The sequence below is a fragment of the Eublepharis macularius genome, chromosome 4 (assembly GCF_028583425.1).
Source record: "Eublepharis macularius isolate TG4126 chromosome 4, MPM_Emac_v1.0, whole genome shotgun sequence".
Lineage (NCBI taxonomy): Eukaryota > Metazoa > Chordata > Lepidosauria > Squamata > Eublepharidae > Eublepharis > Eublepharis macularius.
This window is the reverse complement of record NC_072793.1, coordinates 9,860,289-9,932,377: the sequence shown is the minus strand read 5'-3', so window position 1 is coordinate 9,932,377 and position 72,089 is coordinate 9,860,289.

Here is a 72,089-nt window from a genome sequence, read left to right as displayed (position 1 = left end):
TTGCCCCCCCCCCCTTAATGTATGAAACGCCTAGTCATCAGATCAAGAAGAGATATTACCAGCTGTGATGGCTGGAGATGATTTCCTTTTTCTGGCCAATGCAACTGCCTGCTGCATTGATTTTGGTGGGTGTTTCTTTATCTATGTCTTTCTGCCTTCATAGACAAGATAGTAAACAGCATGCCTGCAGCATCAAAATCTGGGTAATGTTGCTGGTCTGATTCCCCAGTAGTTCCTTAAATCGGAAGCCCACAGACTTGTGGAGCCTGCAGATTCTTTTGAGGTTCTGTGTGATTTCTCCCCCAGCTGAATGTAGCCAACCTGTCATGTATGGTGGCTCAGTAGGGGCTTGAAACTTCCTGCTTGGAACTGCAAAAATCAGGGAAGGGGGAGTTCAAATGTGGCTGGTTGGGAGAATTCCTGGAGTGGCATGGAGGATGAGATGTCACTTCTAGGTGGAAGGTTGATGGATATGACATCACTTTTGGGAGACACTCTAGGAATCCTCCCACTCTCTACAGTCTTTACCATAGGGATTGAGGGAAATCCTAGAGTGTCATAATCAAGATCAGTTCCCATGGAGGAAATAGCAGTTTTGGAGTGTGAACTCTGTGACATCATATCTACAGTGAGCTTCCTTCCCAACTCTGCCTTCTTCAAGCATCACCCCAAAACCTCCTGGAATTTGCCAATCCAGAGCTGGAAACACTATAAGAATATGTGGCATATGTGGCATATGTGGCATGGTCCACATCTGGAACAACAGTATGAGGTGACAAAATGCTGATGGAGTAGAATGGACTGTATCACTTCAGGCAGTATGTGGGAGAATTACATTTTTAATCCCCTATATTTAAAAAAGAGCCCCGTGGCTCAGAATGGTAAGCTGCTGTACTGCAGCCCAAGCTCTGCTCATGACCTGAGTTTGATCCGGGCGGAAGTCGGGTTCAGGTAGCCAGCTCAAGGTTGACTCAGCCTTCCATCCTTCCGAGGTCAGTAAAATGAGCACCCAGTTTCCTGGGGGTAAAGGGTAGATGACTAGGGAAGGCAATGGCAAACCACCCCATAACAAAAAGTCTGCCAAGAAAACGTCATGATGCGACGTCTCCCCATGAGTCAGTAATGACTCGGTGCTTGCACGGGGGACTACCTTTACCTTTTTATATTTAAAAAACCTGCAAATAGGAAGTTAGCATATTAAGGAATGGGCTGTGCTAGGCCTGTTGTTTTATTTTACTCACTTCACCAGAAATATGGGGGTTTGCTGCACATGTAGACTAGGCTCATGGAATGATTGGGAGGGGCTGGTGCCCAAGATTTTCCAGGCTTCTGCATCTACAAGCATCTGCTGTAGTGCCAAGAAACACCACTACTCCTTGTCTCAGACTGAACTTCCAGAGATCTGGGGGAAGGAGCTAAGATCTGGAATAGACTAGGGCTGGGGTTGCTAGTCTCCCACTGGGGGCGGGGAATCTCTCGCTCTTACGCTCCTCCCCCCCCCCCGCTTACCTGGCAGGTGGGAGAAAGGAGGGGGAACACGCCACCCGGGGTGCGCTCCTGGGCAGTGTAGCATGCTCCCATGTGCCACAGTAGGCCAGTTTCAGCCTGAATCGGGTCACTGCAGAGTGCAGGAGCACTCCAGGGCCCGTCACGATGCCCTGGCAATGCTCTCACTCTCTACAGTGGCCCAATTCCAGCCAAATCTGGCCTGATTTGGCCCACTGCAGAGGGTGGCCTGTGGCCTGCATGATGATATCATTTCCAGGAAGTGATGTCATCATGCAGGCCAGGAGCACATGCATGCAGCACTCAGGTAAGTGCCAGGTCTCCAACCTCCTGCCCAGAGAGTAAGGGGACCTGGCAACCCTAACTAAGGCACATGTGCACATAAGAGCCAGCATGGTGTAGTGTCTAGAGTGCCAGACAAGGGCCGTTTCCACACACTGGTCATTCCCACCCTTTTCCTGCTTATTGTGTGTGTTTTGCTGAGTCACTCAAAAAACTCAGCCTCCGTTAGGGTAGCGAACCCTTTACCCTCCCAGTGTGTGTGTTGTATGTGTGTATGAGAGAGAGAGAGAGAGAAACCTGGCAGCGTGTTGCATGTGTGATAATGTCCTTTGTGGGGGTGACATCTTCATGCTAGATGTATGAGTGCTCCCATGTTCTGCATGGGGCTGATTCGGCCCATTTGGAGCCAAAGTCAGCTCCAAATAAAGGGTGAGAGCATTCTTGTGGCTGGCACAATGATGTCACTTCCGGAAATGGCATCATGCCCCCCCCCCCCCAGGAATGTGTGCACCATGATGTGGTTGCCATGTTTTCAGGAGAGCATCACCAAATAAAAAGGTAAAGGTAAGGGTAGTCCCCTGTGCAAGCACCGAGTCATTACTGTCCCATGGGGGGATGTCGCATCACGACGTTTTCTTGGCAAACTTTTTACAGGTTGGTTTTGCAATTGCCTTCCCCAGTCATCTACAAATATTCATCTGCAAATGTACTTCCAAAGGGCCCTTCGTATACTACAAAATGTTGTTGTTTGAAGCTACTCAGAACTGTGCCCAGCCATTGTTTCCAAGGTTGTTGCCAAGTCAGGACTGCCACCCATTACTCTTCCTGAGGGCAAAACTAGCTGGCAGATCTGTGGGCAAGGAATCAAACCCCTGGGAGTTTGCCCTCCAGTGGCAGTCACCTGGGAACCCTAGCCTCCACTCACACTCCCCCAAAGCACTTATTAGCACTTTGAGGTTGCAGGACGGCCTCCAGAGTTTGTAGAAAAAGCAATTTGGGAGGGGGGGGGGTTGGGCACTTTTGTTATTGTCGCTCACCTCCCTCTCTAATGCTTTTTTTACTCTGCACATGTGCAATCGCATGCTGACAGCTTCAGGGGAGGAGCTGGGTAGTGAGTGACCTGGAGGATTCCTCAGAGCCCTTTAACCATTCACGTGCCAAAGAATGCAGAAGAAAGCACACCGTGAACCCACAGCAAAAGAAAATACCAGGGAAAGTGCAGTCCCAGAAAAAATGGGACTTAAAAATGGTAGGAAAACAGCCTGCAAACATTTTGCAAACTGAGACATGTGGAACCCTGAGGAAAAGCCGCCAGAGTTCCATGAGTGGGCTGTGCCTATAAGGAGCCAGTTTGGTGAAGTGGTTAAGAGCAGCAGGACTCTAATTTGGAGAGCCAGGTTCGGTTCCCCACTCCTCCACTTGAAGCCAGCTGGGTGACCTTGGGGCAGTCACAGCTTCTAGGAGCTCTCTCAGCCCCACCTACTTCACAGGGTGTTTTGTTGTGGGGATAATAATGACATACTTTGTAAACCGCTCTGAGTGAGTGTTAAGTTGTCCTGAAGGGTGGTATATAAATCAAATGTCATTGTTATTGTTATTGTTATTGTTATTGTTATTGTTATTGTTATTGTTATTGTTATTGTTATTGTTATTGTTATTGTTATTGTTATTGTTATTGTTATTGTTATTGTTATTGTTATTGTTATTGTTATTGTTATTGTTATTAAGGACTTGTGGAAATGGCCAAGAATCTGAGAGACTCAGACTTGAATCCCCACTCTGCCATGGAAGTTTGCTGGGTGACCTTGGGCCAGTCACAAATTCTCAGCCTAACCTACCTTGCAGGGTTATTGTGAGAATAAAATGGCGGACGGGAGAACATTGTAAGCTGCTTTGGGTCTTCATTAGGGAGCAAAGTGGAGTATAAATGAAGTAAACGAACACATTTTAACACAAAACTTTTCTGATAGATAAAAACTTGGTCAGGGACAGTTACCAAAAACAGTGACTGTGCAGCATTTTTAAAAAGACAGCTGCGGTGCATGCAGGTCTCTGTGCAAGCCTGGTTCAGGGCTTTCTCTCGCTTTCTTCAGAAAATTGTAATCGAAGCTGAGATCTATAAAGGTGCATTCTGATAAATATCTGGAACATTGCCACATTTCGATGTAGCAAACAGGCTATATGAATTTTTCTTCCAGCAGAGATCACACAGTTAGAAACATGGCATTTTGTGCTCTCTTTCCCCATCATCTTGGCATTCCCTTCCTCTCCCTTCTTTCTCTCTCTTTTTTAAAAAAAGCCAATGGAATTTCATATGTTTTTCTGATTAAATTCCAGCTGCCTAACCAACAAAGGCAAATGATCAATTTCAATTTCTCTTTATCTGGGGGTGGGCAAGAGGCTGCTGGTGCCGAATTACACTTGCTAATTCCAAAGCCGTGATTATACTACGAAAGGCTGGATGGCCCGTCAGGTCCCATGTGTGTGCATGTCGGTGGCGGTGGTGGTGTGTGTGGGGGGGAAGGGCGAGTAATTTAGCAGACGAATGTAAAAGCAGTGGTGAAATTTAGAAATGGAAGGAGGAACTCTGGCTACAATAATTGTATTTTTGATGTCACAGATGGGGCCAGCTGCAGATAGTCCCTATAAAGAAGATGGATCACCTTCCGCAGAGAGAGGCAATCACAGATCAGGGGCTCGGTAGCACTGGAGTGAGTGAGAGAGGCTTTGCTCCTTGGGTTTCATTATGTCCTGTGTGAACATCAAGATCCTAATAAGGTAGTCAGAGTTGGTGTGGATCAGAAATTGTCATGTGAAAACATGCAAAACTCATGTTCCTTCGGGAGGACGTTCCATGTTTTTTTTCATAGTCTTAACTTGCAGAGCCATATGTATATTTGTCCCTTCCGTCTTCCGTCTCTTTAGGATTTTGAACAAAGTAGTGAACCAGATGGCATAATTCCATTCCATTTAAACCATATTTTTTTCCTAAATGTTGTTATTGTCTGTTTCCTTGCCTTTTTGTGGAGGACAGAAACACCTGTTGGCAATATATTAGCAACGTCGCTCTCTTTTCTGTCTACTTTTGTTAGCCATTAAACAAGGAATCAGTTCTGGCACTCAAGAAATGTAACCTGGCTCCTCAGGTGCTTTCATCAGATTAGTTAAACTTTTGTGGGTTGGATATAAAGAGAAAAGGGGCATTATTTTATTTATTTATTATTTATTATATTAGATTTTTAGTCCGCTCTCCCCGCCAGGCGGGCTCAGGGCGGAGTACATTTCACTTTACATAAATACAGTTTAAAACAGATAAAACAGTATACAAATAACATTAAAACAGCTCTATACAATACAGCTCTTCAGATGGCAATTATCATTATTTTCAATATATCTAATTCTCAACGTATATTTAATTCTCAATCTAATATCTAATTCTCAACATATATCTAATTCTCAAATCTAGAGACTAGAGCCATGAATAGAGAAGGCAGATCTTTCTACAAACCTGAAAAAAGCCCCAGATTTGCAATAAAATCTGAAATTAATTTTAAAAAATTACTTTGGGTAATGTTAACACTTCACTAAATATTAGAACCAGCACCCGAAACTTTAACGTCTTTTCAGTGGCCATTGTGGGAATTGTTAGACAACCAGGGCTTTTTTTTCAGGGGGAACGCGGGGGAACGGAGTTCTAGAACATCTTGAAAATGGTAACATGGCTGGTGGCCCCGCCCCCTGATCTCCAGACAGAGGGGAGTTGAGATAGCCCTCCGTGCCACCAAGCTGCGAGTAGGGCAATCTCAACTCCCCTCTGTCTGGAGATCAGGGGGCGGGGCCACCATACATGTGACCATTTTCTCCAAGGGCAACCCACTGAGTTCCGCCACCTCTTTTCCCAGAAAAAAAAGCCCTGTAGACAACCACAACAGTATTGACAGGCTTCAAGCTTTGGCTTTTGTCAGTAGAAGTAGGGGGAAGGGCCATTTCTAGAGATGTTTTGGCCTTTAATGGAGGCCTTATTGGGTGCCAAGCATGGCAGCAACCACCAGGCGACTTGCTATCATGTGACTTGCATGACTCACCCAGGACTGGGTACTTGGTCCTGTTCAACAGCAGACAGCCCGTGAAAGCCAGTGTAGTGTAGTAGTTAGAGTTTCAGAGAGAGAAGTGTAGCAGTCCAGAGTTTCTGGGAGAGCCAGGTTCAAATATTGAGAGCCAGTGTAGTAGTTAGAGTGCTGGGCTAGGATCTGGGAGACCCAGTTTCCAATCCCCACTTTGCCATGGAAGCTCACTGGTTGACCTTGGGCCCGTCTCACACTCTCAGCCTAGCCTAACTCACAGTTGTTGTGAAGACAAAATGGAAGATGGGAGAATGATTCAAGCCACTTTGGGCCCTCATTGTGGGAAAAGGTATGGTATAAATGAAGTAAATAAATAATAAATATAGCTGAAAGTGGGGAGCAGATAAAAGGTAGGTTGCTTAATGGGTGGGAAGGAAAGAAGGAAGGAGGGACAAATGAAGACTGCGCTCTGTGGAACTCTGCAAGATAGTTTCCACACTGAAGATAGCTGTTCTCCCACAGCAACCATTTGAAACTGTTCCATGAGGAATTATTTAAACCAGTCCAGATACCTACATCTGCCTCCAGATGCCTTAATAGAAGGGTGCAGATAGATCCAGGAAGAGCAACAAAGAAGCAGGCCCTTTGTCTACTCTCTAATGCCAGCTCCAAAGAGGTTTTCATGAGTAAGTATCCTTAAAAGCCTAACTGAAGTGCAACTTCAGTTTGTTTGAAGAGTAGTTCAAAGGTGGAACCAGCTGCCTAGGGAGGTGGTGAGCTCCCCTTCACTGGCAGTTTTCAAGAAGAGGCTGGGTGAATATTTGTCAGAGATGCTTTAGGCTGATCCTGCACTGGGCAGGGGGTTGGACTAGATGGTCTGTATGGCGCCTTCCAACTCTATGATTCTATGATTCTGTTTTTCCAAATCTGTTTCTGCCTGATAGGCATGTGGTGGACTTTCCATGAATATAGTTATCAAGGTCATCCCATAACTTTGAGTATAATCGATATATCCCATCTCCCCCATTCCCTGCACTTGAAACAACTGTCCTGGCATTCCATCAAGCTGAACATAACAAATCTCATGCCTTCAATACTAAAGAACAAAAAGGAAATGATACACAAGCATGCCTACCCTCCAAATGAGCAGCAGTTTGAGATTGATTTGAATGTCATTGTAGCCGTACCTGCTGCATGCACACTTACAGGGAACTGTTGCAGTCTTGCAGTGAACTCTTAGCAATAAATTGAATTGAAATGGCAAAACATTCATAAGTATGAAAGGAAGGTGAGAAAGATATGCAGACTTGGTATTAAAAAGAAGACAGCTAAGAGAGATATGTTAGACCTTTAGAGCCACCTGCACCTATAGAGAGGGCGTTGTTGTTTGACACTTTTTGGAAGGATCTGCTGGCAGTGCCCATGTGTGCAGCAGAGTAAGGGCACAACATCTGCCTTTGCATGCACACTGACTAGAGAAGCGACAGGAAGAAGAGGTCTGACAACACTCAGCAACTGAAAGGATGTCTTAATGGCTCTGACCTTTGGTTTGTTCTCCACTATGACACACTATAACACTATAATACAACTCTACATGTGCTCATGTTCTGCATTTCCTTCTCTGCTGTAACAAAGCTGATTATACTTCACCTTGTACTTCTGCATCCTATCTTACTCCTTACTATCCTCCCACCTTCTAACTGGAACAAAAAGTCTAAGATCTCCATTCCTTCTTGTATCTGATGGAGGGAGCTTGACTTATAAAAGTCTATACCCTGGAAACTCTTTGTTGGTCTTTAAGTTGCTACTGGACTTGAACCTTACTCATATAATACAACCCTGTTGATGAAAGAACGAGTGACTGGCAATGAAATGAGTTTTAGGGTGGAGTGGAGATTAGAAGCCACATCTCCAAGATCTTAATCCAGCACTCTAACTACTGTACCACATTTGCGGGAGCAGCTCAAAGGCTGAGGGGGATTGGTCAGGCAACAAAACACGCATGAGACATTGCATGGACAAAAAAAGGCCACAACTTAATTCGTAACAGTGATAGGAGCGTTGGCACAGCGTATGGTGTGGATCCCAGCATCGGCTGACCCACCTGCCATCTGATGACCCCTCACCTCTTCAGCCTGCCTGTTGAAGGGGAAACTGCATGATGACAGTTAATGGGATCCACACTGGGTGGCAGCCTCTATATGGTTCCCCCGTCACCTGGAAGCAGGCATGCTCTGCCAGCCCCCGAGCTGGGCTTGCCAGTTCCCATGCCTGGTCCAAGATCCCTTATGGCAATCCCCATCTATGGGAAATCTGTGCATGCAGGCCCTGTTTCCACCCAAAGGGGATCCATGCCCAATGACCAAACTGCCACCAGAGTTCCCACCAAGCTCCTAAAGCTGTAACCAATCCAGTAATCTCTCCTGGATGTCCTGTAACCATATGACCTGTCCCCAGCTGGACAGGTGAACCCCAATTGGGTGGAACAATGCCTTTAACAGGAAATAAATAACAGAGTAGTGAATAACTAGCCCCTGGAAGCTTGCACAGTGCGCTCCACCCATTTAGACAGGCACCTATGGGCCAAATCAACCCTGTCTTCCGCCCATGCCCTGCATCATAAGCAACACTCCAGCACATCTGACCAGATGATCTACGTATTTCAAGCAAACTTTAAGTGTCTCCAGGTTCTTTAACATGGCTTGCAGTAGGTCCAGCCTGGTCCTCTTAGACAGATCATTTCCCCTGAGCTATAAAACCACCATATCAGGCATCCCGATCCTCTTGGTTAAATGAAGGAAGTGAGGAAGCAGGGAGTCCTACATCATCCCCCTCATGCCGATCCACTTGATAGAAATTGAGTCTGCTAGTCCAAGGTCCAAGCTCCAATCAGATCTTTGTGCATATTGGGCCACCCAGTGCACAATGCTGTTCCCTACAATCCAAACCAGCTTCCAACCATTAAAAAGAGTCTACAACAACTAAAAAGAGTAGGAATTAATCACCATTCAGGTTTAATGTAGGACCTGAATGCATTGGAATGCCAGCACCCAATAGCTTTCACACAAGAAGTGGGCAGGCCGATACCTGATGCCACAGTGGCCAACCCAATCCAGAATGAATGAGCCTCCAAATCCCTAGCTGGGAGCCCAGCCACTGACAGAGCCATGCACAATACTGGTGAACTGATAGCTTGTGAGGTGGGTGCCCTCCGTGTGGAGGAAAAGAAGGTCACATTCCTGTGGACGTACAACATGTAGGCAGTCAGTGTCCTCAAAGGGCATGGGCCAGATTTGGCATTGCCTAGGGAGACAAGTGTCCTCTGTCCTCGCTGCTCCATCTTAGACCGCCAGAGGGATATGCTCAACCTGGAGCCATGAAAGGATACATCCCCCCCAGCCAACAGATGGCTGGATGTGTCCCAGCTGGAACCAGCCACTAACTCCCCCACCCAGAAGGCCCCAAAGAATGCCAATGTAAATGTGGCTTCAAATAAGATACTTTCATAGCTGGACCAGCAGGCACAGGGAAGCTGCCCTAGGAGCTGGGATAAAATGGAAAGCGTAATGGGCCTGCGAGAGTCAGGAGGGGGTGGGGCAATCCTCCTCCAGCCCTCAATGATGTGCCTGGCTGCAAAAGACTTGCAGGGGTCAGGGAAGCCACACGCCTTGCTGAAGAATGAAATAGCAGCAAGGTAGCATTTCATAGTCCACAGAGTGAAACCCCAGTCCCATAAATGGGACAGGTAATGTAAGACCATGCTTCCAGAAGTGGGAAGAGCACCCAATCCTCCCCCCATCAGGCAGAAAAAGACAGGAAACTGGACAGGGCTTTACAGTAGGACTGAATGGTGGAAGGGGCCACAGACACCAATACTCCCTGGACTATAGAGAACTGTCAAGGCTCCAAAGTTCCTCCGGGAAGGGGCCTGGATCCGGACTTGCTTCTGATGCCATGGTGAAGAACCACGCCATCTAGAAGTGAGACATTGTGTCAGTGATATTGCTGTCTGGGCCTGCTACATGCTTTACAGAAAAAGAGATGTTAGCTTTCAGGCATGTCAGGACGAAACTTCGCACCAGATGCGTTACCTGCTGAGAGCGTGATGACTATCTGTTGAGAACTTTAACCACTGCCATGTTATCACACCAAAAGAAGACGCTTTTGTTCTTGAACTGCTCCCCCCAAATGGTGACTGCTACCAGGATAGGAAAGAGCTCCAGGAATGTAAGGTCCCTAAGCAAACCTGACCCCAGCCAATAGGAAGGCCAAGGCTGGGCACACCAGCAGCCCCTGAGATACAGACCGAAGCCCCGACTCCTGGCAGCATCAGAGAGAACTTGTAAGTTGGAGCTGTCAGCACATGTATTGAGCCAGAAGGATACACCATTGTACTTTGACAGGAACGCCAGCCGAACCCTCAAGTTCTCCTTCATACCTTTTGAAACTCGAATATGATGATGAGGGGGGAAAGCCCCAGCAGTGGCTCTGGCTAGGCAGGAACAAAAGAAGCGGCTTGGAGACACAACCCTGCAAGCGTAATTTAGATGGCCAAGTAGTGACTGCAGTCCTTTCAAAGTGCTGGGAAAGCACGGCGCTAATGAGGTTGCATAGGGATTGGAGTTTGCCCTGTGGAAGTTGGGAGCAACTGGCCACCGAGTCCAAACTCAATCCCCAAATAGGTGAGATGGGAAACAAGACCCTCAGTCTTTTCCTAGGTTAAAGGGGCTCTTTTGCAACGGCCTGAAACTCAACAAGCCTGTCATGGCAAGGGGAGTCACCAGCTGACCCAGCAATAAGACAATCGTCCAGATAGTGGGCGACCTGTGGGCACCCTAGGTGGCCTTTGGCAGCCCATTTGAGGAAGATGCTGAAAGCCTCGAAGGCTGCAAATGCCCATGGCCATGGCCTTGTCCACATACTAGGCCCCTTCAAATTTAAAACCTAACAGACAAAAGTCATCAGGGTGGACAGGCAGAAGCCAAAAGGCAGCCTGGATGTCACAGTTTACCATGAGGGCACCAGGGCCATAGGACTGCACTATAAGTGCACAGCGTGATCGAAAGATGCGTAGCGCACAGAGCAGAGCTCAGGGGGAATGGCATCATTGACAGATGAGCCTTGCGGGTACAAGAGATAGTGTATGAGTCGATACTCGCCCGGGGCCTTTTTGGGGACTACCCCTAATGGGCACACCCGTAGATTACAGAAAGGAGGGGAAGAGAATGGGCCGGCAACCCACCCTGCCTCAACCTCCTTGGACAGCTCGACACCCACATCCTCTGGCATTTCCCTTGCTGATTTTAAATTGCCAGAGGACGAGGAAACCCTGGAACCCATAAAGGGAATATGAAAGCCTGAAGAGAAGCCTGCCCACAAATAAGCCACCACTAAGTTTGCATGGGTTCTTATTTAGGTTCTGATGATCAGGGTTTGCTATCTACCTTTAAACTCAGCAATTCTTTTCTCTATGCACACCCTCCAACACCACCAAATTATTGGATTCTTGCAACTTTGATGTATTGCTTGAGAAGCTGTATACAGTCATCAGTCATGGAAATAAGAGCCATCATGTTTTCTCATAGCACCTGTAGTTTTCTCCTAATACAGGAGCCAAGAGACACCTGATGAAAGCAACAAAAATGAGCAAGGAAATGAATAATCTTATGAAGGTTTTTTTGGAAAAGAAAATAATGGTAATTTCTGACATCCTAGTATATAATTTTGCTCTTCATTTTTAGAAAAATCTTTGTAGAACTGCTTTTATTTAACCCTTTTTTGTCCTGCCAGATACTTTAGGGTGAGATAGAGTTCCCTTGGTTGAATGGTGGTATGATATAGTTTTCTTTGCCCATGATGTATATAAAAAAAACAGGGCTTACAGGTATTTGAAGTGCTTCAACAACCTGCAAAACTTGTTGAGCAGAAACAACAGTAAGAGAAAAGAAATAAGTGTATGCACGCCCTGCAGCAAAATTATAACATTATTTCAAATCTGCAGCCTTTCAGAAAGACAACTCTAATTTATGTGGACTGCTGATAGTCTGATCTGATTGTGCAGACTTTATGATCTTAAGATCTAGGTGTGTATCTGTATTATCATTTTAAGGCAAGGCACCTTGACATGTAGGTAAATGACAACTTATCTAACAGAGTATCTTACAAACAGACCATGTTGGAGGGCTTGGACAGGAATCATAAACTGTACTTTTCAGCATGAGATGGAGTGATAGGCCAGTAGTACAGTGAGGAAATCTGTTTAGAGCAGAGGTCCCATTGATTTATGATGCTACCCCTCCTCCCAACAAAAGAATGGATAGGAATTAACTAGCACTGCTTTCCAGCTGGGCTCAGTGAACATTAGCAAAAGGGTGGAAATGTCTTTGCCTATTTATCATCTTTGGCCGCGCTGTCTTGCAAATGCAAAGCACGCCCTTGTATTGTCTAACCTCTTTCTTGAATCCTTAAGCTACTTTGTTCTAGAGCAGGAGTATCAAACTCTAATAGGTCTGAGCTGAGGGTCCTATAGATACCCACAAGTTTTCACCAAAAATAGCAAATATATTTATATTTATATTTATATTTATATTTATATTTATATTTATATTTATATTTATATTTATATTTATATTTATATTTATATTTATATTTATATTTATATTTATATTTATATTTATATTTATATTTAAACATCACGCTTTAATGCCATCTCCATTATTGGCTAAAGTCTGAAAGATGTGATTTCTGTCCCCATGCAGTTCTGCTGTGTTATGTATTCTTGATCGTTTCTTGCACTCCAGTTGTATCTTCTCATTGCCTGACAATGACGCTGCTGCTTTAGAGACAATGGAGAGAAGAGACTGATGCTGTGGTATGCTGTAAGGAACAGTGGTGAGTTGGCCACTTGGTCCAAGAAGTGGCATCAGCTTCTAAGCTCTGAAGATGGTTCAGGCACACATGTGAAGTGTGCTGTGGTGCCATGAAACATTTTGGTGGCCTATAAAGGGCATGAAAAAGCCCTCACGCCTCATGCTTAACTCAGTTCTGTATCATTCTCCCTGTAAAATGAGGTGGTAGAATGGGTTCACCACTTCACTGCAGACAGGAGATTCCAGCTTTGAATTTCCTTTTGCCTAAGAACACCCCTCAATAAAAAAAACTAGCAGAATGAGGAGAAAGATCCTGCCCATCTATTTCGCTGACATATTTTCCCCTCCCCCCCAAGGAATGTTGAGACGGTTTGATCCTCCACCTACAGTCTGAAGCGTGGTGGAGTTCGTTCCACCCTTTCAGGGATCTGTCGCCTCAGTGCCCCCCCATTGCCCTGCATGAGTTTCCGATTCTGGCTTGGAAACTTCCTGGAGATTTGCGGGGGCGGGGGCGGGGGGGTGAGGCCTGCAGGGGGCGGGGTCTGGGGAGAGGAGGGAGCTCAGCGGGGATGCGATGCCGTAGAGTCCACCCTTCGAGGCTGCCATTCGCCTTTGTGGCCTGGACGGACACCACTACTAATTCTGGAAGATCTTCAGTCTTCAGGCTCCACCTTGAGGTTGGTGACCTTTGGTAGCATCTATCTCCCTGGTGTGTGGGTTTCCTATTTTGCATGGAGGGTTTTTTTTTAAGCAAAGGGACATTCCAGTCCAACACCTGCAGTCTGAAGTCGTGCGTCCATTGTACCACCTCATTCTCCTGCATGTGTGAAAGAGGCCTGAATTACTATTGAACTGTAGCCTGAATTCCAGCAGTAAGCTCTTTAGAGATATTTCAGCTACATACCTGAGACATTGCAAGCGATGGCCGTCGAGCCTAGCTTGCTCCCAGTCCGGCAGTTGTATAGTGTAGTTATGTGAAAATGTGTACTTCCTTTTGCTAATTTAAGGTTCAGGGTTGAATGTGGTCTTTTGTTATGTCCTGGAAGGGTAACCTGATGGTCTTTGTGAGCCCTTCCAGATCAAATGTGTTTTTTATATTAATACTTGAAATGTACTCCCTCCCTTCAGCTTCAACACCTAAAACAATAACGCACATTGTAGCCTTGGAATTTTCCAATTCTAGACCAGAGCTCATTGGGAGTCTAAAAATTAATTACTACTCACCCTTGAAGAGGGTGGCCTTTGTAGGTCAGAAGGTCACTAGTGTATCATGCTGCTGAAGATTTTATTTCAGATGGGCAAGGATGAACAGCGCCTGGTTCTTGGTTAATGAATTTGTGATGTCAGATTCCCAGGCTGTAATGCCTTGCATTAATTAACCTTCTAAACACAGGCATAATTTTTTGCCAGATCTAATAATAGGTTATTTATAGGGGAGATGGGCAAACATTTTACTCAAGTCCAGAACACTGGGCAGTTTTGCTCACAGTTTTGCTCACACATGGTAGAGAATTATACCATTTTATAACTGTTTATATCTTTAAGCCTGTTTTCTATTAATTTTCTCATAGAGGAGCATGTTTTATTTATATTTAAATATCTTACCTTTAGGAATCTCAGCATGACTCACAGGCAGCGCCACTTCGGAGAAGTTTTAAAACACTGAGATGGGATAACAGGATTACCCGTGCAGCCCGATGCAGAATGAGTCCAGTCTAAACCAAGTGAATAATCAGTAATACTATAAGAAGTATTAATTCTGGAACTTTATACATCTGAGTATACAGATGTTTTAAATAAATCGATAAACGTTATGCCAAAAGTCTGAAATTTGGTAAATGTTGAGAACACAAAATAATTCTTCCAAATGTCTCAACATTCAAAATGTTCAGCGCTGTGCCCGAGAGCGAAAGGATGCACTATTCGTGGCCACATCTCTTGATGTGTTTTGTAACTGGGCAGAGAAAATGGCAGGGGGAGGGGTTCAGACCAGGGCAGTTACCAGGGGTGGGCAGGCCCTTTAACCTGCCGCAGGAGTTTCTGGGCATGGTGGTGGCTGAGGGGGAGGTGCTGACGATGTTCAGAAGCAAAACGGAACAAGCGGTCCCTGCGGTGCTGGCTCAGGCCCGGGCTAGCTTGAGCTACTGCAGGGAGGCCCTGGCGGCACCGTGGGGGGGGACCTGGCTCGAATTGCTCACAAGACGTTTTACAACCTGCCTAGGGTTGCCATCCTCCTGGTGGGGCCTGGAGTTCTCCTGGTGAAGTTACTGATCTCCAGATTGCCGGTACCACTTCCCCTGGACAAATGGCAGCTTCGGAAGAGAGACTCTATGGAATCCCATGTTACATATCCATCCAGTTCCCTCCCCCCACCCCAAACTCCCCAGGCTCCTCCCTCAAATCACGGGAATTTCTGGAGCTGGAGTTGGTGACCACTCTGTCCCAGCAGCGACACTGCACTCTCCGCGGGCCCCCCCGCCCCCCGTGCTTCCCCCCCCCTCAAATTTGCCCACCACCTTCTTGCCAGAATTAACCCTGATTTGGGGGGGGGGGAGACAAGCAAAGGACCATGGCCCTACTTGCAGCTTTGGGGTGGGGGCAATTTCAGAAAGGGGCAATCCATGGAGGGAGGACTTAAGGCTCCCTTGCTTCCGTGGCCCCCGTCCCCCATGACGTCTTTTGCGGATCACCAGCAAAATGTGAAGTTAGGCTCTCAGGGACAGCAGCCCAGTTGCTCGTCCCCTCATTTCTTCGTTAAACAAATCTTCCTCCACCTTTTTGAGTTTTCAAGTAGTTTTGGCCTAGTGCTGCAGTGTCTTTTGAGCATTTGCTGGCCAACACCCCAGGCATTGGCTCCCAGTACTTGTTTTGTTCCCTCCTCCCACTTCTTCTTTTGTGCCTCCCTTTATGTTGCTCCTTTTGCCCAAACTGCCTCTCATTCTTTGTCCAGTGAGTTCCCTCCTGCTTCACATCCCTCCTCAAAACTCACTTCTGAGGTAATGTTTTCCTGGACTGTCGTTGCCTCATCCTTTCTGCATTGTGGGCTACCAATTAGTTTCTCCCACCCACCACCCACCTCCATTCCCTTTATCAAACCCAACATCCTGCACTCACCGTCTGTTTTACTGCACCGTAAGCCCTTTAGGCAGGGAACATGTCACATCTCTGTTCCCTACAGTTCTTACTACATTGTTGCTGCTTAATATTTTATAGGAACCAAAGCAGACATATTGAAGGTTGTCATTTGATTTTGTTGATCAGCTGCCCAGCATTTTTAAAAAATCTGTAGCATTTCTGTAATAATTTTTAGCATTTTCAAGATTTACTGTTCTTCTTCCCTAGCCTCAAAGTTCCTTTGAAAAGAAGATGTGTCTCATATCCTATCAGAAATCTATTAATATGTCCAAGTCTCAATTGTCTTAATCCTGGCTACTAAAAACTAGATTGAATTTAGAGATCATACAAATGTCTCCAAAAGATGCTCATGTGTGAACTTCAGCCAATTTCTAAAAGGAAGGCATTTAACAAATGTTGGGAAGCCGCAGACGATGCCTGCCTGCCTATTCTACCTTCCTGAGGCTATAACTAGCCATAATGTGTGATTGCCATTTAAAAGATGTTTTGGATGGAGTTCACCCTCTGCTGGTAATGTGTGTGTGTGTGTCTGTCTGTCTTGTCCACCTTTCTCTCTGGTATTCAAGGTGGAATACACAGAGTAAGTCAATACAATCAACAGGATGGAACATCCAATAAACAATGCAATGGGATTTGGACTGCAGAAATCTGGAACCAACAAGAAATCTGAATCACAGCTGAAACAAAGCATAAGTATCAGGGGAACTCTGTTGACGTGATTTATCTGGATTTCAGTAAAGTTTTTGATAAGATCCCCCATGATATTCTGATGGGCAAACTGGAAAACTGCAGACTAGACTATAGTGCAGTTCGGTGGACAGGGAACTGGTTAGAGGACCGCACTCAAAGAGTGGTGGTCAACAGCGTTTCATCAGATTGGAGGGAGATGTCCAGTGGGGTGCCGCAGGGTTCGGTTTTGGGCCCGGTACTTTTCAATATTTTTATCAATGATCTGGATGAAGGAGTGGAAGGGCTGCTCATTAAATTTGCTGATGATACCAAATTGGGAGGAGTAGCAAACACCCAAGAAGATAGAATTAAAATTCAACAAGACCTGAATACTCTGGAGAAGTGGGCAGCTGTGAATAGGATGCAATTCAACAAAGACAAGTGCAGAGTATTACATCTCGGCCACAAAAATGGGAAGCACAAATACTAGATGGGGGATTCACTTCTGTGCAAGTAGTATATGTGAAAGGGATCTTGGGGTAAGAGTGGACCAACAAGAAATATGAGCAGTCAGTGTGATGTGGTGGCAAAAAAGGCCAATTCAATCCTGGGTTGTATCAAAGGGGCCATAGCGTCGAAATCGCAGGAGGTCATAGCCGCTCTCTATACTGCCTTGGTCAGGCCACACCTGGAGTATTGTGTGCAGTTCTGGAGGCCTCACTTCAAAAAGGATGTGAACAAAATCGAGAGGGTGCAGAGGAGAGCGACGAGAATGATCAGGGGTCTGGAGACTGAGCCCTATGAGGTAAGGCTGAGGGCCTTGGGAATGTTTTGTTTGGAGAAGAGGAGGTTGAGGGGGGACATGATTGCTCTCTTTAAATATTTGAAAGGCTGTCATTTGGAGGAGGGCAAGGAACTGTTCCAGTTGGCAGCAGAGGGTAGGACCCGAAGCTGGATATTAGGAAAAACTTTTTCACGGTCAGAGTAGTTCAAAAGTGAAATCAGCTGCCTAGGGAGGTGGTGAGCTCCCCTTCACTGGCAGTTTTCAAGAAGAGGCTGGATGAATATTTGTCAGAGATGCTTTAGGCTGATCCTGCACTGGTCAGGGGGTTGGACTAGATGGTCTGTATGGCCCCTTCCAACTCTATGATTCTATTAACATGACATATTAAAATGATGCAAAATTGACATAGTAAGATCCTACTTAACAGCAACATCTAGTATGAACTATGCACAGTAGTATAGCCTACAGTCCCAAACCCCAAGAATCTTGCTGAGCCATTTCATTACAGCACCGCCCTACTACCTGTGTTAAAAAGCCCTCTTGAATAATTTAGTTTTGCCTGGTTTGTGGAATACCAGGAGAGTGGGGGCTTCCCTGACCCCTAAAAGGGAGGCCATTCCACCAGGTAGGGGCCACAACAGAGAATGCACATGAACAGGAAGTTGTTGATTTTGTTCATTTATTGGGCGGCACTTGCAGAACGCAGAGCATAGGGAGAGGGATGGTTCTGCAGATATGAGGGTCCAAGGCCCTGCAAGGAATACCTTGAACTGAGCATGGTAACTGATGGGCAACCAATGACATGACTGCATAATAGGAGCAATATGCGTGTTCCACCTAGCTCCAGATAATAACTGAGCTGTGGCATTCTGCACCAACTGGAGACTCTGAGTTGATTTTGTGGGGAGAGCTATGTAGAGTGTCTAGGGTTGCCAGGCCCCCTTAGCCTCCTGGCGGGTGGGGGAAACCTGGCTCATATCTCCTTCTTACCCTCTGTATGTTCTAGTCATGCACACTGTGCATGTGTGGTCCCACAGCTATGCAACAACGTCTCTTCCAATGATGATACCACACAGGTGCAGGAGTGCACATGCGCTTCACAGTGGGCTGGTTTGGGCCTCAGATTTGGGCCCAAATCAGCCTTCGGTGAAACACAGGAGGGGTGGCATGATGATGTTAGTAACATAGTTGCACTGCCCCAGGAGCACTCCCGGGAGGCCCGTTCCTGTGTCTTCCTCTCCCACTGGCCAGGGAAGTGGAGACAGAGGGTGAAAGCGGGGGATTCCCTGCCCCCACCAGGGGAATGGGATCCCTAAGAGCGTCTTACAGGAGTCTAGTCTCAATGTTACTGTAATATGGATTCAAGTGGCCAGAGCCAGTAGCGTAGCGTGCCTCTACAGGGCCTGGGATGAGGAAAGCCCTCATGCATGCACAAGGCACACATGCACTCCCGGGGCCACGTGATGACGTCACTTCCAATGACGTCATTGCACGGGACATGGCCGCCCCCATCCACCGCAGCCGCCCATGCCCTTTGGGAGGCTGCTTTCGCTGCTTGTGGCTGACGGGGCTGCTGGCTCGCTGAGCCGGCTGCCCCATCAGCCACAAGCAGCGAAAGCGGCTTCCCCAAGGGTGCAGTGCTGCAGGCAGCTGCAGTGAAGCGGAGACTGCATTGCACCCTTGGGGAGGCCACCCACACCACCCATGTGCTGATAGGGCAGCCAGTTCACTGGGTGCTGAGCCGGCTTTCCTGCAGCGGGCCGAGCTTGCTGTGGTGGTGTGGGCAACTGCTGCAGAGGTGGGGGGGGCGGCTGCGTCCTGCTGCAGGAAGGCCGGCGTGGCGCCCAGTGAGCCAGCCGCCCCATAAGCACACGGCTGATGTGGGCAGCCTCCCCAAGGGCGCAACACGGCCTCTTGTGCCCCCCATAAATTTTGTGCCTGGGGCAACTGCCTCTCTTGCCCCCGCCCCCCGCTATGCCACTAGCCAGAGCAGCTGTATCAAGGTATGGGGGCATTTTTGGGCTATACTGCCTTGAAGGTTTTTGCAGCCTCTCTGCTGGTAGCGTTGGATCCAGTCTAACACCAAGGCTCTTGACTGAGTCTTCAAGGGTCAGCTGAGCCCTATAGCAAAGCATGATGGATTAGAATAGTGTACATAAATGAGCAGGGAGGCACAGTTACTTTCCGTAGATTTCAGGAGGCACTGCTGATTCCAGTGAGATCGCTGTGTATGAGATGATAGCAGTGCACTACAATTATTCCCACTGTCAGGCTGGCTGATCAGTGGACTTGAAGGCAGACTGGAGCTGTGGAGCTGGAACAGACTGAGGCAAAACTAGCGCAACCTGTCGCTCTTCTTCCGTGAATACCTGTATTATCCCATAATCTTTTAGTTCTGCTTCTTCCGCTTTGTGACACTTATTTTGCGGTTTTTGTTGCGTTTGTGGGAACGCCTGGAAATGATTGGGAATGATTGGGAACGCTTCTCCAGGGACTCCCCTCATAGCCCATCCCCCCATTTCTTTTCCTGAACCATTGGAAGCAATTTTCCCACCCAAGACAGGAGTCCCACAAGCCTTTGCAGGCTCTGGGAGACGTCCCCTTTTTTTAAAAGAAAAGAAAAATTGATTGTGCTATTGCAGTATTTCTTTAAATGTCCTCCCTTTTATTTATATTTCTTTAAACATCCCCTTTTTTAAAAAAAAAAAAGGGGGGAAATTGATTGCGCGACGGCGATATTTCTTTAAATAGGAACCAACAGCTGAATACTTACAGCCATGGGCTAATGCTGCTGCTGCTGTTGATTACATTTAAGTTCTGCATGTTCAATGTCTGCTGCTAATCATGCACTAGAAAAACCACGGGCGGCCCTGGAACAATTGTTGCGAAGAAACCACACAATACCAGGACACCACTATAACGAATGTACATATATTCCTGTCCACATGTAAAAGTGCAAAGTGCAAAGTGCGATGTGTTCAAATATATACAATACAGAAATACACAGTATAATCATATACAGCACATATGTTGTTCAAACAAGTCTTTACAGTCCGTACAGTTCCTTGCTTTCATTTAAAGTGCAACATGCAAAAAAATTTTTAAAATGGAAGCCCATGGAGAGAATCGTGGAAGATGTAATCACATTCCCAGTCCCAAAATTCAAGATTTATCCAACAACGCCGACGGGGATGTGCAGGCAATTGTCATTAACCCGTTTCGTGAGAGAACTCACTTCATCTTGGGCATACAAAAATTCAGACTGGATACAAGAAAATTGCAAGAACCAAACTCATTCTCTGAGGGCTTGAGAAGAAGGTGGTGTTAACAAGATGAAGTGAGTTCTCTCACGAAACGGGTTAATGACAATTGCCTGCACATCCCCGTCGGCGTTGTTGGATAAATCTTGAATTTTGGGACTGGGAATGTGATTACATCTTCCACGATTCTCTCCATGGGCTTCCATTTTAAAATTTTTTTTGCATGTTGCACTTTAAATGAAAGCAAGGAACTGTACGGACTGTAAAGACTTGTTTGAACAACATATGTGCTGTATATGATTATACTGTGTATTTCTGTATTGTATATATTTGAACACATCGCACTTTGCACTTTGCACTTTTACATGTGGACAGGAATATATGTACATTCGTTATAGTGCTAATCATGCACTAAGCAAAAGAGAACCATCCCTTTCTCTGGGAGACCGCACAATAGCGCAAATCTGCTGCCTGGAAGGCAGACAGGCAAGCTGTATTGTCGCCTTTGCGCTTCTCCCATGCCCAGGCGCCCAGAGAAGCGGGGAGGAAGCAAGTCTGGAGGGATGTGAGGAAGGAAGATAATTATTAATTATAATTATTATTATTAATTATTATTATTATTAATTAATAATAATAATAACATTCCATTTATATACTGCCCTTCAGGACAACTTAATGCCCGCTCAAAGCGGCTTACAAAGTATGCCATTATTGATGGTTGTTGGGGGTTTTCCGGGCTGTATTGCCGTGGTCTTGGCATTGTAGTTCCTGACGTTTCGCCAGCAGCTGTGGCTGGCATCTTCAGAGGTGTAGCACCAAAAGACAGAGATCTCTCAGTGTCACAGTGTGGAAAAGATGTAGGTCATTTGTATCTACTCAGGAGGGGTGGGGTTGAGCTGAGTCATTCTGTAAGAGTTTCCCAGGGTGTGGAATGCTAATGGCGGGAGGCTTCACTGTAACCTGAGGAGGTTCTTTTGCATATGGATTGGTGCTTGATGTGCTAATCTTCTCTGCAGGGCTATTGTCGGGTGTGGAGTGTTTTGTTGGCCTGGTGTTTTTCAGAACTGGAGCCCATGCTCTGTTCATTCTTAAGGTTTCTTCTTTCCTGTTGAAGTTTTGCTTATGCTTGTGAATTTCAATGGCTTCCCTGTGCAGTCTGACAAAGTAGTTGGAAGTGTTGTCCAGTATTTTGGTGTCCTGGAATAAGATACTGTGCCCTGTTTGAGTTAGGCTATGTTCAGCCACTGCTGATTTTTCAGGCTGTCCAAGTCTGCAGTGTCTTTCATGTTCTTTTATTCTTGTCTGGATGCTACGCTTTGTGGTCCCGATGTAAACTTGTCCACAGCTGCAGGGTATACGGTATACTCCTGCAGAGGTGAGGGGGTCTCTGCTGTCTTTTGCTGATCGTAGCATCTGTTGTATTTTTCGGGTGGGTCTGAATACTGCTTGAAGGTTATGCTTTTCCATAAGCTTTCCCATCTGATCAGTAATTCCTTTGATATATGGCAAAAACACTTTTCCTGTAGGAGACTGTTTTTCCTTGGTTGTTTGATTCATCCTGGGTTTGATTGCTCTTCGGATTTCATTTCTGGAGTAGCCATTTGCCTGAAGTGCGTGGTTTAGATGATTAATTTCCTCATTGAGAAAGCGCGGCTCACATATCCGTCTTGCACGATCCACTAATGTTTTCATTATGCCTCTTTTCTGTCGGGGGTGGTGATTGGAGTTTTTGTGTAAGTACCGATCAGTGTGAGTTGGTTTCCTGTAGACCTTGTGACCTAACTGAAAGTTTGCTTTGCGGATGACCAAGGTATCCAGGAATGAGAGTTTTCCCTCACTTTCTTTCTCCATTGTGAATTGTATGTTCAGGTGGATGTTGTTGAGATGATTCAAAAACTCCCTCAATTCTTCCTCCCCATGGCTCCAAATGATGAATGTATCATCCACAAACCGGAACCATACACTGGGTTTGTGGGGTGCTGATTCTAGAGCTGTTTTTTCAAAATGTTCCATGTATTATTATTATCCCCACAACAAAACACCCTATGAGGTGGGTGGGGCTGAGAGAGCTCCAGTGAGCTGTCACTGACCCCAGGTCACCCAGCTGGCTTCAAGTGGAGGAGTGGGGAATCAAACCCAGCTCTCCAGATTAGAGTCCCACGCTCTTAACCACTACACCAAACTGGCTCTTGCCAATTCCTCCAGGTTCTCTTGAGCGAGCATGAGAAGGCAGAGGGGAGGGACGGAGGAGAGAGAGAGAGAGAGAAAAGAGCGTGACAAGCGTTTCACTCGGGGAGAGAAAGCTGGCGAGGGAGCAGCTAGAGAGAAGAGGTGAGACGCCAGCTTAGCATGAGGCTGGCAGCCCCTGCTGCTATTTAATGAAAGCCGTGAACCTCGGCACCAGCAGGCTCCATCCTGGTGGGTCACGGGGAGGCGGTAGGCAGGAGGCATCAGAGCACGCACCCCTCCCGCTTACCCCCCAATGAGGCATCAACATGAACTGAAAGCCTCAGAGAGAGAGAGAGAGAGAGAGAACCCCCCCCCCCCCAAAAAAACCTTGGTAGAAATTGCGATCGTTTGAAATAGCGATATTGTGCAAATCTTGGAGCCTTTTTTTAAAAAATGGTGAAAGTGGGTGGCAAGGTGCTGTCATCAACTGTGACGCGAACACATGTGACCACCCACTATTGCGAGATTTCTGCAGAATGTGAACTTCTGGTACTGCAAGGAAGCGCAAAAAGACAGAACAAGGCGAAACAATGTGGGATCATGGCGCAAAATTGACAGAATATCTGACCATGTGAAAACGGCCTGAGTCAGCAGCTGTTTAGTTATATGGGGCCTTTTTGGTTTCTAAGAGCCAAGCTACAAGTGATGAATGACACTTGCCTGGCAAGTGAACAGACTCACGTGTATTCCTCCCTGTTCACTTGCCATTCACTTGCGCTTCACTTGATCAAGTGGAGAGCAAGTGAATGGCAAGTGAACAGGGAGGAATACACGTGAGTCTGTTCACTTGCCAGGCACGTGTCATTCGTCACTTGTGGCTTGGCTCTCAGTTCACTTGATTTTCCACAGTTGAAAAATTGTACTTCCTGGCTGTCTGTAGGGTGGCACCAGGGCCGGATCAAGGGGGGGCAGGGGGTGTAGTCTGCCCCCAGCGCCGCCAGGGAGGGGGCACCGGGAGCAGCTGTCAGCTGCCGGAGCACGCGGGCAGCAGCGCGGGCAGCCTCACAGCCCCCTGCGCTGCCTTTCGCCTGTCCCGTGGGACAGGGGACAGCCAGCTTGCCGTGCACCCCCTGTCCTGCAGGGCAGGCAAAGGGCAGCGCAGCCGCCCACGCCATATGCCTGCCCCGCAGGAGAGGGGGCAGCCGGCTGCCCCCTGTCCTGCGGGGCAGGCACATGGCACGGGCGGTCTCGCAGCCCCCCACGCTGCCTTTTGCCTGTCCTGCAGGACAGGGGGTGCTCAGCAAGCCGACTGCCCCCTGTCCTGCAGGGCAAGCAAAAGGCAGCGCAGCGGGCTGCGAGGCTGCCTGCGCCATTCGCCTGTGGGGAGACAAATGGCGCGGGTGGCTTCCCAGCCCCGCACGCTGCTTCTGCCTCCCTACATGATGATGTCACCAAAATGACATCATCACGCCGCACCGGAAGCGCACGTGCTCTCAGCGCATGCGCGAGGTCGGACTACAGTTGCCCCGGGTACCGGCAACCGTAGATCCGGCCCTGGGTGGCACAGCAGAGCAGCAGGAATCAGGCCAACCCTTCTCTCTGCCTTTAAGCTGTTCTGGGAAAACAAGGGGGCAACTGCTCAGAGCCCACTCCCAGGGTCCCTGTTAAGAGACTTTCTGCAAATGACATCCAGTAAAGCAGAGAAAGGGCAACTTACACTTTGATGGCATCCTTGTATGTCTTGCTAGATATCAGTGAGTGGGGGTGAGGGGCGAAGAGACACAGAAATGCAATTTTGGGTGGCAGCCTCATGATCTTTATAACCACCAGTTCCAGCCTGAATGCAGAGGCTGTGTCCTTTAAAAAATAAAGTTCTCCATTGGACTTGGAGAGAGAGATTATGGTGGGATGTAGGAGAGGAGGCAGGTTTTGGTCTTCCTCGAGTTACATTTTAAATCTTGTAAGACACTCTGAGTGGTTTTAGTAAATATATGGGCTATAAATATAGTGAATAGAGAAACACACGACCTTGTAAGGTAAGTTAGGCTGAGAGAGAGAGAGAGAGAGAGAGAGAGAGAGAGTGAGTAATTGACCTAAGGTCAACCAGGTTCATAACTCGGTCTCATTGCTCCACTCTGACCACTACATCTTGCTGGATTTCTAGAATAAGGTGTGAGTATTGTGCTAGTCATGTAACTTGGATCTCATACATGCAAATCTCTGGCTTTTGTGGCTTTTGTGATATGAACCATGTAGAAAACATCCACACGTACCTGATAATACAAGGAAAGTGTTTTGGCCTATTAAATGCTGATAACCAATTTGTCATGCGTATGTTCATCTATGAATGATAAACAGCCTGCTTGTACTGAAAAAATACTGCTTTATGCTGTTTGTATGTCTCTAGCACGCCCTTTGCTTGTGTTGTGACTGGTTTTAATATTGATAATTTTTATGCTTGTTATTTTTATGATTTTATTGTTGTGTTCTTTTACCTTGTGAGTGACCTTGAGCTAATCTCAGGAGAGATAGCATATATATTTTCTAAATAAATAAATACAAGGGTGCACCCAGTGTTCTTGTAAATTGTGCCCCCCTTATCTTGTAGATGTGTTTAGCATATGTCATTCAGCAGTCCATGACATTTTAATTTAAAATCCGGTTGGCACCCATTTCTACTAATTAACAGGGGCATCTGCAGTCTACAAGGTTCTTGCACAGCTCCCATCCATTTCAGTGGGGTTGGCTCAGGAGAATTCCCAGAGCATCAGATTCATCTGTCTTGCACTCTGCTGATCTTAACACATTCTTACTTTCCCACCTTGAGGCAGCTATCATACTAGTACAGTTGCCTCTAAATGCAATAACATCTCAAAGGAGTCTGTAAACTTAAAATAACATACTAGGGGCATATGCTTGGAATATTCATTTGCTAATGCTTCTAGGCACCTGTTCATGTGCAAGTTTTTCAGGTGCTCATGTTTGTTTCAAATATTACAGAATTCACCCTGTAGGCATGTGAAGAATATGCCGCAAGCAAGCAAGCAAGCAAGCAAGCAAGCAAGCAAGCAAGCAAGCAAGCAAGCAAGCAAGCAAGCGAGCAAGCAAGAAAAGAAAGAAAGAAAGAAAGAAAGAAAGAAAGAAAGAAAGAAAGAAAGAAAGAAAGAAAGAAAGAAAGAAAGAAAGAAAGAAAGAAAGAAAGAAAGAAAGAAAGAAAGAAAGAAAGAAAGAAAGAAAGAAAGTTTGATGGTCCAAACTGCACATACAATACTTAGGTAGATGCCCTTGTTATTACAAACGGCTGAGCATCATGTGCAGTTGAGGCCTGCACAGAGGTCTGCCTGAATCCAAATCATGCCGAGAGATCATGCAGCCTGTAACCTGACTCTCTCATTCCTGCCATATTTTGCATGGCCCAGCCATGCGGTGATATTTTGTTTGCTCTCTCTTGAAAAGAGCCAATGGAAAGGGGGAGGGGAAGTGCGGTGTGACTGGAATCCTTTTTGCCTAATGAGGGAGAGACTGGCTCAACAAAACAGATGCCTTCCTCTTAATCTGGCCTGTTGCTCTGTAAACCTCCTCCACAGCTTTGATGTCACTTCGAAGCACTCCATGTGTTTCCAATAAAGTGGCTTGGTGTTTTTAAAATGTTTTTAGTTGCTGCTGCTGTTATAAGCACACGTGTGCTTTCTTCCACTGACTCAGCTGAGGTTTTTGTTTAATGATAACCCCAAGTTTCTCAGACTTCTTAAGCTTGCCCCCTTCCTTTAAAGTCATTCTGCATTCTGTCCCCACAAGCTCAGTACCAGCCACCTGTTCCAGAGATGAGCATGCAGATATCTTTACATGTCATTGCGTGCATGGAGCTTTGCTCAGGACTTAGCCTGACAAGTTGTGACTGGGCATGTTCTGGATGATGAAGATTGGGAACATCTGGGCCTACCCTAGAACACTTAAATTAAGCTTTTATTTTACCTTCCTGTTACAAATATAAAGCTTGGGAGTGGCCAGAGGTGCAAGCTGAAGAGCACTTTGCCCATGGCCTATAGCCTGTGGTCTCGGATGAGAAGGTCCACTAGATCCAGGATCAGCCCAAGATGTAGCTTGGTTCTGTTTGTTTGATAAAACTGTTGCAAGCTGCTTTGGGGCCCAAATCGGAGAAAATCAGGGTATAATAATAACAACAACAACAACAACAACAACAACAACAACAACATTCGATTTATATACTGCCCTTCAGGACAACTTAATGCCCACTCAGAGCGGTTTACAAAGTGTTATTATTACCCCACAACAATCACCCTGTGAGGTGGGTGGGGCTGAGAGAGCTCCAGAGAACTGTGACTTGCCCAAGGTCACCCAGCTGGCTTTGTGAAGGAGTGGGGAATCAAACCCGGCTCTCCAGATTAGAGTCCCGTGGTTTTAACCACTACACCAAACAAACAAACAAATAAATATTGGAAGTGAATGCTCAGGCAAGAATGGGCCGGATTCAAATTGACTGCAGCATGCAGATTCAAAATGTATCTCACTTTAAGTTCAGATGGGTGGATTGCTGACAGTTGTTCCGTATATTGAACAGCAGCAAGCCAGAGTTTGCTATGGAATATATACTCAGCCGAGAGCCTCACCAGCTGTTCCCGATATATTTGTTTTTGGATACTTTGCTTCATTTATTTCATTCGTTTGTTACATCAATATGCTGATGACACCCAGCTGTATCTGATGTTGGACGGCCAGCCAGATGCCGCCCCAGATGTATTAGCCAAGGGTTTGGATGCCGTGCCTGCTTGGTTAAAGCAGAATTGATTGAAACTAAATCCAATGAAGATGGAGGACCTGTGTCTGGGCATGTATTTTTGTACAAATAAGTAACTTACGAAATATTTTATAGTTTGTAACTGCCAGGAAGAAGGTTAACCGAAACAGGACGTGGGATGCTAGCACACCTGCAGCAGCTACGAGACAGGACGACTTGGATTAATATCTCCCTTGGACCTTTGGGGCTTTGATCTTTATGAATTGATTAAATGTTGATTTGTGTGACAATTATGACTTTGTAATTTGCTTTGCTGTGGTTTTCAATGAGGCACTGTCACTTTAATGAACAAGCACTGGTCACTTTCATTATTCCAATATTGCTTAATGTTAATATAATTTGATTCTGTATTTTGGCACTTAACACTTTACTGTAGCCATGTGGACTATCCTGAGTCCTTGAGTATGCTGTATAATTTGTGACCTACTTTTGCTGTTCTTTCTGGTTTGAATTTTTTGGTGACATGCCTCCATGGCATTATTGTATAATTACAGACTTTTGAGTTGATTTCAGTGAATACTCTATAAACGTTCACTTTCATTCATAGTTTATTGTGCAGTAGGGTTTCTCTTAGTCCGTCATGGCGCTTTTGCTTTGTTTTTCCTCCTGTGTTTATTTACTGTGACTTTCCCTTCCTATCACTATGGCTGAGGCAGGCGGCTCCTCATTTTTCTCCTCCCTGCTTTGCCACTGTTTTGTTGACTCTCTGGCAATTTTATTTACAGCGGCTGCATTAACTGATCTAATGTCATCTTTGGGATTTTTAATTGATTTGGTTTTTAGATTGGTTTTGTTCTGTTTTATATGATATTTATTATGTACTAAATGTTGCTGTTGTGTGACCCACCCTGAGCCTGCTAGCAGGGAGGATGGGATAAATACCTAATAAATGAATGAATGAATAATAAATAAATGAATAAATAATCTTCTAGTGTAATCCTGTGCAGTTATTCCACTCTAAGCTCAATGATTTCAGTAGACTTAGATTGGAGTAACGCATCTCTTGATTAAGATTTGGCTGAATTGTGGTGCAACAATTATACTCAGTGTGCATGTACCTGCATTTCTTGATATCCCTCTCTGGTGAATAAGATAACATTTTTGTCAAGTGAAGCAAAGTAGCCTGTGTGGGTTGACATGCATGGATGGCAGGATTGTAGCTCGACATTTTCCTTCCTTGTATTGCAGGATCTTGGGGTGAGTTGTCTCTCATGGTAGGTTTATGTTTGCAAAACTCCTTCTGAGTTCAGGATGTCCTTAATGTACCTGGGAGGATTGCTGAATTGTGACTCCTGTGAAAAGTTGTTTATTGTTTTTATTTTTCAAAACAATCCTTTTATATGACAAAAAAATCTTTAGAAGCATTGAAAATGATACTTTTGATTTTTTTAAAAACTAACTTTTAAATTTTCTTTGATAGCCCTGAAATCAAATCACTTTGTGGCGCTTAATGATTTTGACCATTTGTATGTATGTATGTATGTATGTATGTATGTATGTATGTATGTATGTATGTATGTATGTATGTATGTATGTGTCCATCTGTTCTTCTGTCCATCTGTCTAAGTGCATAAACATAAAGGAATGCTTTTTTTCCTATTTGGGATAGTGATAGGACATATTCTAATCTGAAGAAGGGAGCTCTGACTCTCAAAAGCTTACGCCCTGAAAATCTTGTTGGTCTCTAAGGTGCCACTGGATTCAAATCTTCCTGTCCAAAAGAAAAATCCAAAAACCAAGAACTCAATTAATGCAATACCTTTTAAAAAGACCAACCCAGTGACTCGTAAGAGCATATGAGCTTTCTAGGTCACAAGAACTCCTCTTCAGCCTGGATGTTGCAAAATAGTTTTAAAATGTATTAAAAGAGTTTGGGGAAGGAAGACGGCCTCGGACATGGTGTTAAGTCCTGTTAAAGCCTGCATTGGGCAGAGCAGGTTCAAATGGAGCTGGTTTCAAGTTACTTCAGGAAAAAGGGAATAAATTGATTTGACAGCAATGCTGATCAGCAATGCTGATTCTGGGAACCTGGGCAGATCATGAGGGGGAGGGCAGAATGGGTTACATCAGTGCTAAGTTCTCGTGGCCTTCTTACATGCCCAGGGTAATTCCAATCACCATCTTGGGGTCAGGGCCGTTTCCCCATGGCTTACCTGAAGCCGGGCCATGGTGCAACATTGTGGATCATGCCGGGGAAAATGCAAAATAATCTTGTTTTCTCGCGCGAGTTTTGCGCGGCGTCGTGCAAAACTCGTGCGAGAAAATGCGATATTTTGCGTTTTCCCCGGCATAATCCACAACGTTGTGCCAGGTAAGCCGTGTGGAAACGGCCCAGGTAGCAATTTTCCACAGGCCAGTTTGGCTAGGGATCCTGGAGGTGTTTTGCCATCTTCTGGGTATGGAGCAGGGGGTCACTGGGGAGTAGTTGTGAATTTCCTGCATTGTGCAGAGGATTGGACTAGATGATCCTAGAGGTCCCTTCCAACCCTATGATTCTATGATTACACTCCATAGGAAAACAAAGTCCCAGTTAAAGAGATTACATTAGAACAATCTTAAGCAGAGTTGCTTCAGTCTAAGCCCATTGAAATGAGTAAGTTTGTTTAGGATTGTGCTGTATGTTACTTTGGAATGCCCCTGTGCCTCTGATTTAGTGAATTTGGTGCCCCATCAGCATCGGTTGTTGTCTGCCCACATTCAATAGCAGTGACCTCTGCAAATGGAGGACCACCCCCCTTTTGTTGTGCATGATGAAATTTGTAAGCTTGTATGTGCAGTAGAGCAGTTATTCCACACATGCATGACCTCTATACAGAGGCCCAGTTCAAACCTTATGTGAAGCCATGGTTTAGTTTAACTACGGTTTGTGTGGTTGTCTGAACATGTGATGCTTCATATACTGCAGTTGGTTAGGGTATATTTAACTAAGTTCTGAAACTATCATTTGAAGTTTATTAACTTCATTTAATCTTAGTTTTGCATGACCTATATCTGGCTTGTTCCCTGGCAGCACTCTCAAATAGACACAGGCATGAACCAAAAAAATTTAATGAATCAGCAGTTTGTGGTTCAGTGCCAACAACGATCCCAAAGTCACGAACAAACATTTTCCGTTGCCGAAACGGTTCATGGTTCGTGGTTCGTGGGCACCAGAACGGTCCCTGTTGCACTTAGAGAGCCCATATTCACAGGGAGTGTGTAGCAGACTCTCCTCCAGCCAGCAGCCAAGTTTGGTCAAGATTGCAATAGGGATCTTGGAGTTATACATTCCCTCAAACGAGGTGCCCACTGAGCTTGGCCCCAGAGCCAGGCAGCAGCCCTGGAACCAGAGGAGATAGATACCTATCCCAAAAATCCCAGCTCAGTTATACTCTCTGTCTCTCTCCCCAAAGGCTAGCAAGTGGCTAGCAAGAGCTCTGTCCCACTCCACTGCTCGCTGAAAGTGAAACCAGAATTGGGAGCGCAGTGCTTTTTATAAGCTGAGGTCCCATAGAGCAATGCAGAAGGTCTGTGTTTGGCCGTCAGAGCTACCTATCAGGGTTTGCAGGGATGAGATTGGAGTGCATGTGACTACAGAACACCCCCTCCCCCTTCCTCCCCTGGGTGTCTTCTCCCAAGTTGTAACCACTTTGCAGCTCCATGGTTGAAAGGAAGACCTGCCGATCAAGGTAAGCTGGGCTTCGATTTGGGTTTCCAGGGCGACAGAAGGAGCGCAGACAGAGTTCAGGCATTCTCCCAGCTCCGTTTCCAGGGGAATTGATTGATGGCACCTGACTGTCTGGCTTCCCGAACAGCGGCCAAACGCATCGAACCAGGCTTCTTCCGAACACTGGTTCGTTTGCCATGGACAATCACGATCTGCTGGATCACGATCGCGCGATCGCCAATTTCATGGGTTTTTGAAATTCGTAATGCAGTTCGTGCCCATGTCTACTCTCAAACTGCAGGCTGGGATACCAGTCAGATCTCTATCGGGAAGGCAGGGGAAAAGCAAAAGTTACAGAAGTAACATTTGTTGTGGACAGACCAAGATTAAAATGATTGGTACAGATCACACAGTAAATTACAGCTAAAGGAAGGGCAGGCAGTTTTCCCCAGTTAACTCGTCCCACTGTAAACCTCTATCTCCACCTTCATACTGTTCCCAGGAGGAAGCAGCATTTTGGAGATCATTTTGGGCTGCAGTGGGTGGGGAGAGGAGAGGAAGTTTGGTTCCACTGTCAAAAACTCTTTCAGTCAACAAACATTTATTGCAAAATCTAAGCCATTCACTGCAAATCCTCATTGTATAGAGTAGCCACAGTTTAAATAAATGATGGCATTATTTTGTCTGAACTGTTTCTTTGTGATGATCAAAAGCAAGCAAGCACAAACTTATTTCTGATAATTGTCCACTTGAATGAAAAGGGAAGACAAACAAATTCACAAACTGCAGTGGTAAAAAGAGTACAACAGGCTAAGATTGCCAGCCTCCAGGTGGTGGCTGGAGATCTCCCAGAATTACAACTAATCTCCAGGCCACAGAGATGATTTGGCTTGGAGAAAATGGCTGCCTTGGGTAGGGTTGCCACTTCAGGTGTCCAGTTTTCACCCCGATAGTCTGATATTTTTGTGGACTGTCTGGGGGAAACATTCTCCAAATACCAGACACTTGGTGTCGCCCCCTCCCCCTCCTTTCAGGCAGCTTGCCTGCCCAGCCCAGCCACCCAGCCTTCTGAGAGCTGCTGCCGGCCTGGGGAAATAGCCGGCACAATGACCAGCCAGCCTGGGTGTCTGACCTCCACAGTGCTGATGGGAGTGGCCAACCTGGCCTTCTGTGGCTAGGTGGCGGCATCCAGGAGTGGCCAGCCAGCCCAGGTGCCTGGAAGTGAGATTGGCATGATGATGTCCTTCCAGTGGTGACATCATTGTACAGGTGTTGGAGTGCGTGCACACTTTTCAGGCACACAAATATATAAAAAATGTAAGTATCCACCCCCCTAGGGTTCAGTATTATTATAGACCCCATTGGCAACCTTGGAAGCTAGACCATATGGCATTATACCCAGTTGAGGTGCTTCCCCTCCCATAAGTGTTCCTGCCTCTGCTGAATCAACACTGTGTGTGGGGGGGGGATATTTCCCCTTTTTCCTGTTCCACCTGGAGTATTCTGTGCATGCTGAACAGCAAAAATGGGCATATCTGTGTTAGGCCTATAGTTGCCAACCTCTAGGTGGGGCTTAGAAACCTCCCAATTATCTCCATACTGCAGAGTTCAGTTCTCCTACAGAAAATAGGTTCTTTGGAGGGTGGACTCTGTGGCATTATATCCTGATGAAGTCTCTCACCTGCTCCCCAGCCCCCTCATCTCTAGTCTCTGTGCAGGAAAATGGCTTGGAGGAAGAAAGCAGGAGACTTTCCTCCCCCGCCCCGCCCTTTGTGGTGGCGGTGGTGATCTGAGTCCAAATTGGCTGTCCTTTATTTTTTAAAAGCAGCTGCTGTGTGGCTGGAGGGAACCTGAGTTGGGTCAATGGAACATGTAGTTTGGCCCTTAATGATCCATTACTGAGCAAACTGGGCCAAGGGTCACCTTGTGGATGTCCCAGAATGAGCCCAAATCAACCACAAACCCGCTTAAGAATGTGCAGGGATGTTGTGGGAGCCAGTGACCACAGTACTAGTGTGAAGATTCAGGATATTGTTAGTCAGGTTGTGTTTATTCCAATATGAAAGCTCCCTTAACATAATTTTCCAGTTGTTGGAACTTGCTGATATCTGAAAAGCCACCATTGATATTCAGCAGTTCTGCCAGGCCTAGGCGATGTAAGCCACGATTCCCAAATTCCTCAGTCTTCCTTTCTCCAACATCTTTATTTGTCCCCCTGCAGAAATTTCTCAGGATGCTGCACCCCCACCTCACTTGCTAATGACCTCTGCTGAGCCCATGACAGAATCTCATGGGGGACGCTAGGCAGCCGCAGTGTGTATGTTTAGGGGAGGGAAGGGTCTCAATCTGGCAGCAATTAGAGTAGGGAAAGTTAACTCCTCACCGCAGTTGCTTCAAACATCAATGTGTCAAAACAAAGAACTGAAACATTTCAAACGCCAAATTCAAATGTCACCAGCAATAAGGGCCTACACTTTCAAGCAGCAGCCAAACACGGCTGTAGCCCTTTTATCCCCCACCAGCATTTCAGCTCAAATTTGGCTTACATTACGACTGATTTCCACCACCATCCCCTTTAAAAGCAAATAAGGAATTATTTTGTCAAATGCAAACGAGGCTCTCTTCACACAACTCCCTGTTGTTTTCTGGTCAGTGCTGTGTTCCGTGAATGGCTGAAGGCTTTCTGGTCTTTCAGGAGAAGAAATGTCATTTTCCGTTTGAAGAGGGAAAGCTTGTTTTGTGACATTGCTGGTGTGGTCTGGACGCACAAGGCAGGCACCTTGTTGAAGTTAAACAGGCCTGGGCCTGGTCAGTTCCTAGAGGGTAAGCTTCTAGGAAGAGGGTAGCCAGCTCCAGGTCAGGAGATTCCTGCCATACAGTCCACCCTCCAAACCAGCCATTTTCTTCAGGGTAGCTGATCTCTGTAGTCTGAAGATCAGTTGTAATTTCAGGAGATCTTCAAGCCCCACCTGGACATTGACAACAAGCCTACTAGGAAGTTCCATGTATGTGGTATCATGTTTCACGATGGAAGAAAGACAGGATGTGAATGTAAGGATTATATATTTGAGTGAGGTAAATATAGACAGGGAATAATAGGATATGATTCCTTGGGTTACTTACAAGATAAATGCCTAGCTGTATACAATTTCTGTATTTCAAACAGAACTGCCAACTTGTGATTTCCAAAATTTTGATAATATGGGTCTGGCCAAAGGATGAATACTCATTAGATGAATTGGTGCTGTCTTAGAGAGCAGTCTTAAGCAGGTCTACTCAGAATTCTACTCAGGTCTAGTCCATGGGACTTACTCCCAGGCAAGCATTCTTAGGATTGCACTGCCAGTGACTTAAATCTACCAGGGAAATAGCTAATATATTTGTTTGAACCTGTGAGTAGAACTAGCAGGTAGCAGGACTGAGCCACTGTGCGGAATCAGACTAATAGTCCAGCGAGCCCAGCATCTTGTTTCATACAGTGGCCAACCAGACACCCCCCTGGAAGGCATAAAAGCAGGGCACAGAGTCCAAAGCTTCTCTCTACTGAAACTCGGGACTAATATTCACTCTCTTTTTTTCCAGATAAGAAAGAAAAACAGATAGAAAGGAGCAATAAAGTTTTCAGTACAGTTCAGTACAGTTTCAGTAGGCTTACTTAACTCCACATTATAATTCTCCAAGGCTTCTAATTAATCTCAATAAAATTTACAACTGTAAGTTCTGATATTTCATACATTGTTGCCATCATGTTGGATTCTATTCTGTACCAGATGCCAGCCACAGCTGCTGGCGAAACGTCAGGAACTACAATGCCAAAACCAGGGCAATACAGCCCGGAAAATCCACAACAACCATCTATTCTGTACATTTATTATTTATCCATTCATAAAAGGGATTCCAAGGTGTAAAGAAGTCTTCTTCCACTTGTCCATTCAATATAGAAGTTAATTTGTCCATTTCTGCAGTTTCCATTATCTTCTCTTTTAATTCCTCCTGTATGGTATCACTTGTTGTTTCCAGTAAGACGCAAATAGAATTCTAGCTGCAGTTATTACATGAATAGTACAATGCATCTGTTCTTTGTCTATGTCCAGTATACAATTTAACAAAAAGCTCTCTGGTTTGAGAGCAATTGAAATTTGTAACACAGTTTGTATCAAGTCATGCACCATTATCCAGTACTTATGTACCTCCTTACAGGACCACCACATATGGAAAAATGTTCCTGTATGTTTCCCACATTTCCAACATTTATTTGACACATTTTTATACATTTTGGCCAATCTATCCAGTGTTAAATACCACCTGTAAACATCTTTTATATAAGTTCTCTTTGAACGCAACAGACTTAGTTATTTTTACATTCACTTTCCATATTTTGCTCCATTGTGCTGAGTCAATGTTATTTCCTAGATTCTGCATCCATAAAGTTTTACATTTTCCACCCCTTCATTGCTTTTCATTTGCATTAAAAAAAGATACATTTTCTTAATTAGTTTTTCATCTGAATCGCACAATAATTTTTCAAAATCTTTTTGCTCTAGATAAAAACCACCCAATTTCTTGTCTTTATTATATCTAGATTCAATATTCAGACTGCATGTAAACATAGAGTTTCTTTTCATCGTGGCTAGCCGTTGGTGGATCTATTCTTATGAATTCGTAATTTGTCTAGTTCCATTTCAAAGCCAACTAAACTAGTGTCCATCACCATATCCCACAGCAATGAATTCCACAAGTTAATTACTGAATTACAAAATCCTCTTTTATTTGTTCCTGCTTTGCCCCATAATACTGAAGTTTGTGAGCACCAAATTCAAAGACATTTTTCTTGGTTAGTTGCCAATCTTATTTAAGCAACATTTATGATTCCAAAATATTTCAGTCTCACTAGAAAGAGTCAAAATTCATAATTTCATAGTACTTCAGTCAAGAGCTAGGCTTCTCAGACTCTCTCTACACAAGACATCTCGGACGTGTTCATCAAGTGTAGGGAGACACAATGTTAGCTAATACTGTGTCTCCCTACACTCCAAGGGTGTCAGTCACTGGCAGTAAGACCCCCAAGCCCCTCACAGCACGCAAGCAGATGCAATGGTGGAAGAAACTTTATTTAGAGATCTATTAAGTTCAGGTATTTGAATTCCAAAAGATTAACTCCCCCTTCAGATTTCAATGTGCCCTTTTAAGAATTCTCTTCCGAGTTTGCTGGCCGCGCAGAAAAAGCGCAGGCAGAAAACTTAGAAGAGAGACATTGAAATGCCACATTGAAATCTGAAGGGGGAGTTAATCATCCGGAATTCTGAAAAAAATCCTGAAGAGGTATAAAACGTGGTAAAAATCAACCGTGCAAAAAAGGCCTAAGGGGGGACATGATAGAGAGAGAGGACACAGAGACCATTTTTTCCTTCTCCCTAAATACTAGAACTGGATGGCATCCAACAAAGTTGATGGTCAGAACGATTTGGTATGGACAAAAGGGAATACTTATTTGCCCAATGAGTTATTAAAATGTGCAATTTGCTGCCAGGGGATGTCATGATGGCCACAGGTGTAGGGGGCTCTAAAAGGAGATTCGGCAGAATCATGAAGGCGAGGTCTATCAGTGGCCACTAGCCATGATGTCTAAAGGTAACCCCCACATTCAGGTGCAGTGAACCTCTGAATCCCAGTGCCAGGAGGCAACATCAGGGGAGGGACAGAGTTTTCCTCATGGTGGGAGGGGGGGCAGCACTCACCTTCAGTTTGCTTCTCGCTCAAGCGCAAAGCAGGTATGTGCTCCTGGGCTGATTTGGGTCCCAAAGGGAGGAGGAGTGCTCCCAATGCAGCGTGATGATGTCACTCCCGGGAGTGACATCATCGCTCTGCCCCAGGAGTGTGCTCTGGAGGCCTGGTCCCTCGCCATCCCCCCCCTGCTGGCCAGGTGAGTGGTGGAGGGTGGGAGCGGGAGGGTGGGAGCGGGAGGATCCCCCACCCTCACTGGGGGGATGGCAACCCTCTCAGCGGAAGGCCTTCAGTGGAAGTAGCCGGTGGGCCACTGAGTGTGACAGAATGCTGGACAAGATGGACTGCGGGTCTGATCCAGCAGGGCTCTTCTGATGTCCTTTCCTCATGGGTATTATTAACAAAAAGTGCCATTTGGGGACAGCTCTGCAAAAATAGGTTGTTTACTGTATACTGGGTTGTTTACTGTATACTGGGTTTCGGTCGGAAAATCAGTTTCTTTAAAAGGGACTATTTTAATATAATTTAATTTTTAATTTTCCTTCTTTTATACCCTGCCTTTCTTTGCCGTGGGGACCCAAAGCTGCTGACATCATTCTGTTCCCCTCCATTTCTTCCAAAAACCAACCTTGCAAGGTAAGCTAGGCTTAGAGCGTGTGACTGGCACAAGGTCACCCAGCCAGCTTCCATGGCAGAGAGGGAATCACACCCGGGTCATCCAGATCCCAGTCTAGAACTCTAATCACTGCCCTGCACTGGCTCTCTGTGGATCATAATTTTGTATCCTTAATCACAAAAAAGTCATAAAACCAATAAAGAGAAATAGTTCCCCCTGGAAAAGGTTAACTTTTTGCTTTACAGTTCTGTCCACTCTTCACAGTTCTTGCCTGTGATGTTTTTGCCTTCTGCCATGCATTGGTGCTTTGTGAAGCGATCGTCATGTTAAAGCCAGCTGCTCTGGCAGTCCCGGACGCCTCCTAGAGCCTCTGGGGTTTGATAGAAACCAGAGCCTTGCCTTCTGCTGTCAAGAACTTCTATCACTCTGGTTTCTGCATTGCACCGTAGTTGACCTTTGTGTGCTTCAAGATAAATTAGTTATGATATGATGTGCCCATAGCTTATGCCATGTGGCAGGAAGCAAAAAGCAGATGTGCCATACTTTTCTTTCATGACATCTGGAATAAAATGGTGATCAGTAAAACTAAAAGCAATCGCTGGGTGCATTTTATGTTCTCCTAGATGACGAGACCTTGCTGCATTCTTTTCTGTGCTATAGACTCCTTCAGGTAACCTTGGTCATGTCACCTAGGAGACAATTTACATGAATGGCTATTGTGGCCACATAAGTGATGTGGTATCCCTTGCAAGCTTCCATCTCACTGACAGAATTTCTGTAATATTCTGCAATACCCATTGCGCAACCAAGCTATCACGTAGCTTTTGCGGTTAGTATGATACAAGTGGGAGGTCAGCAAGGACTTGCTGAGGAGCAGCCTTTATTTCCTCTTTCCATTCCCTGCAAGCCCCTAAAGCCCCCTCTCCTTTCCCTGCTTCCTTCTCTCCTTCCCACCCACCAGCCAATCAACTTTTACTTGCCCCCCCGCCCCCCCCCACTCTTCAGCTTTCCCTCATTCTCTCCCCCCCCCCCCCGGCAGCCTCTTTCCACAAAAACTCTGAGATGTGTGGTGGTGGTCAGTAGGGTTGGGGTCATTTATTCTGGCCTCCAGGCTGGGCCCAGTGGTGCCATGTGGAACTCGCCACAATGACGTGCAGGTGGTACCTCTCTTCCCCTGGTATCCGCCCCTCCTGAGACTATTTCCTTTTCCAGTAGCCCCCATATCCTCAGCTTTCCCTGCTTTCTTTTTTTCTTACCACCCACCCAACTTGTATATGCCCCTCCATCTTCAGCTATATTTATTATTTACTTACTTAATTTATATTCTGTCTTTCTCCACACAGATGCTTTACATCATTCCTCCATTTTATCCTCTTAACAACTAGGGTTGCCTGGTCTCTCCTAGCAACTGGCAGGCATTTTTATGGGCATGGTGTGTGTGTGGGATGAGTACTTAACTCTTTTAGCTCATGTGTGCCAGTCCGTGCAAACTCTCATGCCCTGCAGGATGGCATAACTTCTGGTTATACTAGAAGTGCCAGCATTGCATGAGGGCCAACTCTTAAGGAAATGGTATCTGGCATAAAGCAACACCATCAGCTGGTGCACAGGAGTACGCGCATGGCCATTTGTCTGGGCTACTTGTCAATGGTTGGTGATCTCCAAAAGGGTGCCGATTTTCTGTGCTCATTTGGCAAACAGGCAAATTGCTAAAAGTTTACCAGTAACTGGCGGTTACCTGGCAAGCATATTAACAACTCTGTGAAGTAGATTAAGCTGAAAGTATGTGACTGGTCCAAGGTCACCACAGAGCTTCTGTGGCAGAGCAGGGATTCAAACCTGGGTCTCCCGGATCCTAGTCCAAAACTCTAACTACTATACCACACTGGTGTTTGTGGGGTAGCTGCTGCTGAACAGCAGCAAGCAGCATCTCCTGGGTGAGTAATGCAACTTGGATGGTAGCAAATCACCTGGTGGTTGCTGCCAGGCCTGTCCCCTTGAGTTCTCTCAAAGGCCAAAACATCCCTAGAAAGGACCCTACCCCCTCCTCTGCCTTTTGCTGGCAGAAACCAAGTCTTGAAGAATAGCAATACTGTTGTGGTTGCCTAGCAAAGGCTACAGTGGCCACAGAGAGCCTTGCTACAAGTGACATTTTACACGTGAAGGATAAAGGATCATTTTCGCAAGTTTTTCTGGGAACTGAAGTTCCTCTCCCCCACCCCTTTTCCTTCTGTTCCTTCCCCTCGCTGCCTGAAGAGACAGAGAAAGCCTGCGGCAACAGCAACTTTTGCAAATCGTTCCTCCAGTCACAAGCCTGCTCTCAATCATCTTTGGGGCAGGCAGCTGCAACTTTCTCAGCTTTCTCCGGAGCATTCCGCCCCTCCCCCAGCAAGACGATTTGCAAAAGCTGATGTTGCCGTAGGCTCTCTCTGTCTCTTCAGGCAGCAAGGGGAAGGAACAGAAGGAAAAGGGGTGGGGGAGAGGAACTTCAGTTCCCAGAAAGACTTGCGAAAATGATCCTTTATCCTTCACGTGTAAAATGTCACTTGTAGCAAGGCTCTGAGAGGGACTTTGTTTCTTAAAGTTACTTGCACCCCTTCAATGATGTTGGATGATTTAACCCCCCACCTCTTATGCTTTGTTAAAAAAAAGATTCCAGATTTTTCTGCAAACTTAGGACTTTTTCCAGATTTGCTAAAACATCTGTCTTGTCTATTCATGGCCTCAGTCTCTGGATTTAAGTATCCACAAATGGGCCATGATGAGAATTAGAAATATTGATGAGTCAATCTGCTTGCAAAGTGCATTTATACAAGCATTTAAAGCAGCAGTCATTAAATGATGGCCTATCATTAGATTCACCAACTGTCCTGGAGAAGAAAAAAGTGTCCCCTCCCTTTAACAGAGGCTTGATGAGATGTTATTTGGCTAGTGGTGATGTGATTTACCTCCATGTCATGAAAACCTTCAGGTGCCTGTTTCTATCCATTAAGCATCATTAAAGGAACAACACATGTTGGCAACCCCACCTATTATGGACATAACTCCCATGAGATGGTCCATAGTGGCGTTGGAACAAACCTTCTGGGTGCCCAGGCCCGGAAGCAGACCTCATTGGGAAGCATTTATAGAGGACAAGGAATATTTTCCAGCTCACTCTGACCTTGGCCAACGTGATTGATCTTTTCCTTACAGTGTCCTCCTTTGGCTAGAGCTGGGTTTTTTAAAAAAGAGGGCAAATCCACACGCCCTCGGAGCATCCCGACATTGCACTAAATGTTTGCTAAACACCCAGAAGTATAGCGTCTTTCTAGCATGACTTAGAAATCATGATTTAGCCGGGATGCTCTGAGGGTGTGTGGATTCAGCCAGAGGCTACTTCATTAAAAAAGAAAAACTTGATCCAGAATTCTTGCTACCCTATTTTAAAGTCAATCCAATAATAATTTCCATTAGTTCAACAGAAAATAGGTCTCCCCTCCCTGCCAAATTAGGATGAAATTCTTAGAGAATGTATTCCTTCACCTGGGGATTCTCCCTCCCAAATTTCAGGAAGACAGGATAAAGCATCCCCATTTTAGGAGGCATTAAATTCCTCCCATGCACAGATAAATGTAAAGGAGTTTTTGAACTACTTTTCTAGAGTATGTGGATACTTTTTTGTAAACAAAAAACAAGAGGAAGTAAATTCTGCCCCCTCTTATACCATATCTCACTGCACTCCATTTATTTTCCATATGGCCTGGATGGGAGAAATTATGCCTCCAACAGAGCACAGCAAGGTAAGTTGCAAGTGTGAGGAGATGGCAGAGTTTGTGCCTCTCAGCTATACACTTTAATTTGTTAAAATGTTTATATTTCACTCCATGGCTCAAAGCAGCTTACAATATATAATTAAATCCTCAAACAACAATAAACCCCCAATTCCCTCTCAACATAATCAAGCCTGATACAATGTCATAAAAAGCAATAAAAGGCCTGCAACGAGCACACCACAGTGTGATTGAAACAGCCTTATGGCATTCCCTTCACCTCCTCGGGGTGTCGATTCCATAAGATGAGAGCAACCACCGAAAAAGGAAAGACGTCATTGATGCCAGGCAGGCCACGGTTTATGAAAGAATAACCAGAGGATGGCAAGCTGAAGACCATAACTCACACCATGGGGATGTACAGGGTGAGATGGCCTTTTATGCATAAGAACAGGGAAATTGTCCTGTTCCTATCAACAGAAGCTGGATGGCTCATTTCACTAGCAAAATGGGTCCAGCAGAGCAAGGAGCTCAAGACTGTGACTCAACAGAGGCACCAAGAAACTAGGTTAGAACCACACAAGAAGAGCCGTCAGGAACCCAGGAGTTGATCCACCTCATACTCTTCCTGGCCATCCACCAGGACCAGCGGTGGCAGTGGTGCTGCATCATGGAGTGGGTGTGGGGGCACTGCAGGGGTGAGCAGGGACTGGTGGAAGATGGGGTGGATTCAAAGTGTCAGTGGGAGCTCCAGGTGGTAGGAGACGGAATTGACCTGCTCTGTGATTCGGTAGGGTCAACAAAATGCCAGGAAGGTTCTATTGGGTCGAGGTGTATACAGAGTTATTGTAGGCAAACTCAGCCAGGGGTAGCTGGTCTGCCTAGTCATCTTGTTGGTAATTGATGTAGCACTGGAGGTATTGCTCCAACATGGCATTCGTCTGTTCCTTCTGACTATCAGACTGTGGATGGTGCACAGAGGATAAATGGGTGAGGGTGCCGAGGAGGGACTGGAAGGCCTGCAAGAAATGTGAGGTGAAATGTACTCCGCAATCAGAGATTAGGTGCTTGGGGGACCCACGTAATCAGAAAACATGGTACAGGTAGAAGCATGCGGTTTCTTTGGCCGAAGGTGGTGCTGGACAGGGTATGAAGTGGGCCATTGTTACCTGAATTGTTCTCCTTTCGAGTAAGAGAGTGAGGGGGAATTAGCAGCAAGGAAGATGGCTATACAAGAGGGGTAACTGTGGGATAAACTCCACCAATATTTACGGGGCCTTTCCCCAAGGTAGCAGACAAGACTGGTGCTTTAGATTCAAAGAGTAATGTTTTATTAAAAGAGGAAAATGCACACATACACACAGAGTCCTAAGAAGCTAGGCAGAAAGTGGAATAGAACGAGGGGAGGGGAAGTATATTTACCAATCAGAAGAGCAGCGTGACCCACAGAGGAAGAGAGTAGCTTCAAATGCCCCGCGTTCTTGGCCAGGAGAGAGAGGTGTAGGGAAGTGACCCCAAGGGTACAACGCTTAGATGTGAAGGTGCAGCGTGCACAGTTTGAATGGGGCAAGAGCCCTGGTTTTTATAGGGCAGAACGTGTCCTGAGACTGGGGATTCTCCTCAGCCATTGGAACAAAGACCGTAAAAGTCAGTCTCTGGGAATTACAAGGGTTTGATTACCTTGATTGCTTGTTGCTGGGGTGTGTGAAAGAAAATGCAAAGTCTCTCCTGCTGCCTCACAAAGGGGCAGTTTGCTAATGATGGCCACCAAAGCTAAGATGATGAATTTATATATGAGAAATATAGATTCCCAGAGAAAAATAAACTTATCAGTGCTGGTTGATTGATCCTTGATCTTAGGGTGGGGATTTCATCATGGAAGGAGGGTATCGGAATGTGGGAAGTGGGGTGACTCAACGAGACCCTGTCTTATCACAGCTCACACCCGTAGCTGGAGAGGCAGTAAATCAAATCACCCTAGATTTGTTGATGTCAGACTATGGCATTCCAGTTGGCTAGAGTCTGCCTTCCTCCCTTCTGCAAGAAGACAAGGTCTTTTGATTTCAAAGGGCTTTATTAGAAAGACAGCATTCAGGCCCAGGTGTCCACATTCCAGGACCAAGCAGATCCTGGCTGAGCAAAGCTTTGTTAGGAATGAGATACAGAATGAAAGTTGTTACACATCAAACCCTCAGAGCCCAGCCTCCCCCCAGAGTTCACATAGCAGGAAACTTCTCAGTGGGAACACTGGCCAGCCAAGGTCGGCTGAGAAGAGAACAGATAAGATGCAGTATCCTCTCCCATGGAAACGGCTCCTGGCATCCCATGGGCCTAGAGAGACAAACAACTACAGGAATAAGTATGGTGTTACTCAGGTTGCATTTCTCTAGAACAACAGACTCTGACAGTCCTCTGCATTCAGCATGAACATTCCTTTCAAGCTTGATCTCCCAGGTGGGTCTTTGCAACTCTCTTTGCCCAGCTGGCTGGAATTCCTCTTGCTGCAGATCAGCTGCATTTAATCCAGGGGCCCTATGATTTTATATCAGAGGCATGTATATTAAATAAAGCGGAGGCCAGAGCTGATTGCTTACACCATCTTTCTAAAGAGGTCAGTCGACTGCTATGCAAGTGCGTCCACAGGAGAGGGGACAGTCTGTGATGAAGTCCAAGGAGAGTGATTCCCACAGGCTTGTCAGTGACAGCAGCTGGTGTAACAGACTGGTTTACCAGGCACATCTTTGCCCCATTGGCACACTTCACAAGACTGACGTAGTGGGTCACATCTCCCCGCACCCATGGCCAACAGAATTTGCGAGAGAGTAGGTGCAGGGTTTGTACCACCCAAAGGGCCCTGCCAGCGGGGCATCATGGACCAGCTGTAGCACTTCCCATCACAGGTTCCTGGTGGGAGGGATGTAGGTGCGATTGTGGTGGGTCAGCAACCCCTGTTGAAGATGGTACACAGGTGGGTCCGGCTCGGCGGGGTCTTGCAGGAGCTGAACTATGCGATGGGCTCAAGGGTCGTCTTGCTGCACTTGTTGGATCCAGAGCTGTAGTGAAGCAGGCACTGCAGCGGACATGAAGACCTCGGGTGGAAGGATTGTTGTGGCTGCTGGAGCCTCCCCCTCCTGCTGGGCAAACTCAGGTTTTTGGGACAGGTCATCTGCCTGCTTGTTCTGGGAGCCAGGAATATAATGGATAGTGAACTGGCACCAGGCAAAGAGCAAGGCCCAATGGATCTGGCATTGGTTTAGGTTCCGGGTGGTCTGTAGGTGCTCCAGATTGTGGTGGTCTGAGTGCACAATGACAGGGTGCCGGGCCCTTTCTAGATGGTGCCACCAGGTTTTAAATGCGGCCTTGATCGCCAGCAACTCCCTCTCCCAAATAGTGTGGTTCTGCTCTGTGGGCATGAGTTGTCGAGAATAGAAAGCTCAGGGATGCAGCAGACCTTCAGGGGAGTCTCTTTGAGCTAGGACAGCTCCCATAGCGGTGTCTGAAGCATCAGCCTCTACAGTAAAGGGACAGTTAGGATCCGAGTACTCCAGGAATGGACCAGTTGTAACGTGGTTCTTGAGAGCTTGGAAGGTCTGCTGGCATCTGGGGACCATGTGAATGGGATCTTTGGCCATACGAGTTGGGTCAGAGGGATGGCCAGCTTTGCGAAGTCAGGAATGAACTGCCGGTAGTAGTTCATGAACCCAATGAACCACTGGACATTTTTCCAGTTCTCAGGAGCCTGGCAGGAGAACATGACACAAACTTTGGATGTGTCCATCTGGAAGCCATGGGCAGAAACACAGTGTCCCCAAAACTCTACCTTGTCCTGGTCAAACTTGCACTTTTCAAGTTTAACATACAGCCCATGTTGCCTGAGCCAGCGGAGTACCGTTTGGACGTGTTCTGTATGCCTGGCAGGATTTCAGGAATACACGAGGACATTCTCAAGGTACACAATGATGTAGTGGTCCAACAGGTCTCAGAACACATCATTTATGAACCTTTGGAAGATTGAGGGCATGTTTCAAAGGCCAAACAGCATGACGAGATATTCAAATTGGCCATAGCGAGTCCTTTGTCCCCAGCTTGAATCTGGATCAAGTTGTATGCCCCCTCGCAGGTCGAGTGTGGTGAATTTGGTTGCCTCCTGAAGCTGGTCTAGGAGTTTGGGGATTAAGGGGAGAGGGTAGCGGTCCTGGACTGTGATCTAGTTAAGTGCCTGGTAGTCATGGCGCAGCCTGAGCTCCCCTCCCTTCTTCTTCACAAACAGGACCTGGGCCAACATGGGAGAGGTGGAGGGCCAGATGAAGCCTTGTTTTGTTCTTTGACAAGAAGTCCTGGAGGGCCAGTGGTTCAGGTTTGGATAAGGAGTAAAGGTGGCCCATTGGTAGAGGTTTGTCGGGCATCAGTTTGATGGCACAGTGCCCGGTACCCCTGCAATACAGACAGAGTCCCTGAGTATGCTGCCGGGTCCTCTCTGCAGCCGTTAGGCAGGACCACACACCTCCCAGATGCATGGGTTCCCCCACTCCCATAGCCCCGGGAGCAGCCAGGGCCGGGCTGGTAAGGACCAGGAACAGCAGGAGAGGGTCCAATCTCCAAGTTTCCTCGCCTCAGGTCTGTTTGTGGGCCTCTAGGCACTGGTAGATGAGCTGGCATAGCAGCATTAAGTCTTGGAGTGTGGAGGGGTGTTCAGTTCAAGCCAGCTCATTAAGGATCCCATCGGCAAGCCCTTCCACGAACTGGTCCATCAACGCTGCCTCATTCCAGGACATGTCCTGGGCCAAGAACTGGCACTCTGCCATGTAGGTTGCTACTGTGCCGCATCTCTGGTGGAGCCAACGTATAAGCCTGTTGGCGTTTTTGGCACTGACCGAGTTGGCAAATGCCATCTGGAGCTGCTCTATGAACCCCACATAGTCCTGTAGCAATGGCAACAGTTTGAGGAGAAGTGGGGTGGACCACTTGGCAGCCGACCCTTTCAGCAAGCTCAAGATGAACCTCACTTTTGCCCAGTCATCCAGAAAATCCTGTGGATGCAGGCTGATGTACAGCTGCCATTGAGCCAGGAGAGCAGAGAACTCCTCCACGGTTCCAGCAAACTTTTCTGGCGGACTCACTGGGACTTGAGTGAGGCTGGAGGAGGAGGCAGAACCACCTGAGTTTGCTGCTGCAGCTGTTGCTGGAGCTGGGCCACAGCATTGGTCAGTTGGTCGACCCTCTGCTGCAGCGCCTGATTCTGCACCACCAGTGCAGCAGCCGTCCCAGGCTCCATGCCGCCTGTGGTTTGTAACAGTGCCTTGGTGGGAGCAGTATGTCACTCAAGGCTAGGGGTGCTTGTCCCAGGCACAGGGATGCCAAGATGGTTAACTGGTTGGTCTGACAATCTCACTGGGAGCAGGTAAGCAAGAGTCCTAAGCCAAGCTGAGGTTGAGAGCCGGGAGGTCAGTGCAACAGAGGAGAGGGCAAACGCGAGTCCAAGAGCCAGGCCAAAGTCAAGAGCTGAGAAGTCCGTCCAACTGAGAGGCAGACAAGTGGGAGTCCAAGGTGAGGCTGAGGTCAGGAACTGAGAGTTCAGTCTGGGGGAGGGCAAGGTACAAGCCAGGATCAAAGCATCCAGGCACAGAGTTGCTGGTCACAGGGAGTGGTGAACAAAGTTGTTCCATCTTCCATTGATGCTCAGGTCAATATAAGACAACAAGGGGTAGGTGTTTCCTCTTTGCCTGATTGTGGCGTCCCGCTCTCAGAGATCAGCTCCGTCCAACGCTGAACCTGTAAGTGCGTGCTCCTGTGCTTTTCCCAAACAGCCTCCCTCGCCGGGGTCCTTTGCCTTGCGGCCAGCTCCGGAGGCTCAAGTCTCTGGGTGCCGGTTCCTCCTCCTCTCTGTGTGAGTCCTTGCCCCCAACAGCTTCTCCAGAGGGCCCTGGCTGCTGCTCCATTAACGGCTCTTCTGGCGCCATGGGCAGCATGTCTGCCAGTTCTGTAGGCTTCTCCAGCCCCTCATCTTCTGAGGAGGACTTGCCAGCAGGTAGGGGGCCTGGCCAAGGTTGGCCTACAACAGTTATTTTGGAAACCTAATAGGAAACTACTGCATGCCTGGTTGGTGCTGGGGCCTGCAGTAGCTCATTCCTCCACCAGCTATTCTGCCAATAGGTTTCTTTCCCTATATAGTCCTGAGTTCTGCCTCTAACTCCCATGAGGCAGTTTAAAGCAAAACAAGATGAAGACTTTTCTTTGTTGTTTCTCTTCCACATTTCTTGCAAACGTCTTTGTTATTGCTAATGATTCCTGGCTGCCAAAGTATCTGGTGTGAACACACAGTGCCTGCTGCTGATTAAAGGCCAAGTGATAATTTCCCTAGTTCACACTCAATTGGAATTTGATGAACAGCTCTTCAGTAGCCCTTCTGAGGAATTAATAGGGAGTAGGGATGTGCATTTCGGCTTTCTGAAAGCCGAAAGAAAGCCGAAACAAAAGTGTTTCGGCTTCTTTCAGGTTAGCCAAAACGTTTCGGGCTAAGCCGAAACGTTTCGGCTAGCCGAAAGAAAAAAAGCCGAAACGTTTCGGCTTTAGGCTTTTTCAATGGGAAAATGCCTCTGGCGTCTTCCCGGACGTCTGGGGGAGGCATTTTCCCACCGAATCAGCCCAAAATTGGTGGGGACCTTCCTCTAACCCCTCTCTACAAACCCCCCAAGTTTCAGACCGATTGGACTTTGGGGGGCCACGTTATGGCCCCCCAAAGCAGGTCCCCCTATCCTCCCATAAGAAAGCGAAGGAGCAGCATATTGTTAGCATGCTGCTGCTCATCTTCTTCATTATTTCCTATGGGGAAAAATGAAGAAGCAGGCTTCCTTTGCCAGGGGTGGCATTTTGCATGCAAAATGCCCCCTTACCCTCAGGGGCCCTTCTCCCACCCTTCCTCCCACCCCCCACCAAGGCTCAGCCTGCTCCCACTTGGGGGGGCATTTCATGGCCTCCCCAAGTAGGTGCTCTGCTCTCATCTCTACCACTGACAGCTGGGGGAGGCTTGTCTTGCCAGGGGTGGCATTTTGCATGCAAAATGCCCCCCAGCCCTCTGGGGCCCTTCTCCCACCCCTCCTCCCACCCCCACCAAGGCTCAGCCTGCTCCCACTTGGGGGGGGGGGCATTTCATGGCCTCCCCAAGTAGGTGCTCTCATCTCTACCACTGACAGCTGGGGGAGGCTTGTCTTGCCAGGGGTGGCATTTTGCATGCAAAATGCCCCCCAGCCCTCTGGGGCCCTTCTCCCACCCTTCCTCCCACCCCCCACCAAGGCTCAGACTGCTCCCACTTGGGGGGGCCATTTCATGGCCTCCCCAATTAGGTCCTCTCAGCCCCTAAAGTCCACCCCTTACAGCCCCACACAAACCCAATTCCCCCCCAGCTGCCACACACAGACCCAAATCCCCACATTAGCCCCTCACAGACCCAAATCCACCCCCAGCAGCCCCACACCCATAACCCCAGGAACAGGCTGGCAAAGGCCAGCCCTCTCCCTTTGTTCCCTATGCTGGGAACTTCTAAACTCTCTTTCCCTGGGCAATTCTGTACAGCCCAGGGGTGCCACAATGGTGGGCACACTTCTGAGTGCCAGCTGGTCCCTGTGAAAGAGCACCTGAACCACAGACACCCTCCCTCAAATTCCCCCACCACCTACAGAGATGGCTGGCCAGCCAGCCCCATTGTTCCCTATGATTGTTCCCACCCCTGGCAAGACAAGCCTCCCCCAGCTGTCAGTGGTAGAGATGAGAGCAGAGCACCTACTTGGGGAGGCCATGAAATGCCCCCCCCCAAGTGGGAGCAGGCTGAGCCTTGGTGGGGGGTGGGAGGAAGGGTGGGAGAAGGGCCCCTGAGGGTAAGGGGGCATTTTGCATGCAAAATGCCACCCCTGGCAAAGGAAGCCTGCTTCTTCATTTTTCCCCATAGGAAATAATGAAGAAGATGAGCAGCAGCATGCTAACAATATGCTGCTCCTTCGCTTTCTTATGGGAGGATAGGGGGACCTGCTTTGGGGGGCCATAACGTGGCCCCCCAAAGTCCAATCGGTCTGAAACTTGGGGGGTTTGTAGAGAGCGGTTAGAGGAAGGTCCCCACCAATTTTGGGCTGATTCGGTGGGAAAATGCCTCCCCCAGACGTCCAGGAAGACGCCAGAGGCGTCTTCCCATTGAAAAAGCCCATTGAAAAGTCTTTCCCATTGAAAAAGCCGAAAGCCGAAAGCCGAAAGTAAGCCGAAAGCCGAAAGCCGAAACGGCTGGCCGTTTCGGCTTTCGGCTTATATGAAAGAGAATCCTCTTTCGGCTTTCTGCTTTCGGCTTTAGCCGAAAATTTTTGGCTTGCACACCCCTAATAGGGAGCTATTATGAGGTATTAAGGTTTTGTTTAGGGTGGGGGACATTCTTTTTTCAGTCTTGTAGATTTTTAAACAAATGCTAAAAGAGACAATGAAGTTGTTCAGATTAGATTCCCCATATCTGTCACTGCCTCCTTTTATTGTTGGGTCATGTTGATTCATGCATTTGACTGTCTTCCAGAATTGCATGAAATGGGGTCTGCAAACTAACTGGACAGTTTGTCACATTGATAAAAGTTTCCCATCTAATCATTGATGATGTTAAGGCCAGACAGTTAGACCTCCACTCCAGTAAGCTATCAATGGTTTACCTCAGCCACTTGGGCCCCATTAAGTGGTAGAACGTGTTAAACCATTTCTTAATGATTCCCCCTTGCAAAAAAAAAAAATCTCTGTAAAAAAAAGTTGAATCCATCAGGGAGAAAGATTACAGGCTACCTCTTCAAATACTGTGCTAATTTTCCAGTGAGGAGAAAATACAAAAAAAAAATTAAAAAACTCTCCCATGCAATATGAAGTGGTACAGTCCATTCTACCTCATTAACACTCATCTGCTTCATGTCTAGATTAAACCTTAGAGACCTGCGAGAAAGAGCTACCTCAATCTTCAGTATCACAGAATCACAGAACTGGAAGGGGCCATACAGACCTTCTAGTCCAACCCCCTGCCCAATGCAGGAGGAGCCTAAAGCATCTCTGACAAGTATTCATCCAGCCGCTTCTTGAAAACTGCCAGTGAAGGGGAGCTCACCACCTCCTTAGGCAGCTGATTCCACCTTTGAACTACACTGACCATGAAAAGGTTTTTCCTAATATCCAGCTGGTACCTTTCTGCATGTAATTTAAGCCCATTGCTTTGCGTCCTACCCTCTGCTGCCAACTGGAACAGCTCCTTGCCAAATGACAGCCTTTCAAATATTTAAAGAGAGCAATCATGTCCCCCCTCAATCTCCTCCAAACTAAACATTCCCAAGGCCCTCATCCTTTCCTCGTAGGGCTCAGTCTCCAGACCCCTGATCATCCTCGTCACTCTCCTCTGCACCCTCTCGATTTTGTATCCCTTCATGTATTTCTGGTAGCCAGCCGTATAATATTATATGGTGGTCTGCTCTCTGCCAGCTGTTTCATTCTGTTCCTGACGGCTCGAATCTGCTTGACTCAGTCAATATTCTTATTTCCCGTTTTTGTCTTTACTTGTCTTTCATTCTGCTCCTATGAATTGCTGGGTCAATGGGCCTCATTGTGGGGGCTTCAACTCAACTATGTCACTTAAGCCCGTTTGATTTTTGCTTGTGGGCCAGATTCTGGACAGAGGGGCCTTGTTCCTAATGCACATTTGCCAATATTTAGCTCTTGGATCTCTATTCCTGCTGCCGTCCCCACTGCTAGATGAATATGCTGTTCACAGGAAGGTTAGCTGCAACACGGGAAAGGGGAAGTATAATAAACAGAAGTTACTAAAGTTTGCTGTCTCCATTTAGAGGAGACACTAAAATTGCTCTAGCACACTTTACTCTCCCCTCAAAGGTGCAATCTGACAGAATCCTAGCAAGCATTTCAGAAGGCTCCCCAGTACCCCATATAGCAACTCCCCTCTCTCACCAACTACTCCCTTCAACAGTAATGGTGAGATGTCTCTTTGGCCGTTTTCACACTGCTTACTGGCCACGGAACATTGCACCAAGCTCCCAGAACGACAGTGTTTTCCTGGCACGATTTCGCACAAGAACTGTTCATTTCATCGTCAACTAAGGAGTCGAACATAACAATGTCTGTAGTAATGTAGTAAGATGCTTAAAAGTAGAGCTACATGGGGCACCACAGCCTCCTCAAATGGTTGCAGTGATTTCAACTAGAGTGTAAGGTAATGTTTGTGTAGGCGATCCACCTCTCTGTATAAAGCAAAGAATAAGATGGGGAAAAAACTAGAAAGCCATCAGTTTCGGTTCTGTGCTCCAAAGTGGGGACTTTGGAATCACATCCAAGACTGGATATAGTTGCCACTATTCTACCATTTTAAGAAAACTATCCCATAATGCATTTCTGAAATCCCGATTGGCTGCCACTCCTGCCTTTTGATTGCTCAGAAGTGGCCCCCATCCTTTCTTTCTGGATCACAGAATTTAGTCCAAACTACAGAATATTACAGAGAGCAGGACTGATCAACATTCACCACACACTCATCCATGAATTGTCTTTTAGAGCATAGGACATCTTTTGATCATTTTTTTTTTTAGTCCATGAGACACTTTTCCTGGTTTCCCACTACTAGTAGGTAAAATCTCTATGGAAGGATTGGTAGAGAAAGATAATGCCATATAAAATTTCTCTCATATGCTTCTTTCTCCCATTTTCATGTTCATAACAATTATGTTAGACCATTTTCTGACAGCCTCTCACTCTCTACTCTTTACCGGTACAAAGTTTTAAAATTTTGAAATACATTGCTCACGTCCTTTTAAAGATACAGCCAGAATTTTTGAATTTCATGAAATTATATACATTTGGCTGGTTTCACTATTTCCAAAACAGGAGCTTTGTGCTCATGGGGGTGTGATGATTAATGAATCAGCTGCTGGCTAAAATCTTGTGAACAAAGGTGACTGATGGCTGGAATCTGAGGCTTCAGCAACCTCCTTGTCACCAAAGCTCAATTTTCTGCAGCAAATTAATAATACCCATTAAAATGGATTGATTGTCCTTGTCAGATGCTTTCCTCCCTTGCTTCCATGTGTTCTCTTATCAATGACCCATTAAGTGAGTTACCCAAGGCGTTTGTGTCAGCGCCAAAGAATTTGCTCCTCTCCTTTTGCCGGATGGAACTTGGAATGATCCTTGGTGCCAGGGACTGATAACAAGCTTGCTCATCAATAGGTCCCTATGCGAAGGTGTCTACAGGATTTGTAATCATTGACTGTCAATAGTTCCTGTCCCTGTAGCATTATTTATTTCTCATGGCTGCCGGCTCTCATTTGGTGCAAGGAGAACACAGCGCTGCTAAAATCAACAGCTCTGATTTGCAGTCTATGGGCTTTAAGACGAGCTAATCCACAGACCCCTCATAAAAAGTCAGAGGGAACAGCTGTTTATTCATGTGGTTTTAATCTAACGTCCATTTTGGTTGGGGCTGAAAAGCATTTTATGGGTTGGCTTTCTTTACTGGCAAAACAATGGACTGGAGGCTGGGAGAGGAGGGCTGTTTGCCAAGAATTGGACTCCCCTTCAGGTGAATTTGTCCAGGACTGTGCTGTCTGTTCTTGCCTACCAGAGGTGTGCTAGCTTTTATGGTTGCATCAGAGGTGTAGAATTGACAGTTGGGAGGCAAAAGCTCTGGATGCTGTCGGTATTTGAGAATAAAAGACTGTGATGTGGAGGCGGGAGGAGGTTAAGAACAAGGGAGGATGCAGGATTATTCAAAGTACAGGCTTTTGTGTTTTCTCCCTTCCTCACTTGAAAGTGAGGGGAGAATTAAGTGGGCAGGGTATTTTATGAGCATCTGTTACCTGCAATCCTTTAACTAGATATTGCAGGGATTGAATTGAACCTTGGATATTCTGTATTCCACGGATATGCTCCCCCATCATCCCACTTAATGCCTTTCAGAAGAGTGTTCTGAGATCAGAGCACTCATCAGAAGCCACGGAAGAGATCATCCAGGGCTTTATAGTGCAATGCGATCATTACGTTGGCGCCATCCCACTTCCCGTTCCATTTGGCTTTTAGATGCTCCCCTCCCTCTGTATTATTTTTGAGCTTTCCTAAGCAGGAACCTACTTTATCAGATGCACGAACAAGACTATGAAGACTTCACAAATCTGGCATACCTTGTCTTTTTTTTAGACTCCACAGAAATCTTATTGATAGTCAAAGGTGACATCAGATTCTTTATCTTAGTGGTTTGTCACATTTTATTGACTACTGTCCAAAAAATATTGAAAATTATCCTCAAATGCCCCACAAGTCACAAGTAAAAAAGCAGGACATGGAAAACATCAGACAAGATAACTTTATGATATTTATGAATATGCTCGTGACACACAGAGCCCGCCTCTTGTGCCTGATGGAATCCTTTGTGGTAGATTTGGTTCCTATTTACTGTGCACGTGATCTTTCTAAGGACCTGGGGGAGAAATCAAGGATCTGGCATTTTATCCTCTGAGCAGGATGGTCAGTATGACAGCTCTCATCTGCTGGCAGTATGCATATGCAGAAGTACAGTCGAATGTACCAGGAGTTCAGTGGCACCTAGGGCTGCCAACCTCCTGGTGGTGGCTGGAGATCTCCTGGGATTACAATTTATCTCCAGGCTACAGAGATCTGTTCCTCTGGAGAAACTGGTTGCTTTGGAGGGTGGACTCTGTGGAATTATACCCCACATAGGTCCCTCCCCAACCCCCTCCCCAACCCCCACCCTCTCCAGCCTCCAAAATCTCCAGGGATTTCCCAATCTGGAGCCATTCACCCTAGTGTCACTTTAAAGTGCAGTCCATACAGGAAATCCATTACACCTACCTACTGATTACAACTAAAGCTGGTCTAAAACTTGATTTTCTGTTCTTTTTTTCAATCCATTGAAACTTGATACAGGATACAAAAATGGTAAGAAAAATTGACTGAGCAATACTATCTCGTTTATGCCAGGTGGAGATCTGGATCTTTTGCCTTCCAAGGTTTACAGAAAGGTCTGTGTGTGGTCAGGTCCAGTCCATATTCCTCCTGTTTAAAATTAGGGAAGGAACCCATAAGTGTTCTTCTGGGGGTTGTAACAGAGCATCTGGTAGTCTGTGACCATAGACTCCAACAGCTGACATAACAGGTAAAACATTTATTCTGTGGCCGACTGGGCATCTGTCTTTTTAACTGGGGTATGCGAGTGACAGGCATATTTCTGCAACCCCAGTATATTTCTCATGGCCTCGGCAGGTGGGCTAGAAGGGTGATGGACTGCCCTTGGGTTGCCCTTTCGTCCGTCCTTTTTCAGGACTCTGTGCCTAGTTTGCAGCAGCCAAAGGGACACTTCCCCAGTAGGAATTGCAACATATGCAGCCTCTCTATAAGAGTCTCCTCTATTTTCAGTCCCAGAACAGGCAAACCTCAATATAGTCATGCCTTTTCTACTTGCAAGACTTCTCATGTAATGTATGTGATTCAATGTAATTGCCCTATGCTATATGTAGGAAGCACCTCCCAGCCTCTGAAAATAAGAATACAAGAACACATATGAAGAATAAAAAATAAAACCAGATGGACCTCTAGTGTCCCATTTCACGCAGTGTCATCCAGATTGTAAAGACTTTAGATTCTCTGTATTAAGCGTGGTTAAACCTTCTCTTAACATCAATGTTCAACAAAAATTACTACAGACAGAATCAGAATGGATATACAGATTAAACTCTTTATTTCCAAATGGTTTAAACAATGAGATTGAATACTTTTGCTTCCTAGGAGGTTCCCACTGTGCCTTTAATTGTTGAGTAGATGCAAGCTAATGGCTGCTTGTATACGTCATTGTAAAAAACACCCCTTGGTATTAGTAAACTATTAGCAACTTAAAATTTGGAAATGTGAAAATTATTGTTATTCTTCCAGTGGAGTCCCCCGCTGTGGACAGGGGATCCCTTGCTCTCACCCACCACCCCTGCCCCCACTTACCTGGCCAGCGGGGGAGGCATGGGACTTCTGTGGCTTCCTGGGTGGTGTGGTGCACTCCTGCAGGCCTGAATCAGGCCGGATTGGGCCTGATTTGACTCTCTGAGAAACGTGGGAGCGCTCCCAGGGTGGCCGTGGCCCACGCGATGCCATCACTTCCCCAAAGTGACATCATCACGTGGGCTCGGGAGCACGCGCACACTGCAGGTAAGTGCTGGGTCCCCCACCTCCTGCCGGGAGGACGGGGATCTGGCAAAATTAGGATGGAGCCTGGAGAGGGGAGGGGCCTCAATGGGAAATAGTGCCATAGAGTGCACCCTCCAAAGCAACAATTTTCTCCGGGGGAACAGAGCTCTGCCACCAGGAGACCAGCTGGAATTCCAGGAGATCTCCAGCCACTACCAGGAGGTTAGATAACAAAAGTGGGGTCACACAAACAATTAACAAGTACCGTAGTCAAGTCAAAATATATTCACCATGCAAAATTAACAATTAAGTCAAATTAATAATCAAAATAAGCAATTAAGACAAATTATTCCAGTAAACGTGCTGTTATATACAGTTTCTCAAACAGAGAAAGTATTGGAGCAGAAAGATGGCCAACAAGTAAGTAGTTCCAATCCAGGAAGACATCCAACAGGTAAGTCTCCGTAATGTCATGTAAACATGTAAGAGCTGTATAAATTCAATACTGATTATTCTATTTGCCTTTGTTGTAAGTGGAGATGAAATTAGCGGGAGGAAGCAGAAACTCTCGCGGTGTCTGCTGTTGAGTGTTTGAATCAAAGTTGGCATGACTGTTTAATTGTTATTAACTGTATGGTGGAAAAAGCTGATGCCCCTGAAGAGGTTGCTAGATGAAACATCAGATCTCAAGCCTGTGCTGCATGTCGGGCGCCGCAGGAGTCTCTGCTTCCTCAAGCTAATTTCATCTCCACCTACAACAAAGGCAAATAGAATCAACACCCCAAGTAGATCCCTGATGAGGGGAAGGGGGGGTAAGCATTCGACATCGAGACTGCAGTAATCCATATATAGTCTCAATCTCCCATCCTTTTTCTTACGGAATAGCACATGGGGGGAGCTGGCGGGCCAGATAAACCCCTGAGCCAAGTTCTTACCAATAAATTTCCGTAGGTCCTCTTGTTCCCCTGGTCTCATAGGGTATAATTTCCCCTTTGGGAGTTTCTGACCAGGAATCAGCTCAATGGCACAGTCCGTGGCCCTGTAGGGGGAAGCTCATCAGACACTTTTTCATCAAACACTTGGCTCAAGTCTCTGTACTCTGGAGGAATTTGCGCCTTCTCCTCCCTAGTCAATAGGGCCAAGTCCCGGAGGGATGGTTCTTCCGAGCCCCACTCCGGGTTCCATTTATGTTCTTGGCAATTTTCCCCAGCAAAACACAACTCCCGGCTTCTCCACCTTACTTGTGGGTCGTGATCCCACAGCCATCGTATCCCTAACACTAGCGGGAACTTAGTGGTGGCGCTCACCACAAAAGTCCGAGCTTCCCAATGACTCCCCATTCCCATTGGGGTACGTGCAGTCTCATAGCTGGAGGGGTTCCCATTCATCCAGGAACCGTCCATCTGTTCAAATACAATGGGGGGTTCCAGCTTATACACATTTAGTCCTAGTCCCGTGACTAGCGTGGGAGCTATCAGGTCCTGAGCGCACCCTGAGTCAATTAAAGCTCGCACCCGGATGTGGGTTCCCCTCCCGGGGTTAACTAATGTGACCAGCACATAAAACAGGGCCCGTCTATATCTCACCTCCTCAGGTGTGGATTTCTTTTCAACCTGCTGGCGGAGCCTCCTCACAGCAGGTCATTGGCATTTTCTGCCAATATGTGTAGGCCCTCTTCTTCCCCCGAAGGATCTCTGCTCAATGCCTCTGATTCCTCTCCCACCTTTAGGCTGATTTCCACTTCGCTCCGTCACTTAGGAGGCTTGCAGGATGGCTTGGTCATAGGTGCTAGGGCTTTCTGCATTGGGCAGCTCTTCTCTGTGGCTTCTTTCTTCTTGCTGGGGCAATCTGCCGCAAAATGGGACAATCCTCCACACTGTAGATACAAACCCCTCTTCAAGCAGATGGCCCTCTCCATCTCTGGTGAGCGGAGCATGGGCAGCTTCTTCTCTTTTGCTCCTGTTTCATGGGAAGGTCTGTGAGTTGCAACATGGTGTTGCATTTTCAGGAGCTTGACCACCTGCTTTTGGTTTTCTACTTTGCAGGTAGGCTGGATCCATCCTATAAGCGTTCTGGGGTCATCTTGCACCAGGGCCTTTGCCACCAACTCCGGGTTCAGCCCTGCTTGGAAGAATTCAATTTGAATTCCCTCTGTCCAGTCTTGTACTTTGGATGCATGCTGCCTGAATTCCACAGCATATTCCTATATGGAGCGGCCACCTTGCAAAATCTGTTTCAATTTGGTTCTGGCCTGCTCTTCCTCAAGGGGTCTTCAAACTGGGCTCTCAAGGCTTGTACGAATGCTTCCAGGTCTTGCAGTTCTGGGGCCTGCGCTCCGTATAGGGTGACATGCCATTTGGCTGCGGGACGCCCCCCCCCCCAATCCAGGAGTCTAGGTAGCTTACCCGACTTTGTTCATTCAGGAAGGTGTGGCCCCACTCTTGGAAAAACTCCATCGCCTGCACCAGGAAGAAGCCCAGCTCCTCTGGGTCTCCTTCAAAGTGGGCATCCAGTTTATGCCACCCCTGAGGCAATGGAGCCGCAGACGAAACTGCTGGTGGCCCAACAGGCACATCTTGTGGGCCCGGCCCAGTTACAGTTCCATCTCCAACAGGCCCCAGGCCAGCCCAGCGGGAGGCAAGTGCCACATCAACTCTCGTAGTCCTCCCATCACCTGCAACATGCCATCCTTCAGGTCATCCCGCTGTCCTCAGATGGCTCGCATCTCAGCATGGATGGCTTTCCGACCCCCCCCCCCCGCCATGGTTTGCAGTCTTGGGGGTTGCTTTGGTCCAGCTCTGAGACATTGTCTCTCTTCTTGTTGTCCTCTGTTTCATCCTCATCAGATTTGATGGAAAGGGGTTTTCTTGGGGTCGAAGGGTTCACCGCCATCACCCTTCTTCTCTTCATCCTCCTCCTCCTCCTCCCTTCTCTTCATTAGGGAATCGCCCCAATCTCTCTCCCCATCGAATCTCACTCCTGGGAGGGGAGGGTGGAAGTCTTCTTAGGTATTTCTTTGGGTCCCATGCCCATACCGTCTGGCATGGTGCAGGTAGCGGATATCGAGCCCTTAGTTCCAAAGGAACAGCAAGACTTCCGCCAAAATGTCAGGCTCTGCCAGTTAGATCCGCAGTTACTTCACTGAAGACACTTTGAGAGTCCAGTTAAAGTTCTTTATTAGAGATCCATCAGTATCAGTGCACTCAGACAGCAGCACTGGCAGAAGAGACGTAATGGGGAGAAGCAGTGTTAGTTATAGGGCAGAGGCCTGCCCTGCGGTAAGGACCATTAGGCACGCAGGGCCTAGAAGGTTGGAGGGGGTAGGAGAGGGGGAAGACAAGGATGAGCTCATTTCATGTCTCAGGGAGATACGGCTCCAGCCAGCACTTCAAGGACACTTTCCCGTGCCAGTCGGGGAAATGAAAGCAGCAAGATAAGCGGCTCGTGGCTACCCAGTTAGACAGCTACACAGATAGTTCTTTACACATTCTCAGAGGCCCCAAATACAGTACAGAGAATAATAGGCACACGTGGCAGATAAGCAGGGCGCATCTGACAAGTGCCACTGAACTCCTGGCACATTCCACTGTACTTCTGCGTATGCATACTGTGTATGCCATGGCTCTGGCAGCCGGCAGATGAGAGCTGTCATACTGACCATCCTGCTCAGAGGATAAAATGCCAGATCCTTGATTTCTCCCACAGTTCCTTAGAAAGAAAGGTAGACAGGCAGAGGGAGAGGACCGAGGGATTGGAGTCACTGCTGTATGAGCCAGGTGGGTGGTAGGCAGGCAGAGGCAGGAGGGAACCAGGTCCACTGCTAAATGAGCCTAGGCAGCTGGGCGGGCAGGCAAAGGAGGAGGAAGAGAGCTGGAACCGCAGCTACCACACTCTCAGCTGTGCAGGCAGGCGAGAGGGGGGAGAAGGAGGGGATGCCAATGCCCCATGGGCCAGACAAGTGGATGGATGTGTGTGTGTCACAAATTTAAAAGCCTATTTTTCAGAAACCCTTTTAGGTGGGCTGCGCCTCTCTCCTAGCTATAGCCATGAGAGGCTGTCCTTGAACCCAAGAAACAAGGTATGGAACAGAGCAAAAGAAAAATGCAGGCAGGTTGGAAGCACAGCTAGATCTTCTGATCGCTTTGGTTCATGCAGAAGTATTTACTTTGAATTATTGCACCCTGTCTGCTCTGTCCAAACAAAGACTTCCCCCATCCTGCAAATGAAGTGTGCACCAGCTCAATATATCAGATCAAGGGATACTATGGTATATTGTATAGTTTTGAGGTGGTATTGCAATTAAAAGAATAACAAAGCTACCGAAGCACCTTTGCTCTAGGCTACACTGCAATTGGATTATATATATAATAATAATAATAACATTAGATTTATATACTGCCCTTCAGGACAATGCCCACTCAGAGTGGTTTACAAAGTATGTCATTATTATCCCCACAACAAAACACCCTGTGAGGTGGGTGGGGCTGAGAGAGCTCCAGAGAGCCGTGACTAGCCCAAGGTCACCCAGCTGGCTTCAAGTGGAGGAGTGGGGAATCAAACCCAGCTCTCCAGATTAGAGTCCTGCACTCATAACCACTACACCAAACCACTACATATCCCTCTCTCTTTCCCTTGCCCATTTTTAATGTTTATAGAAAAGCATTTGACCCTCAGGTTCATCAGCTTTTATGTCTTTGCAAAGGGGGTTACTTGCTGAATTAGAAAAATTACCATCTTACCCCCTGAAACAAGCTGATAGTTCTTTTCAAACATCCTGCCTTATTTGACTGAAGAAGGGGTATATGACAAAACCTAATACAATAATGTACCAATGATATATCATAGAATCATAGAGCTGGAACGGGCCATACAGACCGTCTAGTCCAACCCCCTGCCCAGTGCAGGATCAGCCTAAAGTATCTCTGACAAGTATTCATCCAGCCTCTTCTTGAAAACTGCCAGTGAGGGGGAGCTCACCACCTCCCTAGGCAGCTGATTCCACCTTTGAACTACTCTGACCGTGAAAAAGTTCTTCCTAATATCCAGCCGGTACCTTTCTGCATGTAAATTTCTCTTCCAAAGCCTAGAAGCAAAGTTGTTTTGTACCTGTGGAAAAAGAGAGAAAAAGAATTTCATTTGGATTTATGGGGTGCCATTTTATCCCATTACATGGCTACAAACTCTGGTGTACACTAGAATTGCCAGGTCCCACTAGCCTCCTGGTGGGAGATGTGGGGCCCGGCTACTACCTTGCACTTTCCTGTTTTTGTGCTCCTGGTTTGTGCAATGACATCATTTCCAGGAAGTGACATCATCGTGCAGGTCATAGACCACCCAGGAAGAGCTCCCACAATCTCCAGGGGGCCGATTCTGGGCCAAAGTGGGCTGCATCACACTGCTGCACAGGGTTGCAGCACTCCTGTGCTATGCGGTGGCCCAATTTGGCCCAATCCGAACTATGCAGTGGCCTGATTCACACAATGCAGCAGTGGGGGACTGGCATCCCTAGTGTACACTCACGAACAGCATTACGAATGCAAAAAAGCCACGAACAGCCCGATCAGCGGTTCATGAACAAGCTGTTCATGAGACCCTATTCTAGACGAACAAATGGTCGTCACAAGCCTCGTTTGTTGCGTTCGTCCGCTGTTCGTGAAGCCAGACAGTCAGGTGCCTTCAATCAATTCCCTTGCCAATGGAGGCAGGGACTGCCTGAACTCTGTCTGCACTCTTTCTGTCGCCCTGGAAACCCCAATGTAAGCCCAACTTAGTTTGATGGGCAGGTCTTCCTTCCAAGTGTGGAGCTCCAAATTGGTTACAATTGGTTACATGGGAGCAGACACCAGGGGGGAGGGGGGGAGGGTGTTCTGTGGCCATGGGAACTCCGATCTCATCCCTGCAAACTCTGTTAGGCAGTTCCGACTGCCAACTACAGACGTCCTGTGTTGCTCTATGGGACCTCTGGTTATAAAAGGCACTGTGCTCCCAGGCTGGGTTTCAGTTTCAGCAGGCAGTGGAGTGGGACAGAGCTGTTGCTAGCCTTTTGGGAGAGAGACAGGGAGAGTGATACCAAATTGGGAGGAGTAGCAAACACCCAAGAAGATAGAATTAAAATTCAATAAGACTTGAATACTCTGGAGAAGTGGGCAGCTGTGAATAGGATGCAATTCAACAAAGACAAGTGCACAGTATTACATCTGGGCCACAAAAATGGGAAGCACAAATACTGGATGGGGGATACACTTCTGGGCAGTAGTCTATGTGAAAGGGATCTTGGGGTAAGAGTGGACTGTAAACTAAATATGAGTAGTCAGTGTGATGCGGTGGCAAAAAAGGCTAATTCAATCTTGGGTTGTATCAAAGGGGCCATAGCGTTGAAATCGCAGGAGGTCATAGCCCCTCTCTATACTGCCTTGGTCAGGCCGCACCTGGAGTATTGTGTGCAGTTCTGGAGGCCTCACTTCAAAAAGGATGTGGACAAAATCGAGAGGGTGCAGAGGAGAGCAACAAGAATGATCAGGGGTCTGGAGACTGAGCATACGAAGAAAGGCTGAGGGCCTTGGGAATGTTTAGTTTGGAGAAGAGGAGGTTGAGGGGGGACATGATTGCTCTCTTTAAATATTTGAAAGGCTGTCATTTGGAGGAGGGCAAAGAGCTGTTCCAGTTGGCAGCAGAGGGTAGGACCCGAAGCATTGGGCTTAAATTACATGCACAAAGGTACCGGCTGGATATTAGGAAAAACTTTTTCACGGTCAAAAGTGGAATCAGCTGCCTAGGGAGGTGGTGAGCTCCCCTTCACTGGCAGTTTTCAAGAAGAGGCTGGATGAATACTTGTCAGAGATACTTTAGGCTGATTCTGCACTGGGCAGGGGGTTGGACTAGATGGTCTGTATGGCCCCTTCCAACTCTATGATTCTATGATTCTAGTGCATTGAAGCTTGGATTTTGTGTGTGTGTGGTGGGATAGGGATCTAGCCCCTCTGGTTCCAGGGCTGCTGCCAGGCCCTGGGGCCAAGCTCAGTGGGCACCTCGGCTGAGGGCTCACAGTGTTCTCTCCTGTTCTTTCCTCCTTAATTCTTATTTGCTGGCACAATGAGGCTTTGGGCAGAGGCCAAGGGTGGTCATGGGGGGAAGTGCAAAGATTGTCCTGGTTGCCCCACGGGAAGCAGTACTGAGCAGGGCTCTGGGGCAGCAGAGACTCGCGCTCCCCAAAATTCACCTTTGGGGGCTGTGGAGGAGGCCCAAGAGCTCTTGCTGCCGGGGGAAGAGGAACTCTTTTAAACTGTTTGAGGAGGAGGAGGGTGAGGGATCCATGGAGGAATGATTGGGGTTTGATGAAACATCCATCCCGTCCCTATCCCAAACTCCTGGTGCTGTCCCTGCCTGCAGTCCACCCCTCACTCCATCTTCCGTTGCCAGCTCCACAGCGTGGCCAGTAACCCTCCGTCCTCCTTCCCCTGGAACAGTTAGTGGGCCACAGTTCAAAGTCTTTGTAGGGAGGCACTTTCGGGCCCTTCCGAATGGCCTCTGTGTGGTGCGGTGCCATGTCTGAGATGGCCTGGTGTGCAGGGGCACAGCAGTGCTCTGTTTCCAGAAAGAGAAGGCAGGACGGAGGGAATCGGGCAGGGGTGAGGGGCAGGTGGCGGAGAAGGAAGAGGAGGAAGAGGGGAAGAGAGCCACGCCAGGAGAGACCCACCCAAATGGCCCACTTGATCTCTGGGCCTTGTCAGTGGGCTGTGTGGTTGGCCGCAGCACAGTGGGCGTGTCTCTCGCAGTGGAGGACTCAACAGGGGCTATGGTGTGAGAGTACCTTGCAGAGCCCAACAAGCCCCCCCCCATTCCAACCCGTTGGAGTATTGGGTGAGTAAATCTGCCGTATGGCTGGACCTGTCTATCATGGCAACCAACATCCTGTCCTGCCCTCCCACCAGCGTGCAGAGTGAGCAGGTGTTCTCCCACCTGGGAGACCTCCTCTGTCCCTGCCATGCACACCTGGTGGACATGTTGACCTCAACCTACTTGGGTATCCCTCCATGGACCTGGACCTACCTGGGCTCTGAGCCACCCCAAGTCTACTGTGGTTCTAGGCCAAGCTCCTCTGCAGCAGGCTCTAGCCCCTCTCAGTTCTCGGGGCTGCTTCCATGGCTGGTAACCCTTTGTCTTCCTCTCCCAGACAAGGTCCTGGTCCCTCCTTCAACCTCTCCCTCTCTGGATGGCACCAATATGACCCTTCCCCACATCTTGTCCTGCCCATCGCATCCTCTCCCTGACAAGTTCCTGGTCCCTCTTTCAACCTCGCCCCCTCTGGATGGTGGCCAAATGACCCTTTCCACAACGTTTCCTGCCCATCGCATCCTCTCCCTGACAAGTTCCTGGACAGTCCCTCTTTCAACCTCAGCCTCTGTGGATCGAACCAATACGACCCTTCCCAATGACCTCTCCTGTCCTGCCCATCCCATCCTTTCCGCGAAGGCAGGAAGGTGGATCATGTCAGCTTCCGCCACTTTTGAGCATGAGACAGCTCAAAAGCTGTTGCTGATACGGTTGTGCCACACGGTGCCCCCCATTCCATGGCACCTGCTGTCCCCTCTGAGTAGGGGGGAATGGGTCCCTCCATGGTCCCTCCCACCCTTTCCGTGAAGGCAGGAAGGTGGGTGCTGTCTGCTGGTGCTGCTTTTGGGCACGAAGGACAGCTTAGGAGCTGTTGCACATATGATTGCACAGCACGGTGCCCCCCTATCCATGGGCACCTGCTGTCCCCTCTGAGCAGGGGGAAATAACAACAACAACAACAACAACAACATTCTATTTAAGGACAACTTAATGCCCACTCAGAGCAGTTTACAAAGTATGCCATTATTATCCCCACAACAAAACACCCTGTGACGTGGATAGGGCTGAGAGAGCTCCAGAGAACTGTGACTAGCCCAAGGTCACCCAGCTGGCTTCAAGGGGAGGAGTGGGGAATCAAACCTGGCTCTCCAGATTAGAGTCCTGCACTGTTAACTACTACACCAAACTGGCTCTCAAATGGGTCCCGGCTGCAACACCCGTCCTTCCCGTGAAGGCAGGAAGATGGGTGATGCTGGCAGCAGCCTGGCTGTGCTACCTTCACAGGTAAACTGTCTCTGAGTGGTGTAGATTTTGTGGAACTGCCATCTTCTGTAGGGTGCGCTGAATAGACTGCCATGTCTGTGATGGCAGGCCGGTGGGTGATGCAGGGGGCAGCCCACAGTTCCCCATGTGGCCACCTACCTGTCTGCCCGCAATCCCCTTTCCTAGGGGAACCGATGCCTCCCCCACAACAGGGGGGGGGAGGCATCCTCCACCGCCTCGACGGCCAGCACGTTAGCCTCCTCTTCTACATGTTAGGGGCAGGGCCCACCTCCCAGCCTTGGTTCTTTCCTTCCAACTTTCTAGTGATGGGATAACGCAGATATTTATGCAATCCACGTCTCCCCAAGATCCCTGTACACAGTATCTGTCTCTCCTGTCAATCCAGTATAGGTATTCAATGTATCCATGCATCCTCTATCCTATACACCTATCCCATGCAGCTATGCACCTATCTATCCAGAAACCTATCTATCTCATGTACTAACCATCCAATGCTCCATGTCCAGCCAGTGCTCCATGTCCAGCCTCTGCACCACGTGAGGTGTGGACAACAGCATTGGCTCCGATGCCATGATGTCCCCATCTGGTGGATATATGTTGGTGTCTCTGACCCACCAGGGTGTGTGTTTGTGTGTGCAAGGCCTCCGCATATGCCATCATGTCTTGCTGAAGGGTTTTCTTTGCAGACTGTTGCTGCTGGGTCATTTGGTTATGCGGCCGCCACCGCCATAACCCACCTCCGGCCTTGGCGGAAAGTAGCCTCTGGGAGGCCTGGCGGGTGGGCACATAGGAGGTGCCGCCAATGAGCGGCCAAAACCCCCACCCCCTAGAGGGGAGATGGCTTGCCACTGTCTCCCCCAGCCCGCCAGGCCTGGCAGTTGCCGACATAAACCACCCTAATACCTTGGCGGAAAGTAGCCTCTGGGAGGCCTGGTGGGTGGGCACTTGGGGGGTGCCACCGGCGAGCGGCCATACCCCCCGCCACCGCCTCCTCCAGTCCGCCAGGCCCAGCGGCCACCGACATGACCAACTGTAATACCTTGGTGGAAAGCAGCCTCTGGGAGGCCTGGTGGGTGGGCACATGGGGGGTGCCATACCCCCCGCCACTGCCTCCTCCAGCCCACCAGGCCCAGCGGCCGCTGACATGACCCACTGTAATACCTTGGTGAAAAGTAGCCTCTGGGAGGCCTGGCAGATGGGCATATAGGGGGTGCTGCCAGAGAACGGCCAACCCCCCACCCCCTAGAGGGGAGGCGGCGCACCACCTCCCCCAGCCTGCCAGACCTGGCGGCCGCCGACCTAACCCACCTTCTGGCCTTGGCAGAAAGTAGCCTCTGGGAGGCCTGGTGGGCGGGCACATGGGGGGTGCCACTGGCGAGCAGCCATACACCCCGCCCCTAGAAGGGAGGCGGCCTGCTACCATCTCCCCCAGCCTGCCAGGTCCAGCGGCCACCGACCCAACCCATATTAATGCCTTGGCGGAAAGTAGAGGCAAGGTGGCCCGCCTTCGAGTCCACCGCTTGTACATGGGGCCAAAGTCAACTGGTGGCTCCCATTGTATCGAGTGGGAGTTTCCTGGGGGTGTCAGGTTTGGGACTGTATAACTGCAAGATCCGTATTGCAATCTTGACCAAACTTGGGTGAGGGCTGGAGGAGAGCCTGCTGAACCCTCCCTGTGAATATAGGCTCTCTAAGCCCAACAGGGGCCATTCTGCCCCCCTTGAACAACGAACACCAAACATGTTCATTAATGGGAGATATTCGTTACTGTTCATCTGTTCATGTTTGTCAGCGGCAATGAACAACGAACAGCATGTTAATCCCCCCCCCCGTTCATGCCTATGTCTATATGCTCAACAAGGAATTACAGCAAGGGTTGCTAACTTTTGGATAGCACAATTCTGGCAAGGGGCAGGCCCTACTCAAGGGCAAAGCCAAGCACAAAGACCACCTACACCAGAGCAAAATCAGCAGAGTCAAGGGGTGGAACTCAGTGGGGTTTGGGGCCAGCACCAGCAGCAAATGCCAGTTCATCTGAAGTGCGATGCTCTGTCTGTCTCCCTGCCCTGTTCTCTTACTGAAGGAAGATAACATCAAGGCAGCTGCCATGTTTAGAGAAGCTGCTTTTGAGTCACAGAAAAGCTAGGCTGAAATGAATTAAAGTAAAAACCAGCTGCAAGCTTAGTGGTGTGAAGGTGTTAATGCTGCTGCACAGCAAATTCCATTAACCTAAATAGCATCAAACAAAACAGTTGAAAACTGATTTAACTCCTGACATATTCCTCCATTTTTAACAGCTTTTTAAAAAATGGCTTGCTTTTTATAACTATGGTTTTAAATAGTAAACCACCTCTAGCAGGACTTTGAAGAGTCAGCATATAAATGTTTTAAATATACAAATAATATGAAAAACCTCATCTGACTACTGGCCAGGAGAAGGGAGGGAAAAATTGGTCAGGTAGCAACCGTATCTGCAATAAATGCTGGAGAAGGGGGTGTTCCTCTGAGACACACCTGCTTTTTAATACCAGCTTGTCAAATACCCTTTGTTTATACCTAAATAAATCCCTGTAATGTATAGAGGCCCTATAAGTCACCTCTTTCACGTAAAAGTAATACAGTTTTATTCAGTACAAACGATGACTGACTGACACCAATCTTGCATGGCCTACTATTTTCCTTACAGTTGCCATCTACAACTGCTTTTCATTTTTACAAACCATTTGTGTATGATCAGGATAGCTGTTAAAAGATGCTCAAGATTGCTTAACACATCTTATTATGCTTTAAGGCATAAAGGTATAAATAAGGCATAAGTAATCACTATTAAGGGAGTGTAAGTATGCACTCCCATTTAAGAGCATAAGAAGTGCCTTACTGGATTAGATCAAAGTTCAGCATGCTTTTTAAAAAATCCCAGTGCACTGGAAAATGGCCACTGGCTGTCTTGCTAACTGTAGTCTATCTGATACCCTCCTCTGGTATAAGCCATTGGTCCCAGTTGGGTGGAATGCACGACACTTCCAGGGCAATCCTAAGTGGAGTTACTCTGTTTAGGATTGCACTGTTCGTTTCAACAGACTCACTTCCCTGATGAAGAGGTTCTTACAGGCACATACTTTGTGTTCCCAGCACATGTAAATTTATTGTCCCTTGAGTTAAGCATTGACCTCAGCTTTGACTTGGTTAATATTTACCTCTCTGGTCAATCAATATTGATGTTCTCTTTGACAGATGTCAATACTTGCTTAGTGTTTGTCTATTTTCCCTTGTTGCTAATTTTCCTGAAAGCTTTTATTTATTCTTTTAAAGTTAAATTAGTGGAAAGGGCCTCTCTCTTTCCGCAGGAGGTAGATGTGGTGACCTTCTTCTGCCACTCAGGATAAAATATATGAATGTAATTTTACTGGGGAAAGAAACAAGCGCCTCATGTATATAGTTATTTGTGTGCTATGCATGTATATATGTATTATATATGTATGCATGATGTATATTTATGCGCTATCCTCCTTTTTTTACCAATGAGGTCCTTCAAGGAGCTTATAGCAAAATCACAAAATAATACCAGAAAAAACATAATAAAGTACATCAAACAAAGTAATAGACCAAAGAACCCACAAACATGAAAGCAGCAGCACCTACTGAAAAAGGAGGTCCCTTGACCTAGCATGCCAAGAAGATGTAATCTAATTGGCTTTTTATCCCACCATGCCGTTCCAAAGTCTTAAGGACTTTCCATCATTGGAAGCTGGGGTGGCCGGTTCCACTGATTCGTCCCCCTCACACTGCAGACTCCCACTGCCCCCTAGGCTGTTCCTGTCCCCCAGGAATAAAATTTCAAGGCCGTTTAGTGGGCTGCAGAGAGGGGGTTGGGAAAGTCCCACTCCAGGAGGTCTACTCCACGAATGGGTCTCATGGCATATAAGCTGTTTGAAACATAAGATCTTTGGAACCTTGAAACATAAGATCTTTGGTCGTAGTTACAGTTTGGGGCTGTACCTCAAATTATTTTTTTAAATCATACATCTATGAATGTTAAATGTGAATATAACAAACAGTTGTTTGACAATATATGCATTATTGGAAGAGGGATGGATCCTATGACTCCCCGCCAAGAAGTCATCCTCCAGCAGAGAACTTCAACAAAGAAAAATGTTTCTGTACCAGAAGTCTTTCTCCATCAAAAAAGCCATTTTTCACTGGAGGAAGTCTTTGTTCCTTGAAGGAAGATATAAGTCATTTTCACACTGCTTACCGGCCACGGAACATCGCGCCAAGCTCCTGGAATGACAGCATCTTCCTGGCGCAATTTTGTGCGAGAACTGTTCTCGTGCAAAATCGCACCAGGAAGACGCGGTTGATCTGGAAGTTTGGCACGATGTTCCATGGCCAGTAAGCAGTGTGAAAACAGCCATAGAAGAAGAGAGTCATAGGATCTTAGTGGAAGGAAGTTGGATCCCACCCACAGTCATCAGAAAGCCAAGATTTACTGATGCTCTCTTGTGGAGTGTAAATCTGGGGGTGTTATTGTGTAAGGTGTGAAGGAGGAAACTGGCTATCCTAGCTGATTTTCATAGCACACTCGTGAGGAAGCTGTGTTTAACTCTTTGATTTGATGGTGCTATAAGTAATTAACGGTAATACTTTTGTTTGGTGGATTTAATCTTTGCCCCTGAAGAGGTTGTTATGATCCTGCACTGGGCAGGGGGTTGGACTAGATGGTCTGTATGGCCTCTTCCAACGCTATGATTCTATGATTCTATGAAACATCAGGTCTCAAGCCGGCGCTGCATGTCGGGTGACACAGGCTTTTTCGCCAACGTCCCACTATTATAGTCTCCACCTGTAACAAAGCAGAAAGATATATTTTTAAAAAGGTCTTGCACAGTACTTACCTGTTTATACAATGCTGTGGGAGCTTACCTGTGGGATGTCTTCCTAATCTATATTTGGTTGCACCAATTGCATTGTTTATTTACCTGTTGGTTGTCTTCTTGATAGAAATGACTTTTGTTTTCTTATGTACTGACACTTTGATCCATTTGTGATATTTTAAATTTGGAGAGAATTTTTGCTTCGTATATGATGAATATATTCTGATTCAACTGTGTCATAGCCTTACAATTTAGAGCTGAAATATCCAAGCGTTCAAACGAGTTTTGAAAGTACTTACAATTAAACACACATATGTCAGCAACGTAGTGGCATTTCCCAGTTAGTCTCTTTGCAGTCAGTAGGCCCATGATTTTCAAACTGTGTGCCTGGAAGCACAGAAATTCTTTGGAAGATTATTAGAGTATCAAAATCAAAATACTAGCAATGGCACAGTATGTGGCCGGAAGACAGTGTTTAATGGTCAGCCAACATATGACACTATTAGAGCTTGTTTAGGGAGCTCAAGGTTTTAACTCTTTGTAGCGGATCCCACCCTACCAGTATTTTCAAATGCTCTTAGGGTGTGCTCCCATATATCTTTCTATGCAGGAACAGCGATGGCCGAACCTCTCATTTCCCCCTAATAAGTTCACTGCCATAATGTTCTACAGTCTCTGGGGAAAGTTGTTAGTGTTGATTTTTCTCCTTAAATGTTCTCTGTGCTGGAATGTAGTCTTATATCCTCTTGTGGATTGTGATCATGATTGAGATCAAGTGGATGAAAAGGAACATCTAGCAGTCATGAAAATAGGCCTTATGCCTAGAGTCCCTTAGATGGACCATCAGAAGGTGGACCAAGATAATTTGCCCCAATCTCAAGAGGAGGGGGGGGGGAAATCAAGGCTCCTGAGGTGGTAGAAAGATGAAAGGGAGAAGAACTGTTCGGTACATTGTTGTCCAAACATGATATTGCCGGGTGATATTTTACATAGCTTCAACTCAGGTTAAAAATGTGAGACTGAAGAACATCCAAGTAGGAAGACTTTCTGCCCTGAAAGCATAAAGCCATGTGGTACAACTGCTTGTTCAGGGCCGCCTTCTCAAATGACAGACACTTGTGTTAGTTGCATTGCAGCCATGATTAATATCGCCATTTCAAATCCCATTTTCTAGTTCAGGCTAGAAAGAGGGCATTAACAGACTTTGCATAACTGAACACTTTCCCAAACATGGCATCCAGGACATTAGATTTCTTTTATTGCATTACATGCATAGCAACCACCAAATCCCCAAGCAAAAATCCCTTAAATACACCCTAATATGCCTATGTGCAAGCGCAAGCACACGCACACGCACACACACACACAGATATCCAGCCAGCCTTTTCACCTCCTACAGCACCTTCAATTAATCTTTGTCAGAGGGTAATCAAAAGGAGAGAGGACATGGGTGAATATAGATGTGTCAGCAATTAATCTAACTCAGTTTAATGGAGAGGGGGGTGGGAGCAGGGGGGGATGAGGAGGCATGGTTGGGTGGTAACAGGATGGCCTTCTTTATTGGGGGAAGGGGGAAAGGAAGGGAGATTACACATTAAAAAAATAGTTTAGGCTGCTGGGAAGGATCCTTGCCAGTATCAAACGTGGCCTGAAGGTCTCCATTTTTTGGAAAGGTTATTTCAAGGGGGAGAAGCATGTTTTGGGAATCAAGAATAGCATTTCTGCATAACCTTTCAACATCTGAAAATTCATACATGCTATTTTTAATTTCCTTCCCTAGGCTTAGCCTTCTCATGGTCTGTTTTGAAAATAAAGCCACTGGTGCAGCCAGCTATTCATCTGTTTGGATTCATTGAGACTCTGAGGGCTGATTCACACATTCCAATTCCATGCAGCAGGCATGTGGACTGTTGACAGATGCAGTTTGAGAGTTTTGTGCTGTGAGCTTAATTCCCAGGAAGATGCAGGCCCAGTTTGGATTGGGACTGTGGTGTATTGGGAAAGGGTGCTTAGGCCTTCCTCTCCATGTCATTTTCCCAACCCCAGGGAGCTGCTATTTGCCCTATTGGGCAGATGGATTGCTTGTTAAAATTTCCCATTGGGGTAAATAGCAGCTCCCTGGGGCCATTTCAGGACTGGAAAACATGGAGGGACTTCAGCTCCTTCTTCTTTCACACCATGGATGTCTAAACAGGGCCCTGTGGGAAATAAGTTCTTAGCATGGAACTCCCAGCACTTATCTAATCAATAGTTAATCTGTCTACTACATGGACTTTGTTCTTTGTAATGTGTGAGTTGACTCTCAGAGTCTCAAAACTCACATTTATGCTTTTTAAATGAAAATAAATCTACTACTTTTTAAAGTCTAAGAAGTTGCATATTTCCCTTGCCCATGCAATTAAAATGCATGGACAGTATCATGAATGGCAGAGAAGCAACTGTTAGATGTTCTTTGAGGTAGCAATTCAAAATCTTTCTCAAAGATTTTCCTAGTCCAGTGCTATTTGTCCAGAGTCTGAGGCTCAGCCCACGGACTTACCAGGAAGAGGGGATGGGAGACAGTTGGGGGGCAACTACCCAGCTACCCCAATGGACACT